This window comes from Cyclospora cayetanensis, unplaced genomic scaffold (genome assembly GCF_002999335.1).
Source record: "Cyclospora cayetanensis isolate NF1_C8 unplaced genomic scaffold, CcayRef3 CcayRef3_contig_221, whole genome shotgun sequence".
Taxonomy (NCBI): Eukaryota; Apicomplexa; class Conoidasida; order Eucoccidiorida; family Eimeriidae; genus Cyclospora; species Cyclospora cayetanensis.
In genome coordinates this window covers 1-56,178 of record NW_020312172.1, presented here as the reverse complement: position 1 = coordinate 56,178, position 56,178 = coordinate 1, and the positions used below count along the sequence as shown (strand labels likewise).

The 56,178-nt window shown below is 53.6% G+C and overlaps 6 protein-coding genes and 1 non-coding gene across 7 annotated transcripts; 1 reads left to right on the top strand and 6 right to left on the bottom strand.

Annotated features, from left to right (window-relative positions):
- Positions 1–400: 400 nt before the first annotated feature.
- On the bottom strand, positions 401–1,992 carry LOC113147435. Its single transcript, XM_026338044.1, has 3 exons — positions 1,843–1,992; positions 667–793; positions 401–510 (listed from the first exon to the last, which is right to left on the bottom strand). Exons 1-3 carry the CDS (start codon positions 1,990–1,992, stop codon positions 401–403), a joined length of 387 nt encoding a protein of 128 aa, XP_026193829.1.
- A 4,396-nt stretch (positions 1,993–6,388) lies between these two features.
- Positions 6,389–11,385, bottom strand: LOC34620677. The gene is made up of 14 exons (XM_026338043.1): positions 11,252–11,385; positions 10,936–11,159; positions 10,606–10,715; positions 10,225–10,348; positions 9,695–9,738; positions 9,371–9,475; positions 8,815–8,866; positions 8,546–8,665; positions 8,177–8,332; positions 7,867–7,980; positions 7,242–7,370; positions 6,951–7,080; positions 6,681–6,754; positions 6,389–6,507 (listed from the first exon to the last, which is right to left on the bottom strand). The coding sequence occupies exons 1-14, from the start codon at positions 11,383–11,385 to the stop codon at positions 6,389–6,391; spliced, it is 1,635 nt and encodes a 544-aa protein (XP_026193828.1).
- Positions 11,386–18,747: 7,362 nt separating this feature from the next.
- On the top strand, positions 18,748–28,738 carry LOC113147434 (ice-structuring glycoprotein-like). Its single transcript, XM_026338042.1, has 10 exons — positions 18,748–19,023; positions 19,153–19,827; positions 20,598–20,658; positions 22,097–22,206; positions 22,381–22,711; positions 22,895–22,978; positions 23,149–23,251; positions 23,289–23,391; positions 23,997–24,144; positions 28,560–28,738. The coding sequence occupies exons 1-10, from the start codon at positions 18,748–18,750 to the stop codon at positions 28,736–28,738; spliced, it is 2,070 nt and encodes a 689-aa protein (XP_026193827.1).
- Positions 28,739–30,796: 2,058 nt separating this feature from the next.
- LOC113147433 lies at positions 30,797–35,518 on the bottom strand. Its single transcript, XM_026338041.1, has 9 exons — positions 35,412–35,518; positions 35,069–35,356; positions 34,708–34,724; positions 33,922–34,001; positions 32,976–33,076; positions 32,549–32,628; positions 32,046–32,143; positions 31,569–31,877; positions 30,797–30,949 (listed from the first exon to the last, which is right to left on the bottom strand). Exons 1-9 carry the CDS (start codon positions 35,516–35,518, stop codon positions 30,797–30,799), a joined length of 1,233 nt encoding a protein of 410 aa, XP_026193826.1.
- A 1,585-nt stretch (positions 35,519–37,103) lies between these two features.
- Trnak-cuu lies at positions 37,104–37,176 on the bottom strand. The gene has a single exon. It is a non-coding gene; the product is annotated as a tRNA-Lys (tRNA).
- A 4,082-nt stretch (positions 37,177–41,258) lies between these two features.
- Positions 41,259–42,111, bottom strand: LOC34620672. The gene is made up of 2 exons (XM_022733912.2): positions 41,782–42,111; positions 41,259–41,552 (listed from the first exon to the last, which is right to left on the bottom strand). Exons 1-2 carry the CDS (start codon positions 42,109–42,111, stop codon positions 41,259–41,261), a joined length of 624 nt encoding a protein of 207 aa, XP_022589359.2.
- A 2,103-nt stretch (positions 42,112–44,214) lies between these two features.
- LOC34620673 lies at positions 44,215–50,578 on the bottom strand. The gene is made up of 11 exons (XM_026338040.1): positions 50,427–50,578; positions 50,117–50,338; positions 49,346–49,932; positions 46,724–46,825; positions 46,559–46,624; positions 46,408–46,462; positions 46,105–46,202; positions 45,271–45,375; positions 45,052–45,150; positions 44,379–44,931; positions 44,215–44,242 (listed from the first exon to the last, which is right to left on the bottom strand). Exons 1-11 carry the CDS (start codon positions 50,576–50,578, stop codon positions 44,215–44,217), a joined length of 2,067 nt encoding a protein of 688 aa, XP_026193825.1.
- Positions 50,579–56,178: the final 5,600 nt, after the last annotated feature.

Below are 56,178 nucleotides of genomic sequence, written 5' to 3'. Positions count from 1 at the left end.
AAGCAGACTTTGGTGACTAAAGAGGAGCAGCAGCGAGAGGGGAGGAAATGCTGCGAGAAGCAGACTTTGGTGACTAAAGAGGAGCAGCAGCGAGAGGGGAGGAAACGCTGCGAGAAGCAGACTTTGGTGACTAAAGAGGAGCAGCAGCGAGAGGGGAGGAAATGCTGCGAGAAGCAGACTTTGGTGACTAAAGAGGAGCAGCAGCGAGAGGGGAGGAAACGCTGCGAGAAGCAGACTTTGGAAAGAAAGGAGTTGCATTAGCGAAAGCAGGGTGCTGCACAACAAGCAATACGGTGGGGTTGCAGCCGGATCGCCAGACACAGAGGCAAGCAAAGAATCACAAGGCCCTAAGACTCTGCTGTCGCAAACTGCCGCAGTACAGAGGAATTTGATGATGGGCTTACCGCACACCCGATATCAGCTGCTTGTGGAAGTGCTGTCGATGCTGCGGCTCCGGCAGAGGACATTGAGGTGCCCGTATATCCCATGTACGGACTCGTTTGTCTCCGGCTGCATGCATGCAAGCCCCAAATCTCAGCCGCAACTGCAGCACCTTTTTTTGCAGTCTCAGGAGGGCTCTGACTTCATGCGGCACCTACGCTTGTTGGCGAATTCGGCAGCAGCTTTACAGCCGAGAGGGGCAGTAGCGGGAGGAAGGAGACATACTCCGGATAATGTAGGGGAGGATTGGTGCGCTTGCCGCTGCGTGCAAGGACGTAATCCAATCGCCGTGTGTGAGAGCGACAGCAGGTCGATGAGGCTGCCGAGGATCGAAGCCTAGAGCCATGCGGTCCTGCAAAGGGACAGGAGCAGCAGGGGAGGAGAGCGAGACAACCAAGGAGGCGCATAGAGGGGACCACAAGAAGAAGGATAAACGGCGAAAAAGACGCCGCACGGAAGAGCAGAAAGCCACACACAGGCCCTCAGAGATACACGAAAGGAAAGAGGCGACACATCTCAAGGAAAAGGCTCAATAGGAACGACAGCCAGCTGACGCCCGAGGGAGAAGGCTGGCGGCACAATGCCTTGCTGGAGGCCTTTTCAAGTGTTTGAAGCAAAAGTCGCTTTTAGAGACAGAGAAAAAGACATAAAGAGCGAAGGAACCGAGAAAGCAAACGGATGGAGTCAGCGAGAGCGAGGAAGAGGGAGAGAGAGATAGATTGAGAGACAGATATATAGATAGAGAGAAACAGATATATATATCTATATATATAAATCTATATATATACGTAATATATATATACATATATATATATATATATATATATATATATATATATAGAGAGAGAGAGAGAGAGAGAGAGAGAGAGAGAGAGAGAGAGAGAGAGAGAGAGACAGACATACATACAGACATACAGACAGACAGACAGACAGAGACATATATCTATAGAGAGAGAGACAGAGAGACAAACACACAAACAAACACAGAGAGAGACACACACACACAGATAAAGACTGAGACACACACAGAAAAAGGCAGAAAAGGACAAAGGGGGCGATAAAGATAGGAAGAGAACAAACAGAAACACCTCAGAAGCGGTATGAAGGAGAGTCCGCAAGTCTTTTTTTCCCGAAGAAGCGCAGTGTACGAGAGAGTCACGCACATAAATCCATACCCATAGCAACTTGGAAGCGAAGCAGAACCGAACAAAGAAGAAGGTGTTTCGTGACAGGGCAATCGGTTGATATAAGCCGGCGGCAACTCGCAAGAAAAGTTTACGACGACGGGCAGACCGCGTGGAAGAAAAAAGAAGCAGAGAGGGCTAGAGACAAATATATTGAGTGGAAGTGAAGGGGAATGCAAAAGGACAGCAAGCGAATGCCGTTAGAGCAGCAAGACACCTTGGCTCCTGAGAAGAAGAGGCCTGAGGCAACGTGGTAAGCGACGCATAAGATACCGCCTGCATGCTCGCCTAAGGAAGCGAGCGGCTGCACACCGCCTTCTGCCACAGAATGCAGGAGTAATTCTCCGCTGCTGCATCCCGCACACATCAGCAAGCTGTTGCCGCTGAGGCTGCTGCTGCTGTTGACACAGAGTGCGTGTATTCCCCCCGAACGGGTTGCACAGGCCGACACCATTCGCTGCTGCTGTAAGCTCCACAGCCGAACCTGCTCACGCAAACACATCCTAGAAGCACCAGCAATGCAGGCAACAACCTCCTGCACCACAAGACGGTAATCAAAGGCGATAAGGCCGGAGAGCTATAAGTAGGCAGCAAGGGCTGTATGGTTAAACGGCACAACAACAACAGACAATTCCATCTCCATGTCCAGAGAAGAGGCATTCATCCTCCTGTTTCTGCTGCTCTTCCTGCACTCCCTGCTCTCCTGTGTGCGCAAGAGAGAGAGCTGCTGCCAGCCTCTGCTGCTGCTGTTGGCGTGGTGATTCTAGGGCAGCAAGCTCTTTCCCTGTGTCGGTGCATGCAATTCCAACGATCCCTGCTGAAGTGGTGTACGCCACCCGCTTGCCGCCGTTCAGCAGAAGCACGTCCGTAACAGACACCTGAGGGGCGGGCAGCAGAAACGGATCCTTCCTTGTTGCTGCTTTTTTGTTGCTTCTAAAAGAAGGTGACACGGGGAAGGAGGATGTGTCTAAGGGAGTGAGAGCCATCTCTGCTGCGCTTGCATGCGGCCATAGCATGCAGCTCTACTACAGCCCTCTCGCACTAGCAGCAGCAGCAGAGAAAGTGGCAGCGGCCTAAGCCACTACCAACCAGCACCGCCACATGCAGCCAGAAGCCTACACATTCCGAATGGCTCGTACCCCTTCATCGCCAACTCTGAGTGTGAGCTCTCTCTCAAAAAGGCCACGCGAAAAATTCCACTCAAGGCGGTCTTTCGTCTCGTACAGCACGAACCAAGACACGCTTTGTGGTGCAGCTGTGACACCTGTTGCTACCGAGTTGCTGCAGCTGCTGCAGCTGCTGCTGCTTGATGTCTGATCCACGGAGGATTCAAAGCTGCGATCGCCTGCGCTGCTGCAGCCAGAGTCTACTGGAAGTCCATAGAATCGCCGCACCGCCCAATTCTGCGAGACAGACAGACAGGCAGGCACCCACATGCATACAAACACGCACATGCATGCAAACAGACACATGTACATACACATGCACGTATACACCCATGCACACACAAATGTACATACACACACATGCGTACGAACACACACATGTACATACACATGTACATGCACATGTACATACACACACCCATGTACACACACATGCACATACAAACACACACATGTACACACATGCACATACAAACACACACATGTACATGTACACACATGTACATACACATGCAGTTTCACATTCAGACGCCGTACAAATAGGCCCTCAAGGCCTGAAAGATCTCCGCAGAGGCATGTCGAACATTAGCGCCATTGATTGGTCATACCAATTTGGGCAGGAAGCGCGTAGTAAAAAAGTGACGCCATAGAAAGTCTTCTGTAAGGGCACGGCGGAACCGACGGCAAACCTGCAAAGCGCAAGGGCACAGACACTTGGCCCATTTGCAGAGGAGCACTTCAGCATGGAGTATTACAAGAAGTGGTTGGCGCCTCTGCATCTTGAGAATGCTGCTGCAGCCAAGGTTGCAGTGGTTTCTGCACTTGGACCCTCGATTCTGCCGTGGCTAGTGCTACGACGACGAGAGCCCTTGCTGCTGCAGGTGTCGCAGGAGCTGTACGTACAGCAGAGGCTTTCAAAAGTCCATCATTTGGAGAGCCGAGGAAACAAAACACCAGAAGCAGCAGGTGGTTCGGCAAATTCAACAGGTTATTGGACTGAGTTGCCTGTGACACCATGACGCGTCCACGTCCTTCTTCCCCGTGTATGGCGCCTGCAGAGGGTGAAAGCGTCTGCAGGCGGCAGCAGGTGTCGCTACTCTGGCTCTCTGTCCTCCAGGAATGTTTTACGACATTCGTGCAGCAGGGGGTGCTGCTACGGGTGCCTTGGCTGGTGTAGGTCGTTGTGACCCCTGCTGCGGCAGCTGCTGGAAGGGCAGCCGCAGCAGCGGCAGTATCAGGAGCAAAAAGACACGGGGAGGCAAGGGCAGAAGACGCAGAAGTCGGGCTGTTTGGTGGGAAGTGCTGGTGATGCACGATACCAAGCGAAGACTCGCGCTTGGGGGACTCGTCTTGCGCCTGTTGCTCGTAATGAGGCTGTCGCTTGTCTTGCAGAAACGCGTGTTGCTGATGCTCCTCGTCCTGTTTCTGCTGTTGATGGGTTTGTTGGTAGGACTGAGGGTGCATTGTAAACGAGCCGAGAGACACAGGAGATGCCTATGCCGCTATACCCCTGCGGCCGCTGCTGCAGCGACTGCCAAAGGAGAAAGCGCCCGCAGACTGCTATACGAATATATATTTTTAAAAAATGACAAGCATGGAGGCTTTATGATTGGTTTTTGCGGCTGTCCTTGGCTCTGCTGTTACGGAAGTCTCGCGATTTAGGCAGGCTGCCGCACGGCCGTGCGAAAGCACCAGCAGCACCGGCGGCAGCATCAATAGTCCAGTTTAAACCAGTCCCTTAGAAATAAACGCAATCCGGGTCGGACTGCGTTTATTAGTGCATTCTGGCTAATTCTTAAAAATGCTGGCGCCCTCCCGCAGCAGCTGTAAGTGCTACCGCTACTCTTCATGCGCAGCTGCCTGCTGCGGGAGATCCGATCGCTCGTTCCCATAATAAGGGTGCAATGGGCGCTACAGCCACAGAAATCACCCCTGCAGTAGGAATAAGATTATTAGAAACAACGGTTTTACACCAATTACTTGGGATTCTCAATGCAAGGGTCCCCAAGTTGTCTTTACTTCAACAAGTGCCGAGAAAAGCGTTCGCAACCCCCTCATCCTGTCCTATGTAACGCTCCGGCTCACGACCATCGTGCCGTAGACAGGAACCTCGTCTGTGAGCTAAACCCTGAATCCTCATTTCCTCAGCTTGAATTCTGGTCTATGCAAGGGCTTGAATGCTCCAAAGAGGCATGAACGCGCTTACTTCGCGCCATGTCTTTGCCGCAGCCTCCCTACCGGTGGTCCGTCAGGAGGCAGACACTGGATTCTGCTTCTCTTTGCCATTCGTGTCTTGAAAAACTCTCAACATTTCATTCCGTAGCCATTTGCGAGGAGAAGCTTCATTCGGTTTTCATAAAGAGGTGCTTTTCTTCCCTGCAATGCGCGGAGCCTCCTGTTGACCTCGGATCTGCGGAGTAGTTATGCAGCTAGCTGTACCGGAGGATACGTAGTATGGTTACATGCTCATTTAGTAAGCCTGCAAGGATGCTGCTCATGTTTTCTCATTGCGGAGAGCTGTAGCCAGGTAGGCGTACCGCCGAAACCATACAGAGGGCTCCTGCAATACTCGAGCCATAGCGAACTGGTTTCAAGCAACGCCAGCGTCTACAAGAAGGCATAACAGACTACGCCCTGGGGCCAGTACAGCACTCAGTACATCTGAGCAAGCTTCTATAGGTCGAGCCTCCCGCAAGGTTTTCCTGTGACGGCTTGCGTGTACTTAAAGGGGTGCCTAAGCCGACAGTCTTTAGCTCGTGCAAGGCCACCTAATCTTTTGCGGTCATGAGAACAGTCCAATGTCAATATATGGGCTACTGTATACAGACACTCTAGAAAGATTTCGTAGCTGCGATACACGGTTCCATTACCCCCAGTGCAGCTCGGAAAAATGAAAGCTAGCGCGTCACACACTGTGGCTGTTACTGCCACCATGGGCCGTGTAGGCCCCCTCACGGGGCAGTGCGCGCTGTCACAAAGGTCAATTACACTGTGCTTTTCCTGGTAGTGTTGTTGTTAGTGCTCATGCTGAACGTCGCGCTGGGCAGCCGGGTGGCGGACTGTCTAGCGAACTGCCTCTTTGACAACTTCCCAGAGAGGCACACGGGGGGAGTGGCTTGACGACCCGACATCAAGACTGCGTGAGTCGGGATTGCCCCCTTTAAATATGATTCTCGTAGCTCCTGGCTGGCAATAACCACACCGCGCACCTGCTAAACTCCGAACTGGCTGTTTAATTCGTCGTCTAGGCGGTAGTTTGGCTGGCCAGCTAGCCATCTAGCCAGCCATACAAACGAATGCATATTGGGTGGACTGGGTCGCTGCGTGTCTAGCTGGGTGTGAGGCTTTAGCTAGTTCGTCCAGAGGTAAGCGACGATGCTGCAAGCCGCGGCAATGGCCAGGAAGCCCCCGGCAAATCCGAAGAGCGTCTGTAGGGAAAAGGATTGGGAGGTGCTGGTGGAGCTGGAGGTGCCATTATTAGTCTGTAGGCCTGCTCCACAAACCCCAGAGCCGCATTCTGAAATCTTTAATTCAAGGCGCTCACGAACCCAGTCAGACAGCAGCAAGAGAAGGCGGGAAAAGCTGGTTTCTTGGGCCTCAAGACACAGGCGCAAAAGCTGGATTACGCCAGCTCGGCTCTGCATCCCAAGAGAGCAGCTCACTCTTGCATGACTCGAGAGCCGCTCCCGCCCCTATGCAAGTCTCGATTCCCACACCTGTGTCAACACAGCCACATCAAACTCTAGAAGGCTGCATGTCTTTGCTAACTAAGCTGTGAGGCACTTTGTATCGCGTAGCAGCCTCTAAAGTCTTTGGTCCGTATGCGGATAGCGTGGTCTGCTTTTAGAAAAAAAACTGCTCAGCTTCATGCTACGGGCTCTGACTGTACTCGGGATCGAGCAAGATCCGCCATTCTTAGCCTCATATACAACGCTCCGTTCGCGTGTGCGGCTTCCAAGACAACTGCACCGAACCAAAGCACACCCGAGAAAGACAAAAATGTGTTTCCGTGCGGCGTCTTCTTGAGTGCGACCCGCTGGCGCTCAGCTTTGGCAGGGAAGGCAGAGAGCGGCAGACGTGAGAGGACTGGAAGCGCGTCGGCTTATGTCAAGCGGATGCTCAATGATGACGGAAAGGGACGGCCTACGCCAAAACGCACTTCCCGTTACACAACCCCCAAGACGCCCAGATGCTGGGAACACAAGGAGTTCCGATGGCTCCCACGAAAATGTCTCCGCCACCAATGCCGCGCACAATGGAGAGTCCGTCTGTCAGCTCCACAACCTTGCCTGCGAACATTCAAAAGCGTGGGTCTTCAAACCTCACCCCTCCAAGAAGGCTCCCCCTGCGGGTTCAAGGGACGGACGTTTCGAGCGTTCAGAGCCTTCCAAGCCTTCAAACGCAGCTTTTGGAGAGGCTCTTGCTTCCTCTGGGATGTTGTTAGGCCTACCCCCGGTTAGAGACGCCTTGTCAACTCCCGAGTACATCGTGGGCCCCGCATGGCCGTAGACAAGGACCTCCCCGGAGAGGTAGATGAGCACGAACGCACGGTTGAGCTCAGCTATCGAGGCTACGGGACCTGCAGACATATATCCAGGGTGTATCCGCCAGCTTCCAACGCGTAGGCGACAAGGCGAACGCGCCGTGCAGCGAGCGAGATGGCAGTCGACAGAGGCAGTGGCACCTCAAGAGGAAGAGGCAGGGGCCGAAGGCAGGCGTAGGAGAAAAGAAGCGGCGGCTAACCACAGTGAACCGGAGAACGTGCACCAGATCACACAAAGCTGTGCAGAGCCGGCAGCAGCAGAATGCGAGGTTTTTCACGGGGTACCAAAAAAATGGCCAAAGGAGATAGAATGCAGTAGACAGAAAAGTGTAGCGGCCACGGCACCTACGAACGCATGAATGGGTAATATACATCGTGCAGTCGAGACAAGGGGAACGCCAGCCACGGGCGGCGCTTTTCCCTTGACTGCGCTGCAGTGCCCGCTAGAAAAAGCCTCAAGCCTCCGAAGCCGGACGGCGGGCCTAAAGCAATATAAACGGTGTCCCCTAGAGGAGGAGGCATCGGAGCTGACGTTCGTGTGTGAGTTCAGCGGGAAAATCGCCGCCTCCTGAAGCGGAATCTCCCCAAACTTCGACCATATTGTCTGTGTTGACGACAAGAAAAGCCCCTGAGGTGGCGTGCAGACCTGCAAATAGCCCCAACTCCACAGATAAGCAGCGCGCCTCTTTCTCTCTCTCTCTCTCTCTTTCACGAGCGCGCCACAGGTGATTATCCCCAGCACGCAACTGCGAGGGTGCTTAAAGCCGGCACAGCTCTCCGAGTCAGACCCCGCGGCGCAAGCAGCCTCCGCCTCTAAGAAACGGCCAGGTGATAGTCCTTACTTTTGACGCCGTTTCTGACAGCAGAAGCAATACCTTTAGGCAGGGTCGCCCCTGCTTCGAGGTCTCCCCAAGCCACCAGCTCCCACAGGCCTGGGGAATCCTCAGTCTCTCCGCGCTGCCTCGCCGCCACAGCCGCTCTCTCATTGAAACGAACCACTGCAGGAAAAACGCGCAACCGCCTTGCGACGGAGCCAGCCTCTTTAGAGCCCGCTGCTCCACGCGACATGCACCGAGAAGTCCTCTGCAGAGAGGGCTGTCATGCGCAAAGCGCGTTTGGCGCCGCCCGAACTCGGCACCAGTCTCTCTCGAGCTTTACAGCGTAGAGTCTGTCTGATACACGGGGGGAAGGGGTTAGTGCAGCAATCACACTTTTGACACCCGTTGTCAGCTGCGGCTTCACCGCCTTGAAGGACACGCTGTTCGAGCCGGAAAAGCCCTCGGTGCAAACAGGAAGTGTACTAGCGCTAGATCCCCACACCGCCAGCTCGCCTGCAACAACCCCAAGCGCCACTCCGCCAAAGGCCAACATAGACAGTTCAGCGCAAACAGCTTTTAAGAGCACCACGCTCTTGGTACAACTCCATGAAGGCATGCCTCAGAACCCAGCCCCCCACAAAGCCCCAAACTTCGTGGCGTGCCTGTGCTGGAAATGGCTGCAAAACAGCTCCTCTCAGCCCAAATCGACTCCGCCTTGAAAAGCACACATACACAGATACACATACATACACATACATTCACATACACAGATACACATACATACACATACATATACATACACAGATACACATACATACACAGATACACAGATACACATACATATACATACACATACATTCACATACACAGATACACATACATATACATACACATATATACATCCATACACATACATTCACACACATACCTAAACATACACACATCATCATACATACATACATCATCATACACACACATACATACCTAAACATCCATACACATCCATACACATACACACGCCAAACGCATGGCACTGAATTTTCCCTACACACACCATAAAAGCCCCAACTTTAGGACAAACACCGCCTTCGCTTTCTCACTGTCCATTTTGTGATTCTGCAAGAAACAACACGCTTTTGCACCACACTGACCTCGTAAGGTCAGTCACAGGCCCTCAATTCCAAAGCCGTTGCTGGAGGCTCTACCGCATACGCTTACCTTGAATCCCTCGCTGCCAACGCGTGAGGGGATGGACAGGTTCTTGCCCCAAGTATACAAATCCCCTGCACCTGTCATCGCGGCAAACCCCACGTCTGCCGCAACCTGAGGGCAGGCCGGCAAGTACAGAAGCTCTGAGCCTCCAGCATGGGAAAAAGGCCAGTAAGGCGTTCGGCGCATGCTCGATGCTGCTAGCTGCTGCAGCTCCCGCATCCCATACCGCAGAGGCCTTGGAACGGGGTATTCAGTGCCAAACATTACGTCTGCCTCTCCACCATTCCGCAAACTAAGGCGTAATCGCCTGGGGAGCTCGGTGGGACGTACAATTGACATGATGTCGGTGGGCTTGGGACTGGGCAGCTGACCGCCTGTTTTGCACAGCAAAGCATGTGTTTACACGGACATACACAACACGCACATGCATATACACATACTCACACACACAGACACACACAGACACACACAGACACACAGACACACAGACACACACAAACACACCACATATGCACATACCCATACGTGCATGCATGCATACATACACACACACAGATACATGTACAGACAAAGACGCAACCTGTACCGTAGTCTGTAGCGCTTCTTGCATTCCCACCCATTCCCCTTTTCACCCCTAGAATTTCACGTGCCGTGCGGCATGCAACACACGGTACACACGCCGTCGGCGCCTCCAAGAGTGTGGCTGCGTTGATGCATCCGGATGCTGCATCCATCTAGGCGACGTCTCCCACTCTTCAGTACAACGCAACTCGAATCCTCAATCAACCCCGACCCGATCCGTGCAGCCACGCTCGCCCTAAAGAAGATTTTCAGGTTCAGAATTATGGTGGTGCTTTTACCAACGGTAGTGTCTCCCCAGGAGTACATTGATCCGTTTTGGAGGAGAACGGTAAAGGCCCCCGTGGTTGCCAAAATTTTCTTCACGCGCTGTCTGCGGGTGACGTCGAAATGGCTTAGGCCGTTCTGAAGAACACACATGCAGTCCGACGCCTCGAGTGCTGAGGCTTATTGATGCCTGAGAGCCAGAAAAGCCCTCCACTCAGAAAGAAAGCGCACGAGCCGCTCGTTGCCACGCTGTCGCAACAGCGCCTCGAGACGTACAGGCCATGCAGTTAACGCTGCTTAGAAAGAAACTCCTAAGGTGTGCGGGCACGCGCGCGCTCCTACGCTTCAGCAGGAAAGCTTCCCGCCACGGAAAAGGCCAAACAGCAAACTCCCACCTCAGCTTCGTCCGTCATTTTGCCCCCTTGGAGGGGGTCTCCGAAGGCAAGAACCGTTCCATCGGAGAAGAGCAGCGCAAATGCCGTCCCTTTCGGATGACACGAGATGCCTGCGCATACTGCCGAGCCTTACGCCTTCGCTTCTAGACACACAAAGCCGTAACGCACCCTGTGCTTAGCCCCAAAACTAAAGACGGCGGGTGAACCCTCTTGAGATCGAGCATATGAAAGCCTAAGACTTGAGGCTGTGGGATTTGTGGAGGCCTCGCCATGCGATTTCAAGGCTTTCTGGCGAATATCGTGCCGTAAGGATTTGACGCACAAACGCACCTTCTATCATCACTGCAGCAGGCCTGTCTTTTTCCAGTTGGCTATTGAGCTCAGTCAACCCCTCGCATGCGCTTGAGTCCTTGTTGCTGCAGTATACGGCAGCTTTGTACTGCGTGTTCCTCGACTGCGCCAGAAAACCAAGCCTCCATCCGCAGACGTCTACCTTCCTCCCCCCCTTCCCCTCGATCTTTCCACCGCGTGCGCTGCTTGCCCTGCACTGCACCCTCAGCCCAAGGTTGATGGCGACACGCCTCGCAAAGGACAGTACGTCAAAGTCTGCACGGTGTGGCTAAGCTCTGATGCTCAGGGTTCAGACTTCGTCCCTACGGTAAAGCCAGTCGTATAGGCAAAGGCATCGAGGCCACCGCATGCAACGTCCACGCCCTGGGAGACAGCAGTCAATCGACATTTCTCATGGCTGTGCGTCAGCCAGCTGGAAAAGAAGCTCATCTGGCGAGTACTGGCTGTGCGTAAGCTGGCTGTGGCGGCTAATGCTGAGAACTCTAAGCAACTCTATGGGGAAGCACATATTGCAGCCATATTCGGCATTCCAAGAAAGCCCTCCGGCTGAAACGCGAGCAGCAGAACCAGCCTTGAGCGCATCGCTATATGTCGACTGCACATGACCCAGGATCACAGCGGCTTTTACAGAGCGCCCTACCCTAGTGACGTTGGTACCGTCTGTCTCCCTCCAGGTACCCGTCTTCGCTTTGCCAGCATTTAAAAGAGTAGAAGGATTTTCGCTTTTCTGGGGAGTAATCAAGATCGCGACAGATCCCTCTGCAGCAGTTTCAAGCGCAAAGCAGCAAAGTTCTCTTGTACCGATGTGCTGCGGTTGCAGCTCGTGCTGGCTCTTCCTTTCGTGACTGCAAGAGGAGGCAGAGTCAAACCTCACTGGAAGTGAACCAGGCGTTGCTGATGTAGCTATTGTTAGATATCGACATAAAAGTCTTCATCGCGCTGCTGGAAAACGCCTGGCCATCTTTCGACAGCGCTGCCCTACACAAGCAACAAGAGGAACAGAGTCGCCCCAGTCACAGCCGCTGGATGCATCCAACCGAAGCAGCAAAGGTCGGGATTTTTAGAGGCGTGTTGCGTAAAGTTCAGCGAGGAGAGGGGACCCCTCCAACGTCAATACCATTTACAGCATCACCAGCAGCCGCTCTGGGAGCAGCAGACGACGCCTCAGCGCGCGCGGCAGGCAGGAACCGAATGGAAGGCAAACCGCCGTACTGCAGTGTGGAATCCACTGAATCAACGTGCAGCTTGAAGTTTTCAGAGAGGAGGACTCGTGTGGTGTAGTAGCTTTCTGGCCCTCCACTGGCGGCTAATCTGGTGTCGGCGGGAGCTGCATTTGTTTCTGAGGCAGAGGAGACACAGAAAGCAGGAAGGCTGCCTTTTACGGAATTTGAAAGCAGTCAAAATTTGACGAGGGGAGCCGAGGGGGGTGGGTACGCGAGAAAGGAAGGCTCCCTAGTCTATATATAGATTTATACACATGTATGCATGTGTATATACATATAAATATATATATGTATATGTATACGGAAGCGACTTGGGGGAATGTTAGAGGCACCGAGAAAAATTCGGCGGTGTCGCGGGAGCAGCCACCTACCAAGCATTGAATCCCATGTGATGTCGGAGTAGGCAGTAAGCACTCCTGCAGCAGTACTTCCTAGCAATTGCCCTTCAGTCCCAGTCAGCTCGTAGCCTGCAGAAGCACCACATGCCCAAAACTCCGAGTTCTAGCCATTCACTTCTAAGAATGCAGACGCTTGGTGGCAGTTGCGGCTGCCAGTCAATGGCTCTAACTTTTCCTGGAGAGACTTTAGGGCGAACCAAGTGCCCTCCAACGCGTAATAAAGGAGGGGGCAGGCAGGAAGACTAACGGACTGACTCCTCTCCTCTTGTCCCCTCCCGAAACACCCGAAGTGCAAACAGACGCATGGCGCCAGAGAAAAGCACAGGCAGGCAAAATTGAAGGCACAAAGGCGGCAGCAAGCACCCTTACTGGGATTGGTAGCAGCTGAAGAGGTCTAGCACAGAGAGAGACAGAGAAGAAGACGAGAAGCAGAGAGGCCTTGGACGCGTGGTATCTTACATTCGTATTCCCCCTTAAGAACACGCATGGGATTGGAGCTTGTTGGACAAACGTATCCGCACTGTACAGACACCGCAGGCAGCACACGCGAAGCAGCCTAGAACCAGTGCTCCTTCCGCCCTCGCAGAGTCGAATGCACGTTGATTGACTCGGCAGCCTCCGTTCGTCTTCCCCTTCAGTCCGGCTACAATTCTCAGGCCGTCGAAAGCAGCGAAATCGCACTCCGGTACAAGTATTATTACGCAGAAGCAACAACCACCTGCCCACGAGGCACCACCACGCGCTTGCACAGAGGAAACACAACCTCAAGAAGATGATGGCCAGCTGCAATGCTCGAAAAAAGCGGGTGTGGCAATGAAGATGCACATGAGCAGAGAAAGCTAGGCATTTGCAAGGGCTAGAAAGCCACTGCAACCCCTAAGGAGTGAGGCCAGAGGCCTTTGGAAATGGTTGGCATTGGTACGGAGAGATATACACTGACCATTGTAGAGAGATGGCCAGCTAGACACCCAGCGCATTAGCGGGAGGGATGTGGATCAAGAAGCAGACACAAAAGCACAAAAAGAGGGCAACAAATCGGCACCAAGAAACAGGAGGAGGGAGAGGTCCTTTTTCGCGGACTGACTCGAACATAGGCGGCTCCAGAGGAATCCCCCGAAACTTCAGATTCGCTAACAGGGAGAAACCTGCAGGTGTGCTTATCGTTGCCTGGTACATACACACAGCCAAACGCAAGACTAAGCTCTTGGCCACCAGACACCCGAAAGCATGCAATACACAGAGGAGCCAAGAGCGTCTTCTGGATAGACATGTTGTGCGCATGCGTAACTGCAGCTCTGCGACAGCCCCAGCAAACGCTTCTGCGGGAGTGCGTATTGCCTCAATGATTTTTTGAGGGGGAAGAGGGGGGATCGGGAGGACTGGGAGGAATGGGAGGATTGGGAGTCTAAGGATGTTATCACGTGAGTTTCAGTAAAGATATAGCGAAGAAAGGCTTCGTACAGGCGGACGCGAGGGCAGACTTGCAACTCCATACAGAAGAGCAGGCAGTGTGTGCAGACTTCCATTCGGCAGATTTAATGCGAATAAAGTCCTTTTCGCACTTCAGGCCGCCTTCTGAGTTTTCGAATACGCTAAAGGCTGTAGAAACACGCAACGAGACCAGCGCGGCAAAGCGTGCCCGCAACAGCTCTAGAATATCCAGAAGCAGCAATGCCGAAATAAAACGGCCGCGCATGCAGCACAAATACATATCGACGGAAGAGAAGGCTGCTGAACGAATGAATCGAAATGATGCAGTGCCTATCAGCAGCTCAGATTTGCAAGCTGCCTTCGAAGCGCGTATGGGTTTACGTTGAAGGGTTTGGCACTGCAAGGCTGCTCTCTGGAAAGCGAGCAGATTGAGGCACGCGCGTGTTCAGTACCGCGGCAGGAGTTTGTGTAGCAAAAGTTGTGCTTCATCTGTTGTTTTCAGCTTGTCATGCCTTTGGAAAGCTCTAAGCGCCACACCCTGAAATTCTCAGCAGCTTACAGAGAGTGCGGAGTACTTTGGCATCGTCGCTTGTTGCCAGCTGCACTGCAGAAGAATACCCCTCGTCCCCTGCATACACCCCCAGGGGTTCTAAGTCGCTGTCATAGCGACTACTGTGACTACTACTCCCACTGTCGCTGCTGGGAAAGGTGCTCTCCCCAAGGTGTTTATCCACATATTGGACGCGCTTTCGACTCTCAAGGGGCGCTAGTGCAGCAGTAGTTCTAGCCAGCGTGAGCCAAGCGACAAGCCAGGTGTTGAGTGTCATCTTTGGCGAAGGCCTATTGTTGACAGTCGCTGAAAGCCATTGATACCACACGTCAAAGAAGAGCTGCTGCCGCAGCGCAGCCGCGGCAGGAGATTTTTCAATGACTGATACAGCTGGCACCCGAGACAGAGAACGCCTTTGATTCACTGCCGTTATGGCTGCTGTCCCTGTCCAAGATGAAGAGCCTAAGCAGCGCGCTCCAACTCAAACGAGAAGTTTGAACGCTCAGGGTTCGATCCTCAAATTGTAGTCCTGTGCGAAATCCGCTTGGACCAGTCGGCGGTGCCGCTCGCCGTTGCAACTTCTAGAGTATGCTTTCCTTCTGCTTATGCGAATTCAAAAAGCGATGCTGCTGCTGCTCGTGACGATAATGATGATCTGGCTCCGCGCCCGTGAATCATCGTCATCGGATCGGGAGCCGTTGAGGAGGTACCTGAACTGCCAGTGCCAGTGGGTGTAACGCGCTGTCGCACCAGACCAATGACAAGAAAATAAAAAATTTCACACGATTAGGGCAGAATACAGAAATATTCCATAAAAAAGCGGGAATGGCGGGCGCGTCTGTTGGTGGTTGGGGTGCTGTGCAAGGACGTGTATTCATAGCCTGTCAATCGATGGCCAAAGATGAGCTACAAGAACAGCAGCAGCTTCCGAAGTTGTCGCTACAATGGAAAGTACACGAATTTCGTGTCTTAAGAACCAAGTAGCGTAGCTGTGTGATCTAACTCTTTGTATGATTATTTCCGATCATTTGCCGCTTTTCTGTGTGGCTTGCTGCTAACAGCTGCTGCTGCTCCCGCTGCTGGGCAGTGTAAGCAGCAAGCTGATCGCAGCGGCACCAACGGCGAAGGCAGAAATGGCAGCCCCGAGAGTTCCATTAGAATCGATTCCGTAATTTATTGGACTTTTAGCGCTTTCAAAGGCGCTGCATTCATAAATATTTATCCGTATGAGCAGACCAGCGCATGCACCAGCAGCAGCTGGAGCAGCAGCAGTCGCGCGCTGCCACTGCGCAACAGTAGGCTGCTGCTGTGGGGAGCAAAAGCCCCTGGCGTCAGCGGCTGCTCCAGCAGGAACGCGCTCCCAATGATCGCCTTCCTAAAAGGCTCCCCTGAGTAGCAGAACTAAATTATATTCGCCTTTTGCCCCCCTAAGCTGTCGCTACACGGGAACTTCCGGGGTGTCTGAAGAGCAGGCAAAATGGTAGGGGGCCCGTGGAGTTCTTCCCTGTCCTCTCTCTCGCTCTCTCTCTCTTTCTCTGTTTGTTTGCGTTTCGCTCTACCTTTTGTCTGCACTTCATTCGCATCGAGTTTCTGAACTTTCGTTCTGCCTGCCTGCTGGTTCGACGCGCTGCTGGTGGTGCTCCTGTCGCTGCCGTCGTGCTAGGGGCCGGCACGAGCCGCCCGCCCGCGGTGGGATCCTTCCCCCCACGCTGCATGCAGCAAAATGTATTCTCTGGAGGGCTGTTTGTCGCCACTGCCGCAGCAACCGCCATGCATGCGCTTAGGGAGTACGGGGAGGGGAAGGGGAGTGTGACGTTATTGCCAAGCTAGTCTTGTACGGGGAGGGGAAGGGGAGTGTTGACGTTATTGCCAAGCTAGTCGTTCACCACAGCTGTTGGTAGGGTGGCACCTCCTACTAGGGGCAGGAGCGCAGTCTCTGCTTGTTTGGGAGCAGGGCGCTCCGTCGAGGGGCAAGTGTGATGGGTATGCGGGTGCTATCGTTGCTGCAGGGGTCTATTAAGGGTCTCAATCTGAAGAGACGGTTGGGGAAGAAGCAGAAGCAGAACCGTCCCATCCCTCACTGGGTACGTATGAAGACTGACTGCAAGATCAGGTGCGTCTGTCAGTTTTTTGTGTGGGCGTGACAAGGGCTTCATGCGTGTTCTCTAGAGGGAGGGAGTAAGGAGGAGACCACGAGCTTAGTGGATTTTATGCGTGACGCTAACAACGGGCTATTCCTACCAGCAGGTTCTAGTCGGCAGGAGGGGGGCAACATCGCATGCAAGCTGCTCCCCCTTTCTGCTGCAGATATAACAGCAAGAGGCGGCACTGGAGGCGCACGAAGCTCGGCATGTAAGAGGGTCACTTCAGATCTCCCGTCCCCCCGAACTGCTGCCAGTGTGTGTGTTGCCGACGCGGCAGCAGCGGCGGCTTTTAAAAGCGGTTGCCGCCGCAGGAAATACACCAGGGCTTATACATCAGGAGCAGGAACGGTTGGGGTGTCGCGTTAGCGATTGCGCCGCCTTCACGAACCTAAGCTCGTTCTCCACTAAAAATTTGGGACGCATAGTCTGTAGAGCTGTCTGTACACTAAGGCCTTCTTCTAGGAGGGTATATAATGGAGGGAGGATCTGCCATTGGCGGAAACTCCTGCAGTGCAGATGCGTCTAGGCGCTCCTAGACAGTTGAACTTGTATCCAGCAAAAGCGGAGGGTGGCTAGTTACCAGTGTGTTGATGCTGAGCAGTAGGGGCTGTTGCTGGAGGGAGGGGAGAGGGGTTCCTGCAAGGCTGCACATGCCGCTACCCAGCTGCTTTGTCGCGGCAGTTTTACGAGAGGCTAAAACACAGAACAGTGGTGCCCAGCGCATATAAGACGTGCTGTTGCTGTGGAGCGCACTGTTTACACGGCCGCGTGTGTGAAACTTTAGAGCAGGAGCACTACACATACGCAGAAAGGGCGGGTGTTATCTGCATGCGCCTCTGAGCCGATCGCCGCAGAGGCTGGCTGGCCACTCCAGGCACGCTATTAATTTCCGCAGTAGCGAATTGCAAGGATGCTATTACTGCCGGCTTAGGGGAGGCGGGGGGACTTGCAAGGAGGGGTTGTTGCCAACGCTCCCTGTCTGTTGGGTGTGCTTCTCGTTACAAATATATAAATGTATATCGAGGCCCCTTGCAGGCGAAGAGAGAGCAGGGTGGCAGCTACAGCATGAAACGCCACGATTGAATAATGGCGCAACTTCCAGCACACGGGGTGATTACGGCCGATTCGCTCTTGGTAAACTTTTCGTCCAAGACGGACGGCAGCAACTGTGGGAGGGTACAGACACCAGACTAAGGCCGCGAAAGGAAGCCTCGTAACACGCTTCGATGTGCTTGAAAACGCATAAAAGCTAGAGTTTTAGCTAATCAGAAGAAGTATACTGTCATTTATGGCTGCACGAAGGGCTGCAGTTGCTGCCGCCAGCAGCCGTAGGGGTGTAGTAGCGGCAGTGTACCTCACAGTGGTATATAGTCGCAGCAGCGGCAGTTCGAGCAGCAGAGCCTCGCTAGGAAGGCGAATCCTCTTTTGTAGGCCCCTAAATAAAGCTTATTTATCCTTAAATTCGCAATTTGGCTGCAGCACTGCAGCAGCAAGGCGCCATTACTAAGCCTCGTGCTGTTGCACTGCTGCTGGCGCTGCCGGCCATACCAGCAGCAGCAGCGGCTGCCAGACGCTGTTACCATACACCAGCAGCAGCAATAGCCGCAGCTCGTGCTATTTACTAGTTTGTTTCCTCCCCACAGCGGACAGTAGCAGCAGCCTGCAACAGAACCCGCTGCTCCTGCCGCTGCCGCTGCCGTTGTGCTGCGGCTCTTGCGGCTGCTCTAATCCAGCGATCGCATGCGTTATTCCCAGCAGAGATACCAACGACTGCCCGCGGGGAAGCCCCCCGCAGTGGCTTTCGCCAGCAACCGTTGCTTCGGTAGGAGCAGCAGCCACTGCTTCAGAGCATACCGCTTTTCCCTCGCTCCCCCTGCAGCGTGCCTACTACCCACTTTTTGCTGTTGCAGCAGCAGCAGCTGCTGCTGCAACAGTGAGAGCAGCACTCTCCCTCCCTGCATCCGCAGAGGGCACTGCCGTTCAGTAGCAGCTGCAGCGTCAGCTGCAGGGGTGGCTGCAGCTGCATTCAGGCGCAGAAGCCGGCAATGCATGCAGCTCCTTCACCCCCGTGTGACTCTTTCGTTGAAAAAGCAGCACTCGCCTCCACACGAGCATCTGCAGGGGCAAACGCGAGAGAAAGTGAAGCGTCTTTGCTAGCGGATGAGGAATCTTTGCAGCAGCACCTGTTGCTGCTGCAGCCGGCGCTGCACGAACCACACGGGCTCACTCAACTGCCAGCTGCTGCTGCTGCAACAGCTGCAGCAGTCGTAATGCCACTTCGAAAAGCACCCCAAGATAATAGTCCTTCCCCAGCAGCTACAGCAGCTACAGCTTCAGGAGCAGCTACAGCTACAGCTACAGCTACAGCAGCAGCTACAGCAGTGACAGCGAATGCGGACTGCGCTCTCAAAGATAAACTCACGTCATATCCGCGTGCACCAATGGAAGAGACACGGCGATGCAGGTGCTCCGCATCAGCAAAGCGTTCTGACGTTGAACCGCCTGTTGCAATTCACGCTGCTGCTGCCGCTGCTGCTGCTGCTGCTGCAGAGCTTCCTTTTGCAGAAGAGTTCTCTTCTCCTTCGGGAGTGAATTACGAGGCGCACTCCGGCGTAGCTGTACGTACAGCAGCAGCCAGACCACCTGCAAAGGAGTATGCCCCTCATGCCGCACCGCTGTTGCTTTCCCCTGGTTGCAGCGGTCAGCGATGCAGCAGCAGCAGCAGCGTCAAGAATAATGCATACATTGGAAGACGCCGAGCGAGTAGCAGCGGCGGAAATAGCCACCCTTGCAACTCCCCGTTAGATGCGCAGCCTCCGGAGGCGGCGATCGCAGAGGCTGCTGTATGCAAGCAGCGCTCAACAAGAGCTCATGCACCCTCCTCCGCTGCCCAGCAGGCTGCATCAGAAGCAGTCTGTACAGTGGAAATTCAGCGCTTGCGAGCAGACTCAAAAGCACGCAGTGGAGTTTCGGCGTCTGCGAGCTGTCGAGAATGCAGCGCAGGGAGGGGCAGCCTGGCATGCGTGTCTGTAGAGGGTTCCTCCATGGCGATGCCACATGAGCAGCAGGAGCAGCAGAAACAGCAGAAGCGACAAGAGCAGCAGCAGAAGCAACAAGAGCAGAAACAGGAGCAGCATCAGCAAGAGGAGCAACTTCAGAAGACATCCCGCATCAGCACCACACAGCAGCAGCTGCGAGCCATCCTATTGTCTTCTCTTGCTGAGCGGCAGCAGATGCAGCAGCAGCAGCAAAACAGTCGAAATCAGCGGTGGCAAGACTATCGAGTACAGCATCCTCAGCATCAGCAGCAGCAGCAGCAACAGCATCCTCGCCAGCAGCAGCAGCAGCAGCAGCAGCAGCAGCATCCGCGTATTCGCCGTAATAGCGCTGCAAGCAGCAGGTGCAGTGACATATCTTCAGAGCAGCAGCTTTATTCTCAGCAGCGGGCACATGGCTCAGGGGTTAAGGTTCGACAGCAGCAATTTGCATTGCCTGCTGCATCTGACGCAACAGCTGCTGCAGCTTGCCGCTCAGCAGCAGCGAGGAGTTGTCTCATGCCCGCAGAAGCTGAGTCGACACTGCAGCAGCAGCAGCAAGCCTTGCAGCTGCAGCACCTCCATCGTCACATGCACCTGAAGCCTTTGGCGCACTTTGATTTACAGCAGCCGCTGCCGCAGCAGCATCAATTTGTGCTGCAGCATCACGTGCAGCAGGAGCAGCAGAGTCGCTCCTCTGGCAGCAGTAACATGAGCAGTAACAGCAACAGAAGCAGCAGTATACCGCCAATAGTCTCGCCTTTGCAGCATCGATCGGATACGCATTCGGCGGATTCGACGGGTGCAGCACTCGGTCAGCAGCAGCATTCTCAGCAGCAGTATTCGCAGCATCATCCGCATCCTCAGCAGCAGCAGCATCCGCAGCAGCAGCAGCATCCTCAGCAGCAAGAAGAACAGCGTGTGGGAGTTTTGCCATCTGCTGCGACGGCGGCGGCAGCAGCGGCTGGCAGCGCTTTGCCCTGTAGCAGCGCGCACATAAGCCGTCTGTTGTTGCTCTCTGAGCATCTTTTGCAGCAGTTGTTGCAGCAAGTGACGCCGTCGGCAGCTTCCCGCGAGGAGAAGAGGATCCTGTACAACACCCTTGCGCATTTTGTGTCGCACGTGCTCGGACGGGAAGTGTCTCTGCATCTGGCCGGTAGTACAGCGTACGATGTCGACGCGGCTGGGAGCGATCTGGACGTCGTGCTTCTGACTCGGGGGTACTGCGCAGACGCTGTGGGCGTTCTGCAGCACCTCAGGAGCACCATAGAGGAAGTGCAGAAGCAGCTGCTCGCCGCTGCAGCAGCTGCTGCAGCAGAAGGTCGTCAACAGCCTCAGCGAAGCGAGTGGCCGTTGCTGTTGGCGCGCGTTCAGCTGGTGGAAAGTGCTCGCGTACCAATCCTTACGCTGCGAACTCCGGGCGCCTCTGTTGTCTGCGACGTTTCAGTCAACACCAGCAACAGCGTGTGGCACAGTGAGTTCTTCGGATGGCTGCTGCAACAACAACCCCACCTGCGACCTCTCATGCGCCTCCTCAAAGTATGGGCACGCAATCGCCGTTTGCCCACAATGAAGGAAGGTGGCCTTCCCTCCATCGTGTGGATGATACTCGTTGCGTTTCTCTGCAACACGCATCACCCCAATCACCACAGGGTTCATGCGGAGATCCGTGATGACGCGTCTGCCTTGGCAGACGCTTCACCAGGCGCTCTCCGTTCGGCAGCAGACGCAGACAGCGGCAGCAGCAGCAGCAGCAGTTCTTGTGCAGGTGCCTTGGAGCAACAAGAGCAACTCAAGCAGCAACAACAAGAACAACAAAAGCATCAACAGTACCAACAGTACTACTACTACCAGCAGCAGCAGCCTTCGCCGAATCAAGACGAGCCGCTAGGTTTCCCCGATCATCCCTATCCTCAGAATAACCACAGTCCTCCTCCTCATCAGCATAAAAATCATCAGCAGCAGCACGAGCAGCTCGCATTGCAGCACGAAGAGCAGATGCGGCAGCAGCCGCAGCCTGTGGAAGGAGTGCAAGAGGGAAGGGCACAAAGACTGGGGGTCCTTGCAGCACCAACAGCAACAACAGCAGCAGCAACAGCACCAACAGCACCAACAGCAGCACCAACTGCAGCCACTGTAGCCGCTGCACAAGGGCCAAAGACGCTGCTGACTCAGCTTCTAGGCATACCCGAGACAGCCCTCGCTGCGCTTCATCCGCTGCTGCTCTCTTTGGTGCAGTTTTTCAGCTCTCTGAGATCTCGTCGAGGGCTGAGTCAGACGCTTTTCATTGTTGCCAACCCCTCGGCAGCAGCCGCTGCTGCTGCGAGTTTGTCTGCTCTAGAACCGTCTCCAACGGGAGCGCCGCACTCCGCAGCAGCAGCGGCTGCTACGGCTGCAGCCGTGCTGCATCAGCAACTCGTCTCGGGTGCTCCTAAGAACGTCGAGGAAACGGCGACTAAGATTCTCTCGGCATACGGCCATGGGGGTGTCTGGGAGCTGCTTCTCTCCGTCTTCGATTCTCCGAGAGCAGCAGCCTTTCCGCCAAACGGCGGCTCCGTCGTCTCAGCAGCAGCAGTGCCTGCAGCAGCAGGTCCAGGGGCAGCCGCAGCTGTAGAGACGGCGAAGGCGTTTCTCCAAAGACAGCAGCAGCAGCAGCAGGCACCCGTGGGCGGGGGAGCTGCCACGGCAGCCTTGCAGCAGCTGCTCATCGCATCGACCGCAGACACCTCCTCAGCACTGCCGCACACACCTGCCGTCGGAGGGGTGGCTGGAGTTGGCGCAGGAACCGTAGGAAGCACTCCTCCCCCTCCAGTGGCTGCCGCTCTGCAGGCATACGGCTGCCCGCCAGGTGTATCCCCAGCAGCCGCGGCAGCTGCTGCTGCTGCCGCTGCTGGCATTGCGGGAGGCGACCCCACCATCGATATGGCAGCACGCGTGAGCAGTGGAACGTGGCTTGTCTACAGGTATGAGTTGTGTAGGGGTCACTTCCTGCTCGACACGTATATCAAGGCTCTCTTTAGGTTTTCGTTGCTGCAGCAGCTGCTTCAGTCGCAGTGCTTGAACCAGCAGCTGCAGCTGCGGCTGCAGCAGCAGCTGCAGCTGCTGCAGGAGAAACGCGGTCGAGGCAGCAGCTCTGCTGTGGGGCCGTTGTCTCAAGTTCCCGGAGCAGCAGCAGCTGCTGCTGCTGCTGCCGCAGCTGCTGCTTCCGCCGCCGCTGCAGCAGCTGCCTCCGCAGCTGCCAGCAAACTGCCTGCTCTTCCGATGGCGCCTAACGAGCTGCAGCACGAACTTCAAAGCATCCGCAGGGATCTGCTCCTGGGAGTTGCCGCTATTTTCGAGGAGATCACCGATGATCGCTATCTGCTGCCCGTCTTGCAACAACCCCCGCAGCCTCCCCCCCCCTTCCAGCAGCAGCAGCAGCAGCAGCAGCAGCAGCAGCACGAGAGCGGGCCCTTTTCGCCTTTAGCCTCGGCAGCAGCACTGCCGTCTCACCGCGATGCACAGCAGTACACTGGTGCGGGAAGAACTGGAGGATCGCTGCGGGAGTCTAGCTGCAGCAGGCTGCCGTGCTCTCTGGACGCAGTAGCAGCAGCAGGAGCAGCAGCAGCAGGAGTTGCCTCAGGCAGCGGTGGGCTACCCCTGGAGCTGGAATATGTAATTCCAACTGGCAAAGAGGGAAGCAGTTGGCTAGTTGCTGCCATTGAGGGTCACTTGTTGTTGCTGCGTTCGCATCGCTGCTGCCAGGAGGGCGGTTGGTGGTCTACAGAGTTTCTCTCTCGCAGAGATGTGCGGACGACTGTGCATGCGGATCTCTTTCTGTTGCTGCCTCTCACTTCCGTGTATGGGGCTTTGAAGCACCCTTGCACGTGCAGTAGGAGCAACAGCAGCAACAGCAGCAACAGCAGCAACAGCAGCAACAGCAGCAACGGCAGTAGCCGAGACGTCGCGGAGGAAGACGTGTCTCTGGTTGCATTAGAAATCAAGGAGGATGCGAACTCGCAGCAGCAGCAGCAGCAGTGCCAGTGCAGCTGTCCAGCGCATAGGCATCTGGCAGCGCTGCTGCAGGAGCAGGATGCAGAATTGACGAGCAGCAGGTGCTCGGCAGCAGCGGCAGCTGCAGCGGACGATAACTGTACGCAGCTGTTCGACTGCATGCCGCGGGGTGCTGCTTTGCTTCTGCCGGTGGCATTGCGTGAAACTGCCAATGTCTTGTTCTGCCCTTGCAACTTCGTGACGAGACTTGCCGTTTTAAGACCTAGACGGCAGCAGCTGCAGCATCTCCAGCACATGCAGCAGCAGTGTCTGGAACCGCTGCTCCCCCTTCTCCCCCCCACGCTCGCTGCAGACTGGCGGAGAGACAGCGCGAACGGGGGCCCCTTTTTGCTGCCTTCTGCGGAGGTTTCACGCGTGAGGACGCTCTCTCGGATCGCCGCCACTGCCCCCTGGTGGCACGTGCGGGCGCAGCAGTTGCTTCAGCAGCCTCAGTATCATCAGCTGCTGCAGCAGCACGTACAGCCGAGGCTGTCCATACAGCCCGTGGTGAGGCGCTGCCGATACTGTTCCTCCAACGGCATTGCCGCCGCAGGCGAACTCGTGCTGCGGCTAGAAAGACTGGTTCTCGAGACGGCGTGCAGCTGCTGCTGCTGCAGCAGCTGCCCCTCGCCTCCCCCCCCGACGCCAACGGATCCTGCGGCGGCTGCGCTCGCTGCTGTCGCGCTCGAGGCAGCACGCCACAAGCCACTTTTGACTGCAGAAGAAAGGCAGAAGGCCCTTGCTGCAGTTGCTGCACTGACAGCTGCAGATGAGCGGTGTGAGGCCAAGTTCGCCGCTGCAACAACTGCAGCACAGGGAGCCAGCTGCATGGGCGTGCTGCTGCAGCAGCAACACCTCGCTGCGCAGCAGCAACAGCTCCTTGCGCAGCAGCAAGCCGCAGCAGCAGCAGCAAGGCTGCAAGTGTCAGACCTGTCTCGAGCTGCAGGCACCCCGCAAGGCATGCTGTCTATTCTCTCCTCCTTGGCTGCCCAACAGCAACTCTCGTCGCTCACGCCGCAACAGCTACTGGTGCCCCCTTTCTTGCAGCAGGTGCAGCAGATGCAGCAGCAGCTGCTGCAGATGCAGCAGCGCCTTGTCGGACAGCAGCAGCAGCTGCAACAGCAGCAACAGCAGCAGCAACAACCCCAGCAGCAGCACATCCTCGTGCAGCAGCAACAACGATGCCCGCAGCAACTTCTCCTGTACACCCGAACGCAGCAACAACTGCAGCAACAGCAGGAAGAGCAGCACAGGATTACTGGACACTGCCAAGAGGTACAGCATTTGCATGCTACTACAGTTCAAAATGAGCAATCACAGCAGCAGCAACAGCAGCAGCAACAGCAGCAGCAACAGCAGCAGCAGCAACAGCAGTACCTCCCGTTGCGATCTTGGGCGGCAGAAAATAACAACAGCGACAGCAGCTCTGGTGGAGAAGATGCAGTGGAGTCTGCTAGCCGTGGTAGTGGCAAGCCTCATGTTGTAGCGTCTTGCATGGAGACTCTTCCGGTGACTCCGGATCTGCAGCAGCAGCAGCAAAAGCAACAACACGTGCTGCTGCTGCAGGAAGAAGACTTCCTGGAAAGGGAGCAGCCAGCCGCAGAAGGTCGTAGCAATCGTTCGGCTTGCAGCAGCAGTAGGCACAGCACCTCCAGTAGCAGGTGTTTGTCTCCCTGTGCCTCACAGCAGCAGCAGCAGTCACAACAGCAGCAGCAGCAGTCACAGCAGCAGCAGCAGTCACAGCAGCAGCAGCAGTCACAGCAGCAGCAGCAGTCACAGCAGCAGCAGCAGTCACAACAGCAGCAGCAGTCACAACAGCAGCAGCAATCACCGCATGCGCCAGCTGCTATTGAGCCAGCGACAACGCGATGGTGCGACAGTGTGGAGGAGAGTGTTGATGATTACTTTCATTGCTCCTCTCCTCAGCAGACAGAGCAGCCGGTAGCTGCCGCTGTCGCGTGCACGTCGACAAGCATGGGACCGTTGCATAGCAGCAAAAACAGCAACACTGGCAGTACAAGCGGCAGCAGCGCGAGGAGCAGCGCAGTATTGGGGGGTTGTGATTTGCGGGCATCAGATGGTCGCAACAGCAACCGTAAAGACACAGCGTCAGCCTTGCATGCCTCAAGTGAATTAGCAGCTTCAGCAGATCCTCTGCCTGTCTCTCCATCGGTAGCGACAGCAGCAGCAGCGATAGCAGCAGCCTCTACTCCAAGAGCCACTACTCCAACAGCCACTACTCCAACAGCCACTACTCCAACAGCCACTACTCCAACAGCCACTACTCCAACAGCCACTACTCCAACAGCTCCAGGGGAAGAGGACGCTTCTGTCGCGGGAGTTCGCCGTCGACAGTTGCGCGACAGGATACCCCTCAAACAAAGGGCAGAAAAGCAGCTGTATGTACCGGGAGCTTTGCGGAGGCAGCGGCAGGAGTTGCTGCAGGGTCCAGCAGCAGCGGCAGCTTCCCCTGCAGGTGAGCAGGCACCTACAACAGCGTCAGCAGCTGCTTCAGGAGGCCAGTGCAGCGACAGCAACAGCACCCCTTTGTCGTCAGTTGCTGCATCTGCACCAGCCGCACCTGCCCTTATCACCAATGAAGAGGTTCGCGAGGCAGCAGCTGCTCGGAGGCGAGCTGGGGCTGCTGCCTCGCCAGACCTTACCGGGAGCAGCGCGCGAGACAAGGTGCGGCTGCAACAGCGGCACTGGCTTGTCGAGCAGGTTCAGTGGCGTATGGTAAATCGCTTTGCGGCTTCTCCCCGAGCAGCAGCAGAAACAGGAGAAATAGCAGAAATAGCAGAAACAGCAGCACTGACCTCGCCTCCAGTGTCTCCTACTATGACGGGGGCATCGACTCCTACCGTTGCCTCGAGTATCGGAGGCGCAAGATCAAGTCTCTCCGCGGGAGCAGCAGCAACGACCTCTGGGAGGAGGAGAGCCTTGAGACGAGACAACCGTGGAAGCGTGAGCAGTAGAGACAGCAGCTTTACTCCCGCGACTCTGAGCAGCTGCACGGGGAGAAGAGGCAGTCCTCCTGCTTCTCCCTTCGCGTCTGCAGCACTTCAGGATGAAGGTGGAGCAGCAGCAGCTGCCAGAACGACACCAGTGGCAGGAAGCCCCTTAGAGCGCCATCCTCTGAGTGCAACAAGCGAAGAAAGCAGCAGATGGAGCTGTAGCAGTCCGTACAGCAACAGCCATGGCGACTGCGGGGGTAGCAGCAGCAGAAGCGGCATCAATCACTTTTCCAGCGGCAGCAAGGGCAGCCGTGTGTATTGCAGCAGCACAAATAAGGGCCAGGCACGACTGCTACACGTTGCATTGAACGGCATGCGGCGTTGCGACAGAAATATGCTGAGTCCAACAACAGCAATGCAGCAGGAGCAGCAGCAGCAGCAGCAGCAACAGCAGCAGCTCCTGCGCTCAGAGCAGCAGGGCACCCAGCCGGAGGCATCACCGCAGAAAGCTGCCGCCGACTTGGGCTTGTAGAATTCTGTGCGGGTGAAATATCTATCTACCTCCTCCTCAAGACAGCGGCAGCAGCGCTAGCTCGGAAGTGGTACCACTTGCGTCGTTTTGCCCGTCTAATCTCGTGCAAGGGCAAGAACCGCCTTTGGCTGTGGCGAAGTACTCTACTCTGCTGTTGCACATATGGGTTGCTGCACACGGTCGCCTGTCTGCTTTGTTCCTGTCTCTCTTCCTTTTTGCCGATGCGGCAACCTTAGCCGCGGCAGTGAGTCGCATTCCGTTTGTATGCAGCAACGCTGTGCTGCTCCTGCTGCGCGAAACGCACGCGAGGCGACGCTGTTGCAGCGCTGCAACAGCCATGGCCCTCTTGGCACTGAGTGCAGTACAATAACGAGCTCTGCTTGGAGTGCCGAAGGGCTGTATCAATCTCTTCAGATGCGAAGCGAGTTCAAAAAATTGGTAGCAGAGAAGCGCTTGCTGTATAGATCGCGCGTGTAGAGTTGCAATAGGCGCGTGTGTTTGTGCGTGCTGCTAGAGCTGCCACCGGTGTGAGTGCGTAGAAAATCGCTCGCTTAGGAGCAGGCTGATAACTTTCGTGATAGCAGCAGCGGGCAGTGAGACGGCGGAGAAGACACCCCTAAAGGACTGCTATCTGGAAACAAAATGACGACCTCCCCAACGGTGCAGCAGCCAGCAGGAGTCGTATCCTGCCTGCTAGCCGCGTTTGGAAACGGGGGAGGGAAGAGGGGAGAGCATGTTGCTTTCAGGAAGAAAAGCGTGTCAGATCGCTTTTATCGTAACAGCACAAGAGGGGCATGAAGAAGGCGTAGGCATCTGTGGCCAAATCGGTGCACAGCGGCTACTTTTTCCTAAAAACATTATGTTGTGCGCATACGCGTAAGGCACAAAAAAGATGAAGGCGGCTTCCACGCGGACTGCCGAAGCTGTCGCGATGTAGCTGCAGTCGTGTATTTTGCAGAAGAAAGGAAATGCTCTGGCAGGAGTTTTCCTACGGGCGCTGTTTGAACAGAGCGGTGCATGCACATATATATCTAGAGAGACAGTGAGTGTGAGAGAGAAAGCGAGAGAGAGATAGAGAGAGAGAGGAATAAGGAGGAGGGAAGTGGAGTGCATCAAATTAAGAGCAAACAAAAGCAGCAAGACTGTGCTGAAAGAGGTGTGCGCAGCTGCCCCCCTCTCCCTTCTTTGCCCGAAGCGTTGTTGCAACGCGCCGGCAACACGAAGTGCCGCGGTGTAAATAATTCGTGCTGATCGCTGCTGACATCCAATATGCGAGCTTTGGAAGAGTGGTTATTACGAAGAAGACGGCGCCTCTTCATTCCCCACAGAAATCTGCAGAAGAGAGTGCACGACTGCGGCAGACACGGCACAGCGCAGCAGAGCTGCTAGAGAGGAAACTTTGACGGTAAAGCAAGCCGTGAAATCGTCTGTTTCTGCCTTGCATGCAGACGCCTCCATCTCCCCTCCTTCCCATGCGGCTTGACACAGGCAACTGGCTTCCAGCGCAAAATCATCAAACGCTGTGACGAAAGGGCGAACTCAACGAGAAGCTGATGGAGGAGGCGAGAGACAGTCCACCAAGGAAAGGCACCCACAGAGAGAGACAGAGAGACAGGCTGTGTGTATGAATGTAGGCACTGCTCTACAGAGCGATAATATGGACAGCTCCTCTTTGAGGTGCTAGCACGCAGATCAGCAATGCATAAAATACGCGTAAAAGGCAGTGCAAGGGCATTTAGCTCTGCCGTATACGGCAGGCATGGCGGCAAACAAGCAAGTGCGCTTGTGGCTTATCACACATCAAAGAGGCACTGAGAGCAAGGAAAAATAAAGAACGCCATTGCGTTTAAGAGAGCCTCACAGAAGACCTCCCCAAAAGGCCGTTCCGGTTACAAAGATGCGCTGCCTTGACGCTGGCTGGATGTGTGCTCCAGATAGGAGCACATCTTATGTTCGGAGTAGAAAAATATATGCAAGGCCAAAAAATGTGAATACAAAAGTACAGATATATGTAGGTGTACAGATATACACATATATGTATACGTACATGTACATCTAATTTATGCAGACCTATGTGTCTACATGCATACGTCTACACACGCATGCAAATGCAAGATGATATATGCATATGCATGGACAGATCAAATCATCTATCTACACATAAACACACGATCCCTCTTGAAAGAATAGATTCCCTGTGCGTGCGTGAAAAGGCGGACTAAAAACGATTCAGACGTAAATCATCGACGCACAGCCGACAGAGCGACACACAGCAAGCCTCTAGAAATCGCTGTATCGCGGCGAAAGTGCAGGCCTTGTGCATGCACCACCAGCAAATGTATTTTTAAATCAGCCTCTTAAGACCAGCCGCAGCAACGCGTGAGCTGATTCTACCGCTACATACGCTGTTTTACTTGCGGGCAAGGCTTACCTTGCCTGCAAATAGGGCATCTGTTGGTTTGCAGCCGCATGATGCCTGCACACTGCAAGCGACGCATGCATGCCACCACACGCAGAGGCCGTACCAGATTGCCACGTATGTGCTTTTAGACGGAGTATATACTGTTCTTTACACACAGCAGGCAGACTTACTCCGCTGCAGAGACACATGTGACGGCAGGGCAGCACCGCAGTGGTGCGTTCTTCGGCGAGGCAGATCACACATTCCCTGCAGCGCGCGCAAGCCGACAAACAGCAAACACTCTCCAGGTTCTGTGAGCAGTATCATGCGCTTCCAAAAGAAAAGGATGCGGCAGAAGCAGAAGGCTGAGGAGCTGCACAGCTGCTGCACATACAGCTAAATCCACGTCCCCAACAAAGGCACACGCGCTTGCGCGAAAGAGAGAAACACAGAGAGAGAAACACAGAGAGAGAGAGAGAAACACAGAGAGAGAGAGAGAAACACAGAGAGAGAGAGAGAGAAACACACACATAGAAAGAGAGAGAAACACAGAGAGAGAGAGAGAGAGAAACACAGAGAGAAAGAGAGAAACACAGAGAGAGAGAGAGAAACACAGAGAGAAAGAGAGAAACACAGAGAGAGAGAGAGAAACACAGAGAGAAAGAGAGAAACACAGAGAGAAACAGAGAAACACAGAGAGAGAGAGAGAAACACAGAGAGAGAGAGAGAAACACAGAGAGAGAGAGAGAGAGAAACACAGAGAGAGAGAGAGAAACACACACACACAGAGAGAGAGAGAGAAACACACACAGAAAAAGAGAGAGAAACACAGAGAGAGAGAGAGAGAAACACACACAGAAAAAGAGAGAGAAACACAGAGAGAGAGAGAGAGAAACACACACATAGAAAGAGAGAGAAACACAGAGAGAGAGAGAGAAACACAGAGAAAGAGAGAAACACAGAGAGAGAGAGAGAAACACACACAGAGAAAGAGAGAGAAACACACACAGAGAAAGAGAGAGAAACACAGAGAGAGAGAGAAACACACAGAGAGAGAGAGAGAAACACACACAGAAAAAGAGAGAGAAACACAGAGAGAGAAAGAGAGAGAAAAAAAGCAGAGAGAGAGAGTGTTGAGACTCACCTCCCGGAGAGGTGATCATCGCTGGAGCTGCAGTGTGGGTTTGCAGCGTCTGCTGCAGATACCCCTGCGTCGCTCTTGACGTTGAAGTCAGTAGAGCTGCTCTCAGGCCTCCTACAAACTCCCGAACCTCCGTCAATGCCAAAGATCTCCTGAAAACACCAGCCACAGATCACCAGGGTGTCTATTAGGCCATACGTTTACAGCAGCACCCGTAACGCTAGCAACAGCCGCAAAAGCACACATGCATGCGCATTGCGTGGCTGTTGAGGCTGCAGCGTGTTGAGCATCTACTGACTAGCGAGGCGGCCGATATATTACACATACACACAGACACAGACACAGACACACACACACACACAGAGAGAGAGAGACACACACAGAGACACATAGACACACAGAGAGAGAGAGACACACACACGAAGACACACACAGACACACACAGAGACACACAGACATAGACACACAGACACAGACACACACACACACAGACACACACACCGCGCAGCCAGCACCCTATCTCAGAGCGAAAGGCAATCCGCGCATAAGAAAGTGGATTTTGCGGATAGGCGGGATCTGTTTATTCAGCTAGTGAGCAGTTGGTGCTGAGTGTTTCTGGCTGCCTGCATGTTCGCGAAGGGTGATTTTTGAGCGCTACTTTATGCCGAGAAGTTGCAAAAGTAGCAGCAGAGGCCTGCCGTGTTGCTACTTGCCCAGCTTCGCTTTTGCCCCTCGCCAAGGAGCAGCAGCCACGCAGCAGGCTAGCAGTACCTGAACCTCGAAGGAGCGCGATCCAAGTTCAACTTTCTGCTTGAGAACACACAGCCTCCACACAGCGGGTGCTGAGTCTTGCCGTGCTGCTGCTGCTGCTGCAGCTGCAGCCGTTCCGGAGCCAAGCGAGCTAAGTTCAGGAGATCCAGGGCAGTTATCCTCGCTGCAGCGCCTCTCGGGGGAATTTTGCGGAACAAAAGCTGCAAACGTCAGCTGCTGGCGCACCCCCTCCTGAGCTGCTGCTCCTGCAGCCGTCTCGGCCGTGTGTTCAGCCGAGACAGCCGCCTCCTCAGGGGTGGTAAGCGCTTGCTGCAGCATTGCAAAAACACGATCGCGTGGAGAAAAGCGGCGCAACTAGCAGCAGGGCAGGCAGGCCCCCTGCTGCCTTTTGTAGGACTAGACGACATACAGCAGCGCTCGGAAATCATTCTTCGAGAACGTGCAACCAGCCAGCAACACTCAGCATCACCCGCTCACCAGCTGAATAAGCAGGTCACATGTGTCAGGAGAATCCTCTTTAGGCGAACTACTTTTCGCTTGAAGGGCTGCAAGGCAGTCTGCAGCCAGCGGAGATTCTGAACAGCCCGTACGCAACAAACGCCAAACGCCACACACACACACAATGCAACAAGAGCACCAGCAAAAGCAACAAGAGCACCAGCAACAAGAGCAGCAGCAACAAGAGCAACAAGAGCAGCAGCAACAAAAGCAAAAGCACCAGCAAGAGCAAGAAGAGCAGCAGCAACAAGAGCACCAGCAGCAACAAGAGCACCAGCAGCAAGAGCAGAAAAACCCTCGACACAGTGGCACACATGAATTCCGTTTTATGGTGCTAGCCAGACGAAGGACGTCATCTAAGCAGCAGTGTCATTCAACATAGAAATGTAATTTTAGAGCGGTTGTAGTTCGCTGTCAGCAGCAGGAGCAACAGCGCAAAAACACGGCTCTCCCTCAGATTCGTCGCTGTCACAGATGCTGACCTTCTGGAGTTGCCTCAAACTGCTGTTGCAACCCTACCCCGAAACGTCTAGGCCGAGAGGCGAAGAGGCAAGGAGGCGCACTGCTGGAGAGAAAAAGATCACAAGTTCAATGCCACACGAACGCGTTTACGCCGAAGGGGAGACGTAGGGTCGGCAGGAGCAGCAACAGCGCACATACATTACATGCATGCACATACGCAGATACAGACGCACATATACATCCACATACACGCATAAACACACGCATAAACACACGCATAAACACACGCATAAATACACGCATAAACACACACATAAACACACACATACACATCCAGGCGCGGCAAGACACGCGAGCGAAAACAACTCAACCCTGAACTAGCAGCCACACCAACAAGAATATCTGCAGAAAAACAGCGTAACCGTAGACAGCGAGGGAAACGCCTACACGTCTTGGATATTGGCGAGGCCTGTTGGGAAAAAGAAGAGGCGAACTTCAAGAGGTGAAAGGCTATCGAAACGGAAAGAGACGGAAACTCTGTTATCAACCTGAGGCATCAATGCACTTCCAGACTGGATCTTTAAGATCCTCCATATTTGAGCTAGCAGGCAGCAGCAGCAAAAGATCGTGTCGTCAGGGCGGGCAGGCACTGAAAGGCGGATATGCGTAGAAACATTGTCGCGATGTACACTCCCTACGCTCTCCACATGCTATCCATCTTATGCTCAATCCTGTGCATGCATGTGTGCTGAATATGTGGAAGTGCACTTTTAGTTCCTAGAACTTTTAGGTTTCTAGGGACCGACAAGGTGACGCTGCTCAGACACAAATAGGAATATATATAAATATATATAAATATATATATAAATATAAATATATATGTATATATATGTGTATATATATGTGTATATATATGTGTATATATATGTATCCATAGATTTCTAGTAGTCCAGGGACATAAAATGTGCTACCACATATACGGCACGCGTGCAATTGCAGTGGGTAGATATTAGAGCATAGAGAGCACATGCAAAGCGTATGGAGTGCATGTATATAATATATATATAATATATATATGTATATGTATATTGTGGGGGCCTGCATGGGGTAGAGACTTAAGAGGGGGTTGTGAGGCTATGCCAGAGGGCGTCAGGAAATGAGGAGGGAAAGTTTATGAGAGAGAGACGGACGACTTTGCGTTCACAAGGGTAGCACTGGCAGGGCAGCTTGAGGAAAGGCGCCAAGGCAAGCCATCGTCAATGCGGATGTGGGGGAGGAAAGGGGAGGATACGGGGTAAGGGAGGGGAGGAGAAGGGGGGATGAGGAAGGGGAGGGGGAGATCCTTTGATGAGGGGCAGGGGTGACAGCGCGAATCCAGCATGAAGCGGCTTACAAGGGTGGCCTTCAATGAAGTTTTGGCGATGTTGATGGGATTACGAACGATGAAAGTCTTCTGCACAGAGAGACGCGGCACTGGAGGCGGAGGTGCTTGCGATGAAGGTCCCTGTAGAATTCCCTACGAATAAACGCAGAAAGACGCATGCGAGACACGGTAGGGGGGGCAGTGCCACCTCCTGGAGAGGCTGCTCTTGCGTAGGAAGTGGCAATCGCGGAAGCGGGAAAAGACTCCTGGCGAGCTCTGCATGGCGCTCCGAAGCCTCCACACGTACTGTCAGGCCTCCCTGGGGGAGGGAGACGACTTGCTGCTGAGAATTCGCAACCCACACAAAAGCAGCACCCTTTTCTCGAAACTTGTGCCGGCTGCAGAGGCCACCCCGAGCAGCTGCAGCTGCAGCCGCAGCTGCGGGCCGTGTGCATCGGGTAGGTGCGCCCTGCTGGTGTGTACGTACACACGCAGCCACTGCACGCGGGCACGGCACGGTGCGCAGGGAAGTCGCGGCAAGGAAGGGGTGCACAGAGACAGGTGCATGCAGGGAAATCGTAAAGGGAAGCTTCCAGCGTACAGGCCTAACTGAGAAAGAACCCTGGCGGCTGCCACGCCGCTCGCTGCTCTGCGACAGTCCCATGAGGGGTGATCGAGCAAAGTGAGCAGGCGATGCATGCGCGAGGGGATGCCGAAAGCACTGCTGCAGTTTCCGCCGCTGCACCACTGCGTCCAACGCTGCTGTTGACGCGTGTTTCGCAGCAGATGCAGGCTTGACTGGGCTGTATGTCCAGCGCTTCTGTTGCTGCTGCCTTGAGGGATCAAAAGTTCCCTCCAGGGCAGCCGACCGCTGTGGCTGCTTCTGCCCCCGCTGCTCGAGCGAGGTGTCTCTGCGGCTGCTGGATCAGAGAGCGTGCATGCACGGAAAGAAACAAGCAAAGGTGCTCGATATCTCGCCCAAGTAAAGGGCGCTTGCGAGGGGGGGCCCCTGATGACGAGCGCCGCAGCCGACCCGCGAGTACCCTCCAAGAGTGGGCCCCTGCTGCCTGCCTCCCCTCTGCGTCGCAGAGAGGAGCCTAAATATGTCTTCTCTTCTACTTGCTGCGGCCGCTGCTGCAGAATGTAAACTTGGACTCCTCGAGAAAGTAGGAAAAACCGTGAATACAACTCCTTCAGCTTCCGCCCTCCTCCCCCCAGCCCCTGCCCACCCGCCTGCCCCCCGGATGACGCCACAGCAAATTTCCGAGTGCTTGCTGCAGTGCTGCACGCGTTTCCCTCCTTATTCTCGCTCTCTTCCGCATCGGAACAGAACTTCCCAGCTTTCGCTGGCCTCCCTACACGCGCCGTGGTAGCCGTGTGTTGTGCTAGGCCGTTTTGTGCTGCAGCAGCTGCCGCACACATCTCACGTTCGTGTGTTTTTTCAGACACGTAGCGAACACGCTTTCTGATCGTGCGACCCTCCCTCCCACGATAAATCCCCGAGCGAAAGCGGCTTTCACCGCTTTTTTGCTCGCCCTGTCGGCTGCTGCCTGCCAACCGGTGCTAAAATGATTCCCCAGACCCCAACACCCTTACAGTTAACCGACGAGGAACTCGCAGCTATCATCAATGGCATTCGCCCCCACTTGCTGCCACAAATCGGGAAGCAGCTGCAGCAGCAGCTTCAGCAGAACGAGCAGAACCAACAGCAGCCAGATCAGCAGTCGCAGGATCAGCAGCAGAAAAGGCTGCAGGAAGGCGCAGTGATATCATTTCAGCAACACCTGCATCACGGCTGCCAACAGCAACAACATCAGCAAAGCCGATGAAAAGACTGCTCCGCTGGTATCGTGCTGTGCCGTAGGACACCTCCGCCCCGCGCACCTTGTATCCTATTGAGCGTACGTTGTAGGTCGCTGATGTACAGTATATTGGACGGTAGCAGGAAGCCGAAAAGTTGCAAGAAAAAGGCACTCGGAGCCAGAGGGCCGATCTTCGACTGGGCATGTAGTAAGTGCCCCTAAGTGCCTGGGCAACAGAGCTACACCGGCGTGCCTGATTCTCCTATTAGACGAAGACAAAGGCTCCTTTGCTTTCTAGGGCTCCCCTCCCCTCGGGTTCCTCGTAGCTGATTTTTTTCTGCACTCAGTTTTAACGTGTAGGCTGAGACTGAAAGCGAGACACCGGAGCAGCACACCGGCCGCTGCAGTCGTGGCATGCGCACCTGGAGAGTAGCGAGGGATAGGAAGGTCTCGGAAACAGGGTTGGTGGCAGAACAGGAGTTCATTTTAGCGGTTCTAGCAGTGAGCGAGGCACCGCCCCCGCGTTGGGCAGGCGCAATGCCGATGTAGCCAAGTTGGTAACGGGGGAAGCGCTTTTAAAGCCGCGTTGCGCAGTTGTAAGCGCCCCTGCCCCCACTGCCGTGTTCTGGCGTCCTCCTATGATGGCCAGCCTTTCATGCAGTTGCTCAAAAATTATTAATTTCCAAGAATCTCCAGCATGCGTGCTAGGAACAAGCCTCTGGCTGCTCACCCCGCGCACGCCCGGAGAAACGCGCGTATGTGCTCGCACCGTGCAAAGCTCTAGGAAATGAAAGTTTTCCAGTTTACCAAGGCCGGAGTGAGGAGTGCGGCCAGGAGGCAGACGCAGTGGCAGCCGAGAACCAGCGACGAGGCTCATAGCCTAAGACGCATTTACACCGCAAATCCGTCACCCCCGAGAAAGGCCGTGACTTCCACGGCCAGTGGCAAGACAGCGGAGCTTGACGTAATTGCGGCGTTGCTGGAAGCTTCCTTCCGGCCTTCAACCGAGCTCCTTACACATGTCAAATGACGCCAAGAATACACGAAAAGAATCGTTGAGCGGGGGAGATCGGCCTTTTTTTCCGACAACAGCGCTGCTGCCGCAGTGACGCGCACGAGGGCCCGAACAGTTGGCCTCAAGAGAGCTGATCTGGTGCTAAAGCTCCGCATATATATATGGTGATGCGTTTTGTTCCGGGATGTCAGAGTACAGCCAACTGATTACCCGTGCATGCGCCTCAACTCTCCTGCCATCCCCCGGTGTCTACTCACCACTCGACAGCCCGCGAGATCTCGGGGATCCGCCACGACTACCCCGTTTAGTTCTACTACTGGTGGCTCAACCAACGACGAAAACTACGCCGAAGGGCAACGGCACTCTACTGCGCAAGTCAGAAAGGACAAACACCAAGCCGACGACGGGGCTCGAACCCGCGACCACGAGGTTAAGAGCCTCGCGCTCTACCGACTGAGCTACATCGGCAGGTGGGCTGCCTGAAGTGCTACGGGAAGAGGAGGCGGAATCTTGACCAAAAAGATGTGTGCACCTCTTGTCTGCTCAAATTGCATTAGATAAATCGGAGGCAAGATGCCCACAGTTCGTCGAAGTAACAAGTGCTGCCTCAACCCTTTCTGTTGAGGGCCCGGGGTATGCGGGCACACCTCAACAGACACTAATTAGAATCAATCCCATGCGATCGGCCACAAAGGTACCGAGGATGGGTAAGGCCTGCAACACCTCCGCCGTGTGAAACTGCCACAAGCTGCAATAAAAGCTCTAGCTTGCCTGTGCGACCCGTTCGCTCTTGAATAGCGTACCCTATTATCAGAGTCACGGCACATTTACGACACAACAAAAACATTTAAATCGATTCTTTAGAGCACAAAAGAGGAGGCTACTCTACACGTGCAAGCCAATCGCTTGGTCTCGTGGCCTTCAGCTTAGAGTTCGCGGAGCCTCCTAGCTCACTCGTCAGACTTGCGCATGGTGAACATGATCATTTTATTGTTCTGGGCAGCTGCATTTGTTTTTGTTCGCTTCCATCTACAGAACAGCTACTGGGACACTGTCTCTGAAGCCCGTTCGGCTCTTGGCGCTGGTCGCCACAGCAGGCGAAGGCGCGCATTCAAAGGGTTATGGCCTCTAGCATTGAGGCAAAACAAAGCCTTTCAGTTCAAGCACCCTAAATGAGTACAAGCAGCAAGACCAACTGGGGCGCACGAAGTGTGGTTCGCCTGGAATGCAAGGCTACAAATGATACTTTTGCTCTCGATACTTTAAATTCAACTCATGGTGCAGATGTATGTGCCCGTGTTTACCACTCCTCCTCCCCTTTGCCATACTACAAGAAGGTTGTGTAGAGTTGAACGACGCACTACGGAACAAACGCCATATCAAGTTTCTAATGGGAAGAATGTGGCAGCCCCCATGGCTAGTGCACACATATTAGCTCTCAAACACACCACACCCCCTATAATGCATCCCCCTGCAAAGTAAGAGCGTGATAGGATTCACATACTACAAAACTCCATGGCCAATACGGAATTCGGGCTTCCGTGCAAAGAAGGCCTTTGCCTCCTACTGCTGATGACGCAAATGCTGCTGCTGCTTCATATTTTAAGGCATACCAATACAAAATGAGAAGCGGGCAGCTTCACTTCGAAGATGGATAATCTGTTGCTTCATATTCTGTTCGTATGTCCCTCTCGTTTGCATCCCTCCTCTTAAACCTGCCTCACTTTGATGTTGAAGTCACGAACATCATATCCCCCCTTAGAGAGTTCCAGGATATGCGTCATGTCGCTGTAATAGTCTCCCGATCGGATCCACTCGCTGCTTCCTTCTTGTGGCTCCCATCCGACGTGAACAACGGCAGAAACTGACAAGACTGCTTTTTCCTTTGCTGCCCTCACTTCCTGTGGAAGGACCAGTTCATATGTCAGGGGCACCCCCTCTACCGCTGAATGAGTGTAAAAGGCCAGCCGCTCTTTTGGAGCGTCCATTAGCGTTATATCACTCAGTTCTACCCTAAAGTGCGAGTTATCGGGGAGGGGGGCATGGCCAGGAGGAAGTAGCACAGTGCCTGTGATCACCGTGTTTTCTGCGGTAGCAGGAAGAGCACATAAGGAAGGGAGAAGGAAGAGGCCCAGTAACATGCAAACGGAGCGAAAACCAATGAAGGAAGGCTCAAAAGCCATCTTCAAGGAAGGAAATCACGGACCCAGCAGGGATGGCGAAGCACAATTGCCAAGGGGGAGAGACAAGAGGTGGCAGATGAGCAGATAATAGAGCGAAAGAAGAGCTCGAGTATTCTGAGATAACGTGAGGACAGAATAACAGTCAAAGGAATCAATCGGTAAAGCCCGTGAAGGAATAATATAGAGCCTCCCAGCTCGTCTGCTGCTGCCGCTTGGATGCGCCACGACAGACGGGTTCGTATATGCATGTGAGCTTGAGGGCTGGTTCTATGCGTTTCGAGGTCGCATATCTCTGCATCTTTGGATTTTAATGAATGGGTCCAAGAATGTGCCCGTAAGCCCTTGTTTGCACATGCTAAAAGCTGATAGTAACACGTGAATGGAGCGTCAAGTCAAGGGTGTGTTCATAGAGTAAGCCCGTACTAGCGACGAGGAGTATCCTGCTTTTTACGGCAAGTGGAAGAATGCCACAGATGGAAAGATAGCAGTGGTAGGTAAGTTTCATGACCCATCAACCACTTAACAACGAAAACAAACTGGTAATACGGGAAGGGAAGGCAAGGGCGTTAGCCCTCTAGGTCCTTGTTATGTCTCCCAGTGGCAACCCTGATAAATAGCTCTCCCTCAGCCGAAGCTCCGGCAGCGCGGCCTCCCGCGGTAGGGGCGGCAGCTAAGGGGCTGCCCGTAAAGTAGCAGTTCGTAGTTTTTGCTAATTGTTCTGCTTGTTTTGTTCTTTGATTTGTTGCCTCATAGCTGAGAATGGTGACTACTCGGCGGCAAACGCGGGAGGAAGAGAGCCAACAGACCGCAGCGGCCCCCTCCCCACCCTCAACGAAGGAGAGAAAGACCAGAGGAAAGCAGTGAGTCAACCATTCTAGACTGGTTTTACGGTATGATCTCATATGTTCTTCAAATAGAGACGCGCTCTACCCCCCCTCTGGCCAAGGTGTGTGCCGCTACTGCCGCTGGTACTGCTGAGTCAAGGGTCTCGCTCTGATTCGAAGCCGGGCACTGCATTGTCTTTGCTTTCCCGCTGCCTCTTGTTACCGTATAACGGCCTGCAGGTTCTATTGCCTCTGCAGAATGACTGGAGCTCTGGGTGTGTGGGCGAGTCGGGGCAAAATCGACCTCTTCGCCGTTATCTGCGCGCCTCTGTTTTTGCACGTGTTAAAGTCTGCCCAGCCTTACACTCTTCGCGCTGGCTGCCCAATAACTCGTGTGTGTGCTCTGCTCAGGGATGCAAAGCCAGAGTGCTGCTGCTGCCTGCGGTGCCCGTGTTTCCTCTCGTGCTTCCTCGTGCTCCTTGTAGCGGCAGCGGCGGCGTGCTTTCTTCTCCCTCAGCACACCGTGGAACCAGTTTTGAACCATATAAAGTCTTTAGTAGACAGGATGATGGGCTTGGCAAATTCTGGGGTCAAGTCAGTGGAGCTTTAGGGTCCCTTTTCGCTAACTCATAGGGGCGCCTTTTAAGCCCGCTGGCGACTGGAACGAGGTGTCTGCCAACAAGCGGTGTGAGGAAGGCCCTTCAATAAGGGAGGTACCCGTCCGTATCGTTGGCTAGCAATCGATTTGACTCAAAGGACAAGCTCTGGCTCGCACTCGCGTCCATGCATTGCACTGGGTTTCGGATTTAAGGAATATCGCCGAAACTGCTTTCCTTGAGCTTTTGGCTAAGCGTCCTCCCTTTGTACATGCGCGTGTTCTTTCGTGCAGTTTGTATATGGCACACATTGTTGAGGGCGAATGGTTCTACAGTATAGGCCTACTCAACCGAGAATCACCATGTAGACAACACCGATAGCAAGCGCGATCACGCTACCGCCATTCCACACATAGTAGCACCCACGCAGAAGAGCCTTCCATCCGTAGTCTAAGGTAGTCAACCAGGGGAGCGTGTGAAGACTCCCCAAGCCCCAGCAGTTCGTATGCAAAGGACTAGTTTGCGAGCTCGAGCGATGACCGTCGCCGAGAATGGCAAGCAAATGCACTTCCTTCAATTGAAGTCCATTTGAATCCTAAGGCCTGGCTGCGCTTTTTTCCCTCCCAGCATGCAGTATAGTCGCACATGCAATGAGGAGGAGCGCAAGGCCTGCCTGTAGTCGAGTTGCGTGGATGGTTCCCCTTCCCTCCCTTTGCTTCTTTTACGATCTAGAGGCCACAGGCGCAACTCTATGCACAGCATGGAAGAAGGCGCTTGAGGGCCTAGTGCTCAAGTGGATTTTCTTGGGCCAGGCGCTCCCCATGCAACTGCACCCGGTGTCTTTGCTAGGTGTAAAGTTGCAAGGGGGGGAGTGGGCCCTGTAGAGGCGACAAATACAAGGAGATACGCGAGCTGATAAGGCACCAGAGGATTGCAGCGTTAATGGTCTAAAGGGTGATGGCACCTCCACCCCTGCGTGCGTTTCGTAAGAAAACGTCTTTGGCGAGGGTTTGCGCCTGGAAGCCGGGGTCACCTCGAGGGACGCAGCCGATGGCTGCCATGTTTTTAGCGGGTAGCTCCTTGCCGTTTTCCAGGCGCAAGACCTTTGTGCCATCGAGAAATGCCACTTCTACCTTCAGAGGTGCCTCTTCCGCCCCGGGAAGCAGACGGCACACTCCGTGTTGCTCTGCAGCAGCCTTGAAGAACTGGCACCAACCATCGTAGTACTTTGCCTTGTCTTGCTGCAAGCAGCGAAGAAAGCACAGAAGGGCACAAACCTTGTTTGAACCTTACACATGAGGGGTGGGATTCGAGAAGAAAGCAGCTTTCTTTCAACGCCTCTCCTCCACATCGCCCTTCATCCAATCCCTGGGTGCCCCACCCCACCCCACCCGTGGCATACTCGAGACTCTATTAATTCCTCTTGTGCGTTCTCGAGCCCCTTTGCCTTTTTTCACAACCCCTGCTTACCATCAAGTTCCTCACGATCTCAGACTTGCCACCCTTGTCTTTATACTTGAATTCAGCCACCGCCTTCTTCGGCTCGAAGAAGGCCATTGCCCCTTCCACTGGAGTTGCACTCCAAACTATGAACAAAGTACCGTTACTGGCGCCGTCAAACGTCAAATAAGCTCCTTTTGTAACCGGCTCCTTTGGTGACGGCGGCGCGCCTGGCCCAGCCGCGCCTGCCGCCCCTTGTCCTGTAGCCGGTGTGTTGCAGCCAGCGGTCTGAGGTTGCGCTGATGAACCCTTCCTTGAGGATCCCCCCACCTTCTTCTTTAACGAATCCAATAGACCCATGGTGGCACCTGGCGGTACACGCCGTGCTGCGCAAGAGATCCACATCCTACGCAGGGACGAAAATGGCCTCGCTAGTTGCACTGAAAGAACCTCAAAGCCTAGAATGCAACGCACGCTATTTGCTCCTTTCCCAACGGTAAGCACCCATACCCTATGCATCCCCTTCGCCCCAATACTGGCCATGCAATAGCTGGGGGCACACTGCGCCATCACAGGAGGCTATCAGCAACTTCGCGAACCAGTGGTTTCCACAAGGTCTCGAGGATATTTTCACCTTCAGAGACCATGTGATGGCTGAAAATAAGGCTACAGAAGCACCAAACCACCATTGTTGGGGGCTTCACTTACTGTATGCGTGAGACTAATCGAGATACCACGATGATGGTCGGGCGGCCAGCAGAGAGCTAGGACACCCGTACAGCGCAAGAACGGGAAGGCGAAGAGAGCAGTTTACTACTGTACTGTCGCACAAACACCGGAACACGGTGCTTGCGAGTTCGTGTAAGATGTACAGAGGCTGCAGCCAAGGCTACAGAAGGCGAACTTTCAGCAGCACGCCCTCGTCGAGGTTTCATACACGCCGTGACACCGACAGTCGTACAGTGCCGCAGGAATCCTCACAGAGAACGAAAAATCAAATAATGAACAGGAAAGCCTCTGAGGGGCAAAGTAATCATGAGTATTAGGAAAAGGAGGGAAAAGAAGGACGGCGGTGCCCGTGCAGCGCTCTGAACAGACCACACCCAATGGTGGACCGATGCACTACGAACCATCAATATGGCATTATCAGTCGGTAGACTCCTTCGGTGCTGCTATTCCTGTGTTATCTAATCAATACAGGGAAAAGATTCTTTCATCATTACAGAATAAATGTGTTTGCCTCTATAGTTTTCGCTTGCACCTGCAACTCTCTGCTAGCCCACTTGAAGGGGATCTATTGAATGTCGCCACTTCGGTAGTTTTTACCCCCAATCATATGGCAAATACTCTCGCCTCTGCTGTACAAAAGGCTTTCAGCAGGAAGCAGGAAGCGATTCTGTACGGAGATGGTTTGTCTTTTGCCCGCAAGTTGTTCGCACTCATGAGAAAGGAGTGAGAAACAATTCTTTGTCTGCTCATGGCAAAGCTTCATGAATCTCTGTGACTCCTAATATTGCCGTTCTATTAGGCACACTAGTACTTAGTGTATAGACATCTGCAAGGGACCACACCGCGTGGTTGTTTGAGCAAATCCGTGTGTATTGTGGGGCCAAAGAAAGGGCATAGAAGAAGCATGCAGTGATTCTTCATGCACTTTTTAGGCAGCAGGCAACATGAAAGCGATAGACAAGCTCTAATGACACAAGCTTTCAGAATTTTTCCCCTGGTGCGCGCAGGCAGGTGTCACAGCGGCGCGATACACGTTGAGGCACTTGCTTCCATACAGTTGAAATTTGTAATAAATTGGTAGAGTTGGCATTTGGGGCGTTTTTTTTCTCGTACTATCGTAGAGTACCGGTCGCTAAGGAAAGGAGGGGGGGCGGAGAGGAGAGGGCTCTTGGAAAACAGCAAGTTTCTATTACAAGTTCGTACTGTGTCTGGAGTAGAGTGGCTTCCAACGGAGACCACAGGTGGAACGTGACACCGTCCGTCAGAGGGAACGGAAAGCACAAAACTCCTGCTGCCGCTTCTCCCGGTGTGGCAGGTGCTATAGCGTGGGGAGAAGCGCCAAGTTTGTCCTACTGAGTTGTGGATGTCCGCTACGAACTCCCTAGCACCCCACGGTCACTGTGCATCCGATGGGATTCCCCCTATGTATCCCCACAACTCGCTTGCTGTCCCTTTATGTGAACGTATCTGGAGGCAGCGGGAGTGGAGGCGCACTCTAACGATGTTCCGCGGCTGAATCGAATATCTAGAAGAGCAACAAGACCTTGAGCAGTCGGCCACTACGCCACAGTGGGTATCTCTTAAAAAGCAGCTAGCTAGAAGCAAAGAACCAAATAACTACAACGCAAGAGCAGCTTGTTAAAACCAGATCTCAATAAGCCTGTAGAAACATGTAGGCCTTTAGGGGAGGGGGAGCTTGGCACTGCTTGCTGAAAAAGCACGATGTCCATTGTTTTAATGGATCGCCCATTTGTCCTTGCCGCTGATACATTTAAGGCATGCAAAAAGCGCGTTTAGAATGGGACCTACGGTGCTCTGGTCAGTCGTCGGATAGGAGGGGCCCTGTGTGGATTTGGTGCTGGAGTTTGTGTGCCTCCTCCTGCTTCTCTTCTGCCTGCCGCTGTCTTTGCTGCTCGTGCAAAGCAACGAGCTTCTGAGCATGGCTCATGCGCGTCAGCTGAGCCTTAAATATTAGACGAGAGTGAGATACTAATGCAGTGAAGCTAACGCGGCCTTCAGCATAGAGTGCGCACAGCTCGGACAGGGGGGCCTCGGGCCAGGCTCCCACGACTGAATCACACAGAAAGAAGAGATCAAAGAGCACCCGAGCTAGAGAATACATAACAGGCACATCCCAAAAGGGCAGTGGTATGGCGATACAGTCGTGAGCGGCCGTGGCAGAACTGACTGGCGCAGCCGCGGCAAGGTGGGGATTGCGTGGGCAGAGAGGCGGAAGCAGAGGCTTGGCGAGAATCAAGTGTAGACACAAACGAGAGAAAGACAGCATAGAGTCTAGAGAAAGAGTAAGCGTCGATCCACGTACAAGGGCTAGTGCAAATTCCAGATCAAGGTATATACAGTCAGAAACAAGAAAGGCGGGGGCGTAAGGGGGTGATGCGTTCTTGGGATCGTGAATGCACTGGATATCTGCCTTTGACACCGCTATAAGGTCTGAAGCAGCTCCCGAGAGGCCCTTGTGAGATCCAGTTGGTTCTTTGAACACAGCAGTAAGCAGTCTTGTGACCACCACCCCCCCAAAAAAAAATTTTATTAGTTCCACTGGCGGCTAACCTTGGCAGCTCTGGTCCTCCAGGGAGACATCCAGGTGGCACTCAAGCTGCGCCAGCTCCTTGTAAAGGCCCAAAAAGCAAATTCGTGTGAAGGGCTTGCCTGACAAAACAGAATAAAGAATCCACGTGCCTTTTCCTAGGCTTCGCACTGCCTCGATAACGTTGCTGCCCTATGGCGATCTAAGTCACTGCCAGTAGGGGTGTCCCTTCATAGCCTTACCCCGTTGCTGGTGAATGCGGATTCCATGCGTAAATTTATACGCGTCAACACGGGAGCGCCACTCCTTGCGGGCGTGGAGGTCTTGGCGAGACACTACCATGAACTCTGAGGCAGCACACACACACACAGAGAGAGAGGCCCTTTGAGCTGGCTTCCCTACGGCTGCGGAAAATATCTATCAAGCCGCAGCCATGGGACTGGCAGCCTGGTGCAAAGGCAGGCCTTACAATATACGGCGACAAAGGAAGTATCTAGAAAGTTCAAGCGAGTGGAGGCGGCAGGAAAAGGCAGGGAAGAAAAGGGGCGGAGATCGAGAAATTCAGACAGAGATATATACGCAGATCATTAGACCGCCAAACGGGTTAAAAGGAGCAGCAGTTCGACAGACGGGAAGGGAGAATGAGGTGAAGACGCATGAAAGCTAGGAAACTTCAAGAAATGTGGTATGAAACCTTGTGAACTTGTTTGCGTGTATCTCCATCTAAAAATATACAGACATATATATTTGGAGGTCGCAGAGTTAGCGACTGGCAGTCAGTCATATGTTCAAGAAGGCTCCAGATCAAGTGATTTCGAGACGGAATGAGCGGCTTGAAGAGGCCCAGCCAGAGGCTTATGTGCGTACAAGCCTCCTCACACGCGTATAAATGCATCTACAGACGCCAGAGGGGGGGGTTGAGCCGAAAGGCGAAAGAACAAGCGCGTGCAGAGAGGAGGCAGAGACACGGAAATCGTTGACAAGGAGCCGCAGCGGTGCAATGCAGATATCCAGATAGGAGCAAGAGGAAGACAGGCAAGCAAAAAGGCTGCGAGGGGTGTACAGGAGAGACAGACCCTTCCGAGTGGCATCAAGTTTGCGTTTGGCAGCCTGTAACCTCAGTTCCACCTTTTCCTTTGCAGCGGCAACGCGTGCCAATTCAGAATCCACAGCCTGCGACGGCAAAGTTCAAGCCGCAGGCACGCCTTCAGCACGTCAACCCTTAGCCAGATGCCGTCTACATGGACATGAAGGCAAAGCCTCAGGCGCTAAATCAGGCTGTACAGCATGGGAGCCAATGCTGGAGCCTGCACGGTGGGAAGATGCACTATGGATGCGTTTCTCTCGAGCTGCAGATTGTATGCCATGGACGTGGGCAGCTTGCCTTATCCTCCTCCAGAAGCGCTTCCACTTCCTGAAGGTTTTGTTCCGTCTCTGCAAGGTCCAAAACGCCAATAGAGCAGCTGCATGTGTAGCAGCAGTGCATACACTCAGAACCCCGATTCTACAGCGGGATCCGTGAACCCTTACTTGTATTCAGTTCCTTCACCTCGGCTTGGAGCCTGGCGCTCTCTGTGGCGAGCTCTTCTAGCTCAGCTGATGAAAACAACAGGGACAGACACACCTGTACGTTCATCCTGGGTTTCTAACTAGAGCTTGAATGCTAGAGCAGTGGGCTCTCTCATGTGCGCATACCCATTTGTTGATCGATGAATTTGGCAAACTCCTCGGCTCTTTGTCTGGTACCGCGCGACGCCCGCTCACAGTCGGCTTCGAGACGCTTCAGCATAGCCCCCCCTACAGTGGTGATGCTGTTGCCGCCGATGTGTGCAGCTGCGCCGTCCGCAGCAGTGGAGGCTGCTGCTGTAGCACAACAGGAGGTTCCTCCATTGATGTGGCAAGCGCTGCCGACGGGAGGGGCGGCAGCACAGCCTTTAGGCGACAGACAAGACACACCATAAGCTGCAGAAGAACGCGCCTTGCGCTGATGCAGTTGCGTCGGGTGGCTCGTTTGCTGCGGGAGGGGAATGCCTCGAGACGGCACTGAAGTGTACATGGTCGCGCCTGCCTGTGTCAATTGGCGGAGGGGCCTCAAGCGCAGGGGGCAGGCGAAGAAAAGAGGGGAGTGAGAGCAGTCGCCGAGGAGTTACGAGCCTGCTTTCTTGAACCCTTGCTACAAATCTCAATTTTCTCTATTTTCGTCTCTTGACCACCCCCGAAGGGGGTTGGATTAGGCAGGGCCTAGTCCAGGCCCCGTACAAGCTTTGAGGGGTTCCAGAGAGCAGGAATCACCGCAAGTTACTTGCGATTTGTTTGGCTTGCCTAAGGCGCCAGAAAATCGAGAAGAGCGCACCGAGAGGCCTGGCTAAAGGGAACCTAGTGAGGGGGCTTTCCTGGTAGGAACGATGAATGGAGCTCGGGAGAACCCTCGCCATAGGCAATGACGCCGCTTCTCCCTTTTTGTTCTGGTAATACCTGATTTGAAGCACTTTTTCTCCTGCATTTGTTGCTTGAAAATGTGCGACGCAACTGATCGAGGAAGGTCAGCAACTGGGGGCGGGGGCCCCTGACAGGGGCCCTTATGCGGGTGGTACTTGGTGGGGTTCCTGCTTGCAATTCTTTTGCAGATGCCTCAGGCCTTCTGGCCTGTGCATTGTGCGCTCCTTGCAGCTCAGAGAAACAGAGGGGGACCATCATTTGAGGTTGCGGCCCGATGAATCCCCAGCGGCGACAGCTGCCAACATCGGGAAGCAGGGTACAGAGTAGCAGCGACCCAGTAGAGCAGAGAGCAACAGTGAGGAGCTGGGATCATAGAGCAGAGGCATAGTAATGCATGGGAAGACAGAGCATAAACCGTGGCGCGCACAAATGTGAGGGCGTAGTTTGGGCCCTAAAGCTGATGGCCGCTGGCTCTATTCATTCGTCAAAGCAAAACTTGCCCTAGGCCCTCGCTGCACGATGAAAAATAGTATTCCCATCACGCCAAAGATGCGAAGGGCCAGACACAGCTATATGGGGGCTCTAGCGTTTGTGGCTGACTGCTACTATTGTGGGTGCCTCTACAGTGCACATGCGTTGGCGCCATTCCCCACATGGTCTCTCTGTTGCACAAACTCCCTTCTCCCACCCCCACGAGCTTTTGCTTATCAAAATAGAGACACCTCTTTAAACTTGAGGGCCCGGGTGATGCCCTGTGGGGGCGGCGTATCGCGTGCCAGCTGCGCGCGATACAAGGCCCAAGGAAACGAGAGGTGTGCTCGTCTCACTGTTGTGTGGTACTGGCGGTAATTGCGGAGCTTGCTGGGGACCTTTCTACTACACTCGCGCTTCTCCATGGATTCATGGAAGGCTAGGCACCCCGTCGGTCTCCATCTCCCTAGAGTTGGGGCCAATACATGCCAGTACAGTAGCCGAATGCTTCTACTGCTTCTACATTGTGGATACTTCTGAGCGTAGTGGTACCCACGACTGCAAGTTACACCCGCGGCCCTACATTACTCCGTCCCTCATGAGTATACGGCAACTTCTGAGAAGTCCAGAAGCACTGCCCATACCTTTTCTCAGATCGCGCTGAGAACCCCCATGAATATACGCAGGTAGTGTGCCTCTTGGTACACTTGTTTTACATCAGCGTCACTACACTTTCAAAGAGGTGCAAGCGTGTCTGACCACATGGCCACGCCAGTGCAGGGGCAGGCTGCTCCTATCTTGCTGCTGGTGCATGTGTGGTTTTTGTTGGAGCCGCTACTCGAGTCCTTGTGCCTCACCGCCAGTGACAGCAGGATCGGCCGCACTGCCCTTAGAGTTTATTTTGTATCTTTGGGGAACGAACGACCCTCTCTCTGGGGTTGGGCAGCAACTAGTCAAGGAATGCAGCTACCTGCTGTACTAGGGCTCTCCCTCCCTCTCGTCCCCCTATTGGAGAGGCCACCTAATCCCCAGAGAATGGCATGGGAGGACACCACTGCTGCTGCTCTGGACGAGTGTCGCGTTGTTGGACGCGTGTGGGGCAGTACCCCGCCACGACACCCAAGGGCGGCAGACTCACCACGTCTGCTCCTGTGCTATCGGCTTCGACGAGCTCAGGAGCAGTGACCCGTAAAAAAACAGACGGCGTCGCATGCATTGCATTCTGCTGTTGTTGCTGCTGATACAATCTTCGGAAAGGGTGGTAGCCTTGATCAAGCATTTGTCCCCGGACGTGCTGCACTTGTTGTTGCTGCACTTGCGGCTGTTGTACAGGTGAACTCTCGTGAATCCAGGGCTGCTGCGCATGCTGCAATGGCTGCCGTTCTAGCTGCCGCTCCTGCAGTCTACCTCTTGTCGGTGGCAGCAAGCTGCTCTGCTGCAGTGCTTCCTGGAAGCCTGCCCTGAGGTCATCGATACCCCACACTGAGCCGTCTGCCAGCACAAGACCAATTAGGAGATGAGGAGAACCTGCTGCTGCTGCTGCTGCTGCTGCCCTCTCCACTTGCAACATATTTGTGGGGCCAGAAGCACCTCGAACTCTTTCAGGTGGCCTCTCCAGAATGTTGCCAAGAGCTTGCACATTTTGAGGAGGGCCTATAGGGTCAGCCGCTCCTCTGTGTCGCGACAAGAGAGACCATGGATCCCCTCCTCCGCCTACATGCTGCCTTGAAAAACGTCGAAATTCCTCTATCAGGGAGAGCCTTGAGGCTACTGCTGCCTCGCTTTGATGCCGTTCCGTGTTTCGCTGAGGGTCTCTCCAAAACGAATTCTCGTTCAAGTCCGCTTTCCCTTCTACCACGGAGGCAGTTGCTGCTTGGCTCACGTCTGGAAGAATCCGCAGGGCCGCAGAAGTCCACTTTTGCGTAATCTCGAGGCTCTTAGGCATCAGACTTTCTTCTTCAGGTTGTGGTACCCCAGTGGGGAGGCCCTTCCACCTCCATAGGGCCTCCCAATCGTGCAGATGCTGAACAGGTTGTTGCTGTTGCTGCCGCTTGAGGAAAGCTGCTGCTGCTGTAGTGTTCCGTGATGTATGCAGCTCATAAGAGGCTCCTGAAACAGTGGCAGGGGGAACAATGCAGGAGCGAGGGAACTGGCAAGGTGCGAGGCAGCATGTTGCGCCTCTGAGTTGCAGGTCCAGCGTCAACAGCAGCAGCGTGAACACGAATGCGAAATGCCCAGTAAATCATTACTTTACCTGTTTCATGCGGATACTGTAAGTCTGGATCTTGACGAATTTCCGCTTGTGGGGAACCGTCTGCAAGTAGTGGGGATGTTCGTGCCTGGACATACAGAGCTGCGGGAACGCCTGGCGTCTGTTCTTCACCTGCGGCACCTACCAGGCTATTTATGGCCCCCGAAAAAAGCATAAATATGACTGGAAATCCTGGCTGCCGAAGCAAATGCAGGAATAGTATTTGGAGGAGAGAACCTCCCCCAACGAGTGACCTCCGCATGATTGCCGAGTATGGCAGCTGCACTACGCTGACAACATACTTGTTCCCTACTTCCTGGAATGCAAGTAATTCTACGAACTGCTGAGTGGATCGCCTCAAGAGCAGGCATAATTCGTGGGTTGTCCATCCATGATTTTATGCGCACCGCAACCTCCTGAAAACTTGGCTGCCCCGAGCACGAACGGTGTACCTGTACTGGCTCATAGTATTAATACTCATGAAGACAGGCTTTGCTGCCTACCTGTCATAGAAATAAAGTGAACAAAGCGCCCGTTTTTTGCAGAAGGACAGTAAAGGGACGCGCTGTTGCGTGTCGGTGATGGGTAGCGGCGGATCCCATTGGGTTGAAGCGAGCTTACTGGAAGCTGCTAGATCTTGCAGCAAATCATATATTGGTATTATTGGCCTAGATAGCTTTAAGCCAACTGCCGTGCGAATGACAGGCTGTTTTCCCAGCGAAGCGGCACACGGCATGGGTAGCCTTCTGCTCACATGTAAGTCCTTTTCTTTTATTGAAACCACATAGAGCATAGGCCATCCGATATATAAACAGCTTGTGCTTAACAAAAGAAGGATGGGGCAATAAGGGCTGCTTCTAGTCTTGGAATGAGGGGAAAACTCGTCTTGCGGTGCAGCGCCCTCGTGGAAGAGGGGGTCTCCATGCCTGCAGACGGATGAAAGCCAGTTTCTCCCTGCTAGAAATAAAAAATCTTCTGGAGCGATTTAATCTATAGAGCTTATTTTGAGGACTAGTCACTGAAGTCTGACACCCCTCAAGCAGTTTGCAAAACGAGGTGTGGCAAGCAGAAGGATGCTAGTGGGCAGCAGACCTCTGCCAACCTAAATCGTAGATCCTCACCAAATATTAGATCCCCTACGACATGCTTCACGCATCAAATGCGTAAACGTACCAAATTAAGGGTCTCATGCACAAGGTTCATCATGTGTTTCGGCTAGGATTGTGAGGCAGGCGTGTCGTTTTTGCAACTCAAGTATCACTCCCAGAGCGCGGGTGCACTCTTGACCCCCTCTAAGTGTTGTTCTGGTTAATCATGCGCTTACTACCTGCATGCGGTATCTTACTAGACGCTTTATAAAGCATTCTTTCTAAAGGGCTCCATGATTTTCCTCCGGGAAGGGATTTCCTTAGTGACTACGCCTGGATCCCACGGCTGGCCATATGCTCTTTCATATCTTTCCCAAAGACATTTAGGCTGCCCGAAGCATACTAAAGCAATAATTTTTTATGTATAGGTCAAGTCTATTGACCTCTTGGGAGGAGCGGCTGATTTTGATATAGTCCCAGCAGTTTTGTTGCGGCACACAACATGGGACGACCTGTCGAAAGTCCTCCATGTAAATCCATGCTGCTCGCTGGCATATGTGGAGGGCTCTTCTTTTTACTGTATGGTGTGTGCTGGATGAATCGCCTTCTACCAAGCTAATTGGTGCAGCTGTTAAGGAGAGAGAAGCAACGGAGAAAGACCTGGGGTTTCCTTCCACCTTATATGCGTTTGAAAGGCTCATAGAAGGCTTGTTGCAGAAAACTAAGGCATCCGAAATTCATACCGGTGGGTAATGCTGGTACCTCATACAGTCCAGAATCCTTTTGCGTGCCTAAACGGCATTCCCAGCGAGACCCCCTGAGAGAATCTCATGAGCCCCAGACTCTAGACGGCTGTGTATCAGAGGGTATGCCATTCACCATCCATGGCATTGGCCTCGCCTGCCACTTTTAAGCTTGAAGAGGATGATCTTTCGGCAGATGAGCGGCTCGACCTGCTGGGGGACGCCGGCGAATGTTGGAATACTTTGGCATCCATATAATCTTTGCGGTTGGAGATGGCAAGTTCATGTTTTTGCAAAGTTTAGCTTGAGGGGAAGTTGCACCAACACGTGGACTACTTAGGTATCCAAGAGGTAATTCGCTTGCATAAAAGATGCTCCGCACGGGTGCCCCCCAATGGCTCCAAGATCTGGGCCCCTGCGTGTGAGTGCTTTGCTGCTAGACAAGCGTGTTTGTAGGGATCCGCTTGCTACCATTAATACAATCCTGTTCGACTTGCGACCCAGCCTTTTTCTCTCTTAAGCCGTTTTATGTAGTGAACTCAATGTGTGTACAGTGAAAATGGGAGAGGAAGGGGACAATTTTGCAAGTCTTTGCTCTGAGGATTTGATCCGTGCGTTACTGTACATGACGCCACTCCAAGCTCGTCCAAGAAGCCTAACGGGCGGCTATGCGCGAAATTGCGCTGTTAAAATTCGGGTCTCTCGCTCGTGACGCCCAAATCTTAGGTGCTGATGCTTATTAATAGAAAGCTCAGCTTTATCCGTGGGTCTCCTTTGTTTGGGTATTCCCAACGCCTCCCCCACATAGCCATCAAGTATCCTTGGCTGGCTAAAAAGGCTCTCCTGAAGAGGGAGTTGCTCATACTGCATGGACTTTCCACTGAAAGAGGTCGCTCTCGGCCCTCACCCTTCCTTCTGGACATCTCAACGAGCTGTCGAAAAAATTTACGAAGCAATTCTTGACGGCATCCTTTATGGAGTCCCTGCTTTCCTCACCGTCACTGTCAACATGAGAAGACCCCTTCTATCTGTGCTCTGGACCCTCGGAGCTCCCCAGTGAACCAGAGGACGAACACTCTAATTATTTTGTGTGACTTGGCACATACATTTGAGAACACAGATGCACCTATGGACTAACACACCGACAACAGAACTTCTGTGCTCAAGTGCGTGGTGCAGGGGAATGGACCTTCAGACAATGACTTTTGGATGTTATCTCAATCTAGTTATGCAACAGGGGGCCCTGAACGACCCCTGCTGCCTACCGATGCACTAAAGTGTGCATAAATTATTTTTGGTATCTCTGCGCTTCGAAGGCTTTTCGAAAAACCAGACAGAGGGCTGCATTCAAAATTCAGGACATGACGCTGTTTTGTAGATTCATTACTGTGCAGTTTCGTCTAAAATTTTGTGCACAGCCACATAATAACCCAGCTCAGCGACGCCTGTGCGTAGAGGGAGAGACGCTCCAACTGAACAGTGCTACGAAGAGAGCAGGAGAAGGGGTGGCAAGAAATGTTGTCAGGCACAAGACTGCAACCCCAGGTTTAACCAGACAAAACGTAAGTCACAGAGGTGATTATGTAGTGGAGATCGCAAACGTTGGACTGGAGGACACAAGTGCAGCGTCACTGAAGAACCAGCCAAGAAGAGGCAAATAAATATCTTGACCGACTCCTCTGCTGCTAATAGCACTAGATCACTAATTGGTGGATGCACAGTCTGATCGACAGGCTGATCAACCTCAAGTCCTGCGTCTAACAGAGCGAATCCTGACCAATTGCGTTACAAATATGTATATAATGAACGGATGTGGCACTTTATTTCGAGGTATACGTGTGAGCTGCCATGCACTGTCTAGCAGTCATTTAAGCGGATACTCCTAGTGAAAAATATTGCTTTTCAAGCTTAGAGGAAATGCAGCATCCTCGAGCTCAAGCGCGCCGAACTCTACTTATCCGAGTGAGAAGAGTTCAAATTATCCCTTACGCTGAACCCGAAGGTCCTCACCTAGCCATAATATCTGGACCACCCACTTCACGGGACCCTATACAGGAAGCGCCACCTTTAGCTGCTTCTTTACACAGAATCAAAGCGAAGATTTAGTTGCGGAAGGTGCTACCCTCACATGAGCTTAGAAAAAGGTTGCCATTATTACTGCTGTGTGTCACCACAAAGGGGAAACGCCCGCCGCTCCCTTGTTCCAGAGCCTGCTGCTGAGATTCCACATGCCCCAAAACGGCCAGTCGTTCGGCCGGTGCCTACAAGGTGCCCACAACATTTTGGCAAGCCTTTCATACGCGCAACAACGTGGGTGTAAGCATCCTTTGTGACTATTAGGAGGCAGCAAATAACAGCAGTAGTATTCGCCATTTGTTGCTTGCTGTGAAGTATGGCAACGGAATATGCGTGTCCGTGCCCTAACATCCCTCAAGATAGTTTATTAGGCTGTTGTTTCAGGGAAACCTAGACTACGTGCTGGTCTCACCCACACAAATGTAACTCTTGGCCTCGGACTCTCCGCTGGGGAGGCCAACCAAGGATATGGACAGAAATGTAGATCGTGTGACCTAATGCATGTTTACACTCCCAGGATTATTCAAAGTGAGGATGCTGGTGGCTTGGAGCTTGCTGTCACTGGGACGTGATCTATCATCTTTTGAATTTTCTAGATGCGCGAAACGACCGCGATTTAAGCCAAACCACAGAAACACCTCAGCACATGGAAGCATCCAGCTTCTACGCATAAGCTTTGCGAACAAAAATTGGAGTAAAGAAAGCCTCACTGATTTTTTACTAGCGAAAACAAATCACAGCACGCCGATAACCGTGTGAGTGGAATATCTGCACACTGTTAGTATACCGCTCCACTCGATGCTTCCGTAGAGAGGGGATAAATTCCAGACTTACCAAAAACTTAGTAGAAAGCTGTTGAATGTGGTGCTCACTGTGCCTCTTTATAAATACCTTTCTAGGAGTGTTATAATTAATTGCAACGCATGATTCGATGCGACTGTGAGTGGTTGTGAATACCGTGGGAAATCAGGTTTGCCCACAACAGTTGTCTGGTTTTGACCAAGTTTATTAGTGGATTGACGATATGGATTCCTTTGAGAACAGCCTGGAAAGAGACCTCTGTGGCGATGGAGGAAAGGGCCGGCCTGCAAGCTGATGGGACAGCAGTCCACAAACAGTTGGAAGACAGGCGTGATTCGGCAGCCGTTAGATGCTGGTGGATGCGTCTATGGGGTTGCGCCAGCCATAAAAGTATGATGGCCGTAAGGATGGGCAAACACTCGACAAATTCATCGACCAATCAGGTATATGCTTCGCTTTGTTCTCCCCGAAGAAGAAAAACAAGTGCTCTTAAAGTCATGTCTATTGGATGCAGAAGCATTTTTATGGTGGCTCTATTCGCGAAGAGGAAAGCACCTACCTGCAGGGAGTACTAAAGTTAGAACCCTTTTATTGGTTTAAGTAGAGATCAACGCAACAGCAAGATTCAAAAGGATTGAGATCGCTGGAGCAGGGCATCTATCGATAGACCATTATATCAAGAGATGTTAAGGTCTGACTCCCTACAGCCACAGCGTGGGCAAGCAGCTGCGTTTTCGGTGCCTGATCTCAGAGCTACAACCAGCGTCATGTCAGGTGGCCGCAGGTCAGGTAGCCACTCAGCAAGTAAACGGGTGAACAGCCGACGGGTGAGGCTTCCGCACATGATGGAATTTGACGCTCCAAGAGCACATTGGTTCAAGTCCTGCGTCGTCGGCTGGATAGAAATCACTCAATCAGGATTCATATCTTATGAAGGTTGGGGCTACCTCAACTCGCCCTAGCGTGCAGTCCATGGTGGATCACGAAGTAACGCCAGAGGAACCTGCATTCCTAAGCAGCCACAGAAAGCCTTCCAACAACGTACCTGCTTCGTTTGATAGAAATGAAGTTATGTGCTCGCTTAGTGCAACCACAAGCAAAGAACAAAGAACTTGGACAACGGAAGTGAACCCAACAGGAGCAGGGTGCTTGAAGAAGGAGCTGCAACAGGGAAACCGAAAGCCCCCGTGCAGGCTGCCGCGCATTGAAGGGAGTCATACAGGCTAGAGCCGCTGCTGAGGAGCCACCAAAAGTCAACTCTGCCTCAATTTAAGTTCACAG

What these genes read in the sequence shown, in the direction of transcription:
- LOC34620673 (XM_026338040.1), bottom strand. Translation starts at nt 50,578, where the DNA reads ATGGACAACCCACGAATTATGCCTGCTCTTGAGGCGATCCACTCAGCA. An exon ending in GCTGGACCTGCAACTCAGAG is followed by an intron (nt 49,933 to 50,116) that starts GCGCAACATGCT and finishes GGCCCTATGGAG; the next exon opens with GTGGAAGGGCCTCCCCACTG. An exon ending in GGAGGACCAGAGCTGCCAAG is followed by an intron (nt 44,932 to 45,051) that starts GTTAGCCGCCAG and finishes GAGCTGCTTCAG; the next exon opens with ACCTTATAGCGGTGTCAAAG.
- LOC34620677 (XM_026338043.1), bottom strand. Translation starts at nt 11,385, where the DNA reads ATGAGCTTCTTTTCCAGCTGGCTGACGCACAGCCATGAGAAATGTCGA. An exon ending in TGCTGCAGTGATGATAGAAG is followed by an intron (nt 10,716 to 10,935) that starts GTGCGTTTGTGC and finishes CAGTATGCGCAG; the next exon opens with GCATCTCGTGTCATCCGAAA. An exon ending in TTGGCAGCGAGGGATTCAAG is followed by an intron (nt 8,867 to 9,370) that starts GTAAGCGTATGC and finishes GTGCTTTTCAAG; the next exon opens with GCGGAGTCGATTTGGGCTGA.
- LOC113147433 (XM_026338041.1), bottom strand. Translation starts at nt 35,518, where the DNA reads ATGATAGCTGCGAGTTCCTCGTCGGTTAACTGTAAGGGTGTTGGGGTC. An exon ending in ACAGGGCGAGCAAAAAAGCG is followed by an intron (nt 35,357 to 35,411) that starts GTGAAAGCCGCT and finishes TCGCACGATCAG; the next exon opens with AAAGCGTGTTCGCTACGTGT. An exon ending in CTCGCCAATATCCAAGACGT is followed by an intron (nt 32,629 to 32,975) that starts GTAGGCGTTTCC and finishes TCTCTCCAGCAG; the next exon opens with TGCGCCTCCTTGCCTCTTCG.
- LOC113147435 (XM_026338044.1), bottom strand. Translation starts at nt 1,992, where the DNA reads ATGTGTGCGGGATGCAGCAGCGGAGAATTACTCCTGCATTCTGTGGCA. An exon ending in TCTTCTTCTCAGGAGCCAAG is followed by an intron (nt 794 to 1,842) that starts GTGTCTTGCTGC and finishes GTCCCTTTGCAG; the next exon opens with GACCGCATGGCTCTAGGCTT. An exon ending in CCTCCCCTACATTATCCGGA is followed by an intron (nt 511 to 666) that starts GTATGTCTCCTT and finishes GCATGCATGCAG; the next exon opens with CCGGAGACAAACGAGTCCGT.
- LOC113147434 (XM_026338042.1), top strand. Translation starts at nt 18,748, where the DNA reads ATGCATGCAGCTCCTTCACCCCCGTGTGACTCTTTCGTTGAAAAAGCA. An exon ending in TGTCTACAGGTATGAGTTGT is followed by an intron (nt 22,712 to 22,894) that starts GTAGGGGTCACT and finishes CGTTGTCTCAAG; the next exon opens with TTCCCGGAGCAGCAGCAGCT. An exon ending in CTTCTGCGGAGGTTTCACGC is followed by an intron (nt 24,145 to 28,559) that starts GTGAGGACGCTC and finishes ATTACGAAGAAG; the next exon opens with ACGGCGCCTCTTCATTCCCC.
- LOC34620672 (XM_022733912.2), bottom strand. Translation starts at nt 42,111, where the DNA reads ATGGGTCTATTGGATTCGTTAAAGAAGAAGGTGGGGGGATCCTCAAGG. An exon ending in AGATCGTGAGGAACTTGATG is followed by an intron (nt 41,553 to 41,781) that starts GTAAGCAGGGGT and finishes CGCTGCTTGCAG; the next exon opens with CAAGACAAGGCAAAGTACTA.